The sequence below is a fragment of the Arvicanthis niloticus genome, chromosome 13 (assembly GCF_011762505.2).
Source record: "Arvicanthis niloticus isolate mArvNil1 chromosome 13, mArvNil1.pat.X, whole genome shotgun sequence".
NCBI classification, from domain to species: domain Eukaryota; kingdom Metazoa; phylum Chordata; class Mammalia; order Rodentia; family Muridae; genus Arvicanthis; species Arvicanthis niloticus.
The window spans coordinates 45,782,177-45,854,265 of record NC_047670.1 but is presented as its reverse complement, the minus strand read 5'-3'; the positions used below and the strand labels follow the sequence as shown (position 1 = coordinate 45,854,265).

General features: G+C 36.7%; 1 non-coding gene across 1 annotated transcript; it reads right to left on the bottom strand.

Annotated features, from left to right (window-relative positions):
- Positions 1–38,414: 38,414 nt before the first annotated feature.
- On the bottom strand, positions 38,415–38,474 carry LOC117719486 (U7 small nuclear RNA). The gene has a single exon (XR_004608203.1). It is a non-coding gene; the product is annotated as a U7 small nuclear RNA (small nuclear RNA).
- Positions 38,475–72,089: the final 33,615 nt, after the last annotated feature.

The window sequence follows — 72,089 nt, the reverse complement described above, 5'->3', positions numbered from 1 at the left end:
AAGCTCCTGTGATCACAGGCTTCTACCCATGCACAGACACACACACTTTTTAAAAGGACATTCTAATTTCATTTTTCTTCTTTTGCTACATTTTTTTAAAAAAAATTATTTACATTCCAGTCATTGCTCTCCCCTCTCTGTCCACCCTCCCACAGTTCCTCATCACATTCCTCTTCCTCCTTGCCTTTTAGAGGGTGTCCTCCCACAAGGTCTTCCACTTTCCTGGGACCTCAAGTCTCTCTAGGATTAAGTATATCTTCTCCCACTAATGCATGGCCAGGCAGACCTCTGTTATATTTGTTCCCCAGGGGCCTTGGACTGGCCTGTGTATGCTCCTGGTTGGTTGCTCAGTCTCTGGGAACTCCCTGGGTTCTGGGTAATTTGAGACTGCTGATCTTCCTATGGGGTCACTCTCTCTTTTTCAGCATCTTCAATCCTTCCCCCAATTCAACCATAGGGGTACCTGACTTCAGTTTAGTGTTTAGGTGTTAAGTATCTTCTGTCTCAGTCAGCTGCTGGTAGGACCTCTCAGTGGACAGCCAAGCCAGGCTTTCATCTGTAAGCACATCATGGCATCAGTAATAGTATCAGGCCTTGGTGCCCTCTCATGAGATGGATCACAAGTTGGGCTGGTCATTGGACAACCTTTTCTTCAATCTCTTCTCCATTTTGTGCCTGCAGTTTAGACAGGAATAGTTCTGGGTCAGAAATTTTCATTATGAGTGAGGTAACTCAGACCCAAAAGGACATACATGATATGCATTCTCTGATTAGTGGAGAGTAGCCAAAAAGTACAAAATACCTAGTATACAACCCACAGACTTTAAGAAGTATAAGAAGCAGAAAGGCCTAAGTGAGGATGTTTCAGTTCCACTTAGAAGGGGGAAGGAAATAATCACAGGAGACAAAGGGAGGGAGGGATCTGGATGGGAGAGAAGATGGAGAGGGTAAAAGGGAAACAGGATCAGGTATGGGAGAGCACGAGAGAAGCCAAGAGAATAAATGAAGATAAGCAGCACTGCAGGCTGAGAGGTGAGGAAACCCTCTAGAAGGTACCATGGCCCCCATCTGAGAAGATGAGAGACTCTAAAGACTCAATGGGGGTAACCTTAGACAAAATGCCCAACACTGGGAAGAGGGAAGATTCCACCTCTAGCAGATGGACAGTGTCTCAATTGGAGGCACAGAGTTACTAACTGATAGATACACACTTAAAACATAATTTAAATATATATTTTAAAAGAAATGTTTTGTAATAACTTAATGTCCTGCCCTACCTAGAGCTGACTTTCTCTCCATGTATGTTACTATTTTTAGCATCCTTCCTTTATTCTATCTTTTTTGTGTTCCTGCTTTCTCAAGCCATCCTTCTGGGCAGAAGCCATCTATGACTCACCCTCAAGAAGATGTGCACTGTCCGTCTCTATGTTGTGACAGAGTTCTTCTCATCCATTCAGTATCTCAGAGTTCACTCTATCCTGTTGGGTTTCATCCTCTCTGATCCAGGTTTTCCTCAGAAGATCCTGAACTCTACCTACACTGCTCTGCCTGTTCCAGCAGCCTCTAGTACTTGATAATCACTACCAGTCACTATGCCGAAAGACCAAAGAAAAGTCACAAACTGAATCCTTGTCTTTGAAGAGAATGGGGTAGGGTTGAGTGGGAAGGTATAAGTTAAATCCAGTCACTGAGCCAAGGCAGCCAGGAATATGAACACGGTTGAAATTTTGGGGGGCATTTGCAAAGATTGGAAGGAGAGGCTAGGAGTCATGAACTGCTTTGTCTGCTCACGTTGTAAAAGCCTCAGTCACTTTTATCTTCAACTCTCGGTTCCTCTTTCTCCTTCCTTTTCTCCTTGTCTTTGTTTATATCATCACTTTAACTCTTATTACTAAACACACACACACACACACAGAGAGAGAGAGAGAGAGAGAGAGAGAGAGAGAGAGAGAGAGAGAGAGAGAAAGCAGGTTTCTTTCTCACCATATCCCCCTTCCCTAAATCTCTGCCTGTCTGATTCCCCTACCAATCTCTGTATGGCTATCTTTCTTTGCCTTTTTCTGTGTTTCTATTTTAGATTCCTAGGCAAGCAAAACAGAAAGAAGCTGAAAGGGTCTTCATAGAAATAAGATGATCATTTTACTTAGCTCAGAGTGTTTTTCTTTAAAAACCCTAGGCATTTATTGTGGCTAAAGAGATGCCTAAGCATTTAAGAATACATACTGCCCTTTCAGAGGACTTGAGTTCTGTTCCTAGCACTAAGATGAGGTAGCTTAAACTATAACTCCAGATTCAGGGGATTTGACGTCCTCTTCTGGTCATAAATACTGACCCATATTCACACACACACACACACACACACACACACACACACACACACACCCTACATAATAAATAATAAAACTACATTTTAAAAATATCTCTTAAAATCTCATATAATTGAATTCGATGCAAGATTTCAGCCCAGAGATTATACAAAGAATCTTGTACTGGGCTCTGATACATCTTGGAGTGGTGGTTAAAATAATCATCCCTGTTGATCAAACTTGAAAACAGATAGGAAACCAACTCTCAGGCAGGAACATGTTAAACTCCTATGCTGCTGAGTCAAACGTGAGCCAGACTTACTTTGTGGCTAACACTTCATAATAGTTATGTGCTCAATAAATGTCCAGCCTGAATATGGATTTCACAAAAAATGCAACACTATAGCCACCCCAAGGGTTTATGATCCATAATTCATTTTGGAAAATGGCTTGATTCACTTGAAGCAGTAAAATCTGAGAACTTCATGGCTCATAATAATGTCAGGGGGAGCAATCTCCCATGCTAACTGTGTGCAGAGAATTAAAGCCTTACTGTCTAAACACCGCATCCATCCTGTCCTCACACAAATCAGGTGGGGCACACTGAACACACTGATGAGTAACAACAATACTCAATTCATATTTCACCATCTGAAAAGCAGGCTAGGAACTGATCCTTGCTTTCTTTAGGAAATAAATCACCCACAAGTGAGTGGGAGTCTGGGTCTTAGAACCTCAAGGCTTTCCCTGTGAAACCCTAATTGAGTTCCCATTAAGCTTCATGTTTTCTCCTAACCTCTGAGTCTGGCACTCTCAACTCATCTCCACATCTTTATTTCCTTGATAAAATTACCAGAATGAGGTGTGTCTCTGCATATATCACTTTAGATAAACAGTTGCTCCTACTTAAAATGCAGTCGAATACCACTTTCTCTGGAAAGACTTATTTTACTTTGCAGTTACTTGTCTCATGAAGGCAAGGCTATTTTATTGAGCTAATTGGTACATAATAGTCACGCCTCTATGTTTGCCTGCTCATATTTAATCTGTGCTCTAAATATTAGACAAAGGTAATATAACTGTGTAGCAGTCAGGGCTTTCATTGAAAGCCATTTGAGAGCTCCAATAAGCAATTAAGAATATTAATGAAGATGTACTATGAAAAGCGAATTGTCATACTGATGGTCCTTTTTTGTCAGAGTATCTGTGTCCCAGTTGAATACTTTGCCCTACAGAGCTACTTCTCTTTAAGTCAAAAGGGTAAACTGAGATGCTGAGATGAGGGAATTCAACTGTGAAAGGTAGGTTTTTTAGGTCTCTCATAATGGCACATGCTGTTTCCAGATTCTATTGCATTGTCACCCATAATGGCTTGGTATTTGATTCGTTTTTCAAATATTCACCTAATTTCAAAAATACACTGGAGTAAACATTATCTTTAATTTATATACACATACATATATGCATAATAATTCAGTTAATATATCATTAATATATGGATATATGACTGTGGTTTAAGAACATATTACATGAGCAATTTTTCTTTTACTTTAATGTACTTTTTTTTCATTATTCCCTGCACACACATGGCATCAGAGGTCTAAGGGAATTTGGACTGTGGAAGTCCTAGGGAAAATGTAGAGTCCTACATTCTGTGATGCTTTTGTCTAATTGGATTTAAAAAATAGGGCTCACTAATGAAGACTCAGGACATATGTTTTTGGCAGTGGGTATTACAAAATGCTGTAAATTCCTGAAAGAACAGGGCATGTATGTGTTTACTGATTTAATCACTTTAATTGTTCAGGAAATAATTCATTGTTGGAATAATAATAATAATTTATTTAACAGGGAAACATTCTACATTGCAACATGAAACAATACAATTTGGAGGTTCTCCTATGGATGGCACTCTGAATAACCTCTGGATGTGGTCAAAATTGGCTCTCTATTTGGTTAAATAGTTTTCACAAAGAGGGGGGAGTCTGATGAGCTCTTCCACAAATATTTAGTGAGCACCTGCTAGGAAAAGCATATGGAATGCATGATGAATGACAGCAAAAAATAGAATGCAAATACCTTGTTCTCAAGACCTGGAGCCCCTGGGACTCTCTAGCATTGCCAAAGGGGATGAAATGTGTTAGCTTCACTTGTGGGAAGAGGCAGAAAGTGCTAAATCTGAGCATATATATCTGCCCTCTAGCACAGCAAGTACATTCTTAGATACACAGCCAAGAGCAATGAATGCATATGCTGCTACAAGACTTGGACAAAGATGTCCAAAGAAAGCTTATTTATAATAGACTCAAACTGGAAAGAATGGATCGGGGATAGAATAGGTGACTAAATTGTGATCTATTCACAAAGCGAAATAGCAGCAAGCTACAACATAAAGCAGTGATTGCTACAAATATGAACATGGGTAAATCTGCAAACTGAATATTGAACAAAGAAGGCAGCCATCAACAACCAGAAATTTATGATTCCATTTATATGATGTACAAGGAAAAGAAAACCTAATTTCATATGATGAAATTCAGGATAATAATCAACTCAGTGTACAGAGGTTGTAAAAGGGAAGGCAAAAGAAGGAGGTTTAAAGGAAACTGCAAACATTTTGCTTTGGCTCTTACACATATAGTATTTAAAACTATATAAATGTATATATATATATATATATATATATATATATATATATATATATATATTACATATATATATATATATTCATAGGGAGAGAAACAGAGACCATTAACATCAACCACCATTCTATTTATATGTGTAAATGTGTGTGTATGTGTGAAACGCAGTGTGAGTGTGTCTGTGTTTTATAACACACTTGAAAATAGAAACCAAAAAATATCAAGTAAAAAACAGAAAGCAATCCAATATTTTTCATAAGCAAAAACATAGAGGTTAATTAATTTTCTTATACATTTCACAGGTTGACTGTCCCTAATAAGAAATAAATAAAATAATGTGACAAACTTCACACTGTGGAATGCACATTTTAAAGCTTCTAATGAGGGCTCTTACTTTTGGTATCTTAGCATCTATAATCCTCCAACATCTAGAACTATTTTGCTATTGACATGATACCAGGAATGAAGAAGTCCCACACCTGAACTTCTAACAGTATACAGATAAAACACTATAATGCACTGAATATATTGTATCAAATTATTTTCTAGTTATATGTTAGGTGTGTATAAAACAAAATTTGTGCTTTGAATTTTACCTCAAATCTAAAATGCCTTATTATTTATGTGCAAATATTTTAGAAACTGCAGAAAAATATCTACACATTTCTAAGCCTAAGCATTTTGACAAAGGAAACTAAAATAAATGCTAAGAAAAACATGCATGTATAAATAAAATGTAATATAAGTGCCTTCTTTCTTCATCCTCCTCTTCCATCCCTACCCCTCCCTTTGGCATTGTTTCACTATCTAACTCTAGTTTGCCTAGAATTTGTCATGTAGACAAGGAATGTCTCAAACTGCCTACTTCTTATGACACTAATCCAATCCTTCAAATATCTCTAGAGTTCCATAGCACATACAGTTGCAGTAAAGAAGAAATAAATCTCAACTGACACCCTATGTGAAAAAAGGGTGTGAGAATGACAAGTTATTGGAAAAAAGAAGGCTTCAATATATTGGAGTGTTTCTGAAGGCATTGAAATGCAATGTATCAGGATATAGCATAAGCTCTTAATGTTGCTGGGCAGAGATATGGCATTATTTCTTTAATCATGGAAGTGCAAAGATATCTTTCAGTGGGTACCCATGCTTCCCTGAACCTATCTGCCTCTAGTTTTAGATATTATTGAATCCAATGTTCTTTATTATGAGAGGCTGCATGCAAAGTGACATGATTAGATGACACCTTTCAAATTAACAGAATTATTTTTGGGTCAGATGTGTGGCATGATCACTAATTCTGTGAATAGATAATAGTACTATGTAGCCTATGACTTGTCAGATGCTCAAGGTCTGAACATAATAGGACTTAGCTATTCCTAATAGAAAGCAGAAAGGGAAGAATTAAATAAGAAATTAATAGAATGATAAAGATGGTATTTGCAATAAGAACACTTGGGTGACTGATAATATTTTAGGTTTGTGTACTGGTTGTTTTGCTGCTGCTGTGATAAAATATCTGTAAATATCTATGATATTTTATCACAATTTGAGGAAGTGAGACTTTATTTCAGTTTATGGTTCCAGATGGTAGGGTTCTTCATGGCAGCAGACATAAGGCAAGAAGCAGTAGGGAAAAATAAAGCTCGCTGATCACATTTTTCATCTATAGACAGGAAGCAAAGAGAGATAAGTAATAGGAGTGAGGCATAGCTATAAAATCTCATAATCTGCCCAGAGTGGGGTACTTCCTCCAGCAAGGCCATAGCCTTAAATACTCCATAACCTCACCAACAGCACCACCAAATGGGGACCAAATATTAAAATCCATGAGCCTATTGGGGAAGTTTCTCATTCAAAGTGCCACATTTGGGAAGGCGAAGAAAGCCTTCCTAATGCAGTAACACTCTGAGCCCCTCTCTCATCCCATTGTCTGTCTAGGACTATCAGCTCTGTAGAGCCTATCACTGATGGCTTCTTGCTCAATGTAGGTTTAATCATGTGCATTCTGCCTAAGGATTCTCTAAAGTTACAACTGAAGCATGCTTTCATAGTAATGTAACAATAGAGTAAGCTTAGGACAAGAAAGCCAATATCCATAAGGAATCCTTCTTATGTTAATAACATTAACATCCTTAAGTAAAATGTTCTTCCTTCTTCTTTGGATAAATGACTTGAAAGCTCATTCTACTGAACTTTCCAACAAGTTTTTAGCCCAAGTTGACCACAATAGAAAACCCATTTCTGTAAAAATTCTTTTTCACTGATGCTTCCCATCTTTAGGGTGTGTTTTATAGCACATCCTAAATGAAATGTCCTGGATGAAAGCCTGTGGTAGCTTGTGATGTCTGAAAGAAGTTAGGAGAGAAAAGTCCAAATGTCAAGGAAGGGCCAGTCATGTTTAGAAGAAGAGAGATATTTAGTATGAGAAGAAAAGAAAGTCCAATAAAACATGTCCAGAAATACTTTGTCCATAAAACTCCCAATATTTTTCAAAGCCCTGGGGTTCCATAACTGTGGCTAGAAGAGATTGTGAGTTTTATGTCATAAATGAAACCTAGGGAACATTTAATACTTGTTATACTTGGGAGGGTTGAATCTAGAAATAGGAAAGTAAAGACAACAAAGGTCAAGAGTTGGATAACAAGTTGAGCAGAAAATGACCATTCAAGTCTTGACATGGCAAGTCTGGAAAACAGGATGCTTTCCACGGTTTATCAAAGTGTCACTAACCCCAGTCTTCCCTTGCCATTAGGCTTTTTCCTAATCTCATTTTGTTTCTATATACTGTAGATATATGAGTGTAGTTAAATATTCCTATATTTTTAAACATATTTTATACCTTTACAGTGTACAATGTGTATGTTTGGAGTATCATGTTAATGAATTTTTGCTGGATAATGGCTATTCTCCCTCTCCCTCTCCCTCTCCCTCTCCCTCTCCCTCTCCCTCTCCCTCTCCCTCTCCCTCTCCCTCTCCCTCTCCCTCTCCCTCTCCCTCTCCCTCTGCCTCTCCCTCTCCCTCTCCCTCTCCCTCTGCCTCTCCCTCTCCTTCTCCCTCTCCCTCTCTCTCTCTCTCTCTCTCTCTCTCTCTCTCTCTCTCTCTCTCTCTCTCTCTCTCTCTCTCTCTCTCTCTCTCTCTCTGTGTGTGTGTCTGTGTGTGTCTGTGTGTCTGTCCCTCCCTCCATCCCCCTCTGTCTCTTCTGAAAATTGATTTCAAGACTTTTTTACATATTAGGCTTAAGTGATATCCACTGAAGTAGATCCTCAGCACAAATATACATATCTCTTTTTGAAGACTACTATGTGTATTTGTTGTATGCATATGTATGCATGTATGTAGAGCCCAGAGATTGCACCATAAGTGTTTAAAATATGTTTAGGATGTGAATGATACTGACATTATAAAGGGTTATATATTCATCTTTGGGATGTATATTGCTCATTGGGATTCCTGCTTTATGTATGTATCTGTGTGAATCTAGTGAGTTCTAAGTCTACCATCATTATTAGGAATATCCTCTGGTCTATTTTGTGTACTCTACCTGTGACAGAGAAAATGGACCTAAGTGCTAGTAAGCTATCAGGATCTATCAGTATCATATGCTTTCTATGGTTCGGCTTTTAGAATATTTAAAACTTTCTAGATAAAATTAATGTATGTTAAAATTATACAAACTGCGTTTGGTGTTGATATCTGCTTAACAAGAAGAAAATCATGGTCAGTGACGGAAACCAAGTATTTGATAGAGTAACTCATTCATTTCTTTATGGCATTTATTTTTTTATCTTTGCACTCTAGTCACTGGCCAGAGATGATCTAGCCTTTTCTTATTCAAACATTGGAAGTTAGATTTAAAATAAATTTCAGCATATTGATTTTAGAGAGACACATGCATTCAGAATTCAGACTCATATCAACAAATCAACAAGAACACACATCCTTTCCCCATTCCCCCACTATTTGTATATATATATATATATATATATATATATATATATATATATATGAATATATATATATGTATATATATGAAGGTAGTTTCTATTTGTATATATATGAAGGTAGTTTTTAGGCACAAATAATTCTTAGTATTTACCTTTGTGAACTGAAATTCAGAAAATGTAGAAAATATTGACATGTCTTCCTGTGGGTCAATGAGTAGCATTACATTTGCCACCTACTTTCCCTGAGGGGCCCTCCCTGAGCAATGACATTTGAGTGGTGATTTCAGCAATATAAAGTGAATAGTCACAATAGTATCTAAGGCACACCACTTAATCAGAAGGATTTGTAATCGCCAAGGCCTTGACACAGTCAGAATTTGAGTAAAATCATCAATGTAGCTACAGTCAAGCAAAGGATGGCAGAAAGGAGGAAGACAGCTGTATGCTTTCTATAGGACTCCCGTTGTAGACTAGAGGGCTAAGCTTCATTATAAATATAATCAGAATATCTGTGGGTGGACTACAGAGAAAATAGGACTGTTGAGGCTTATATTCTGAAGCCCATGCTGCTAGACACTTAGGCAATGGGGAATGATTAGAGGCAAAACATCAATCAGGACACTGTTACTTGGTCAGGACACGGTAATGACATCATCACTAAGTTGGTGAAGTAAATGGCAAACCCAAGAGTTAAAAGATGCTTGACTCAGTTTAAAATATACATGAGCCGATTGCAATTCGGATAAAGAATTAGGTTATATATTTTTCATGAATGCATACATATCTAAATATATATACATCCATATGCTAAAGTCCATTCACTCTGGTATGATAAAAACATCTTAGACTGAGCAATTTGCATCACAGGTCTCATGGCTGCAAGCCTAGAATAAAGACAAAACAGATTGGATGTCTATTTAGAGGAATAGTCTCTACTTCAATTTCATATTTGGCTTCTTGATGCTGGATTGTCACATAACAGAGACAACAAGAAAACTTCTTAAGGCTTTGTGGGCCCCCCCCCAATGTATTTATTTTATTTTTGAGATTAAAATAATTACATCATTTCCCCTTTCTTTTTCTTATCTCTGAAGCCTCCCCCATACCACTGTGTGCTCTCATTTATGGTGTTAGTTTTCAGAAATTATCATTATATATGTATACAAATATACACATATACTCCCAAATACATAAACATAATTTGATCAGTCTGTATAATATTACTTGTGTTTGTGTGTGTCTTGAGGATTGACCATGTGGTAGATGACAATCTATCCATGTGCTCTTCAAGTTATTTTTCATTGTTTGCAATTCTTTCTGTAGAATTGAAGCCTGCTGGGGTCTTCAGAGTCTGTGTTAGTATGTCAGTTATTTAGGCTGTCATGTTGGCGAGGTCTTTTGCACACGATCATCCTACTTAGCTATTGATGCCAATTAACCTCAACAATAACTGACATGGTACACAAGTGTCTGGTGCAATAGTAGCAAGCATGTCATGATGGTAACCAAGAGCTCCCTAGTTTGTCTTAAGACCCACTCAATAGGAAAACATGCATTCTTATCCTGGAAACCAAATATCTTTACTAGATCCTTCGTCTATTGCTTGGGGCTTTGTCTTTATTCTCTAGTCATCTTCCAAATCTCTTACCTCTAATTACCAACACATTAAAAGATAGGTTTGGATGGGATTTCAGAATGTAAATTTTTGAGGGCATATATGTTCAAAATTCATAACCCTCAATAGTAAAAACACACACACAACCTCACTTACAGAAAGAATGTGAGCTCTGCATGAATCTATGACAGGACTGGAATTGCTGCTTTTCAGAAGTCAAACTGTCACTGTGGTAATATTTTAAAAGAAAGCTCTTATCTTTGCGCAAAATATACTTTTTTTGTATGAAGTGATAAAATTCTCAGATTAGATTTTTCTAACACTGTGAAAGAGGGAGAAAGGGTGAGTATTGAAATATAGATAAAGTAATATCTACCAGTGATTCTAAATCTTCGTAGTTGTCATATAGTGATAGAACTACAATGTGTTTCTCATTCCGATGTTTTTCTATTTGTTTAACGTGCTATGTGATCACAAAAAATAGAAGAGGTGATTTTATGCAGATGTATGTGTAGGAGAAGGAGGGATGATACAAGAGAGGGATGATATAGGTTTTCAATACTTTATTTTCACTTAGATGAAAATAGAAAGTATATAATGTCTGGTTGTCTGAAGGACAGTGTTTTCTAGTGAGTGACAAAATCTAGATATATTTTTGGTTCTGATTTCATTCTCTAAGAAATTCGGAGGTACTAGTAGATTTGAATAAAGAGAATTGTCACTATCCTTCTTTGTCGTTGAAAGTAAAAGGTGCAAGCCAAGACTGTTATCACATTTTCAGTATGAACTCCAATGTTTTAATTTTAGAAGGAAGGTTTTTTTTTTTATTTTCTTTGTTGATTGGTGCTCATATGTTCTGTCTGTTACCACCTCAAAGGAATCTAGCTTTCTGAGTGGATATAATATACTGATGTAATATCAGAAACAGCCAGGCACTGTCGGTCGCCAAATATCCATTCTCCATGCCTGCTTTCTTACTAAAGGCCAAGCATAATCTTGGATTCAGTTGCCTAAGGTGCAATTAAATTCTAGATTGCACAGGAATTCTAATGGCTTAAGACCACAAACCTATATTTCATTATTTTCTTCTTCAAATTTCTCACTGTTTTCACAGGTCCATTCATGACAGACTCAACTGATTTACCAGGTGGGATGTCCTCCATGATGGATTAATCAGCAGACCTGGCAGAAATCCCCTGTATATCTTCAATCACAGGACATGTCTTTCTGAGGGATCCTTGCTCATACAATCTAACTAAAATATCTGTTACTTACTATGTGAAAAATCACACATAACCTCCCATCATATTTTATACCTCATATAGAGGGATACCCCAGCGACCTGTGCCCTCAGTGAGCACTTTTAATAACCTTCACTTGAAATATATCTTTAGCTATGTCTTTCATTTTCAATTGGAAGGTCAGAAAATTAAACAAACTACAATTTATTCTCTGTAGAAGAACAGTTTAGATCTATAATTCTACTCTACCACTTACAATTGGAGTAACATCTTTGCTAAGGTTTCATTTTATTCATATATATCATTAATACAATGAGACTTTTATGTTATGTTGCATGGTACAAAGAATACATAAAATAGTTATAAATGAAACTGGTATAATGCAAGTAGATAGTATATGTTAATGACAGCAAACAGGGTGGCTTCCCTTAGACTACTTGACAGAGCTACATATAGGGTTATTATAGGAAGTAAAGTAATGAACAAGTAAAAATGTAATATGAATCTGATTAATAAGTATCTGGTCGCTTTATAGATTCATTTGTATTTCTCACAGTCAGCCAGACCATGTGCCTAGCTCTCAAGCAATGCATTTAATATCAAGGACTTGAATCTCAAGCATTGTTGGGCCTGATTTTGAACAATAAATAACACTAGGTATATTTTTTAAATTATACACATATAAGTGGTTGCTTATATGTGTGTATTTATGCTTGTATTTCTGTGTACATGTAAGTATTTATTTATATATTATATTAAATGAAGCTATTCACTTGAGATTAAATTGTTCTCATGAGAGTCATAGACTATCAAACAGAAGCCCCACTGCCAGTACTGAGAAAACTTTGTTTGAATTACTAGTAAAGAAATACTAAGAGTCCCCCAAAACAACACAGGCTATTCCTAGTGGCCCAGATTGTCTCCCAGAAACTGAGGGTCAGGCCATGTATATATACATATATGTATATGTATACATATACACACATACACATATACTCATACTGTATATATACACACATATATATCCATATGTATACATATATATGGATATATATGTATATTCACTATATATATGTTATGGAAGACATTATAAACTTTGGGCACATGACTTAGAAGACATAAGCTGTATCCAAACTTCAAGCCCCCTCCTATCACAATACCTGAAAAAGCTATGCAAGTTGCAGAAAGAGAAAATTATTAATAGCATTATACCTACAAAAACAACAGTGATTAGAATGACAACACATCCACGAAGGTATAATAATGGAAATTGGATAGAGGGAAGAGCAACAACATCTAATTGGAATCAAGTTCACTATATAGGATAGGGTTCATGCCTGGTATTACACACGAAGCTAATTACACAAAGCTGGTGAAGTCACGGATCCTAAAAGAGGACTTATTATTGCCAATTAACTAAACAAATAAACTTTCTCAACACCAAAATGCAACCAACAAGCAAAAATATATCTCTAAAACTAAACACCACCAAAAATAATGCAACTTTAGGAGGAATGGACTTTATAATTTTTACTACTTGGAGCAATGAATTGGTCAGTGTTAAAACCGTGTGTGTGTGTGTGTGTGTGTGTGTGTGTGTGTGTGTGTGTGTGATGATTTCTCACTTTCTATATCTATCAGTATCTTTTTTTGTTTGGTTGGGTTTTTTTGAGACAGGGTTTCTCTGTTTAGCCCTGGCTGTCCTGGAACTTACTCTGTAGACCAGGCTGGCCTCAAACTCAGAAATCTGCCTGCCTCTGCCTCCCAAGTGCTGGGATTAAAGGCGTGTGCCACAACCGCCCAGCATCAGTATCTTTTTAAATGCAACTTATCATATAACATATGACGATTTTTTTTTTAAATTGAGCTTAAGGGTTGTTTGGCATAATGCAAAGAGGCCAGTGGGCAGAAAACATGAGAGTGAACACACAGAGCTGAGAATACACAGGTAGAATGCAAGCCATGTCAGGTTGTGCTTTCTGTTAGCCATTAGAACGTCATGTTCTAGCATATGGCAGTTAACAGAAGTCCAGTGGATGGTTCTGTGAGAAGATGCTCCTGGAAGGTTCTGCTGTGACTCATCACTTCTACTCTCCTTCTCACTACTCCTATCTTCCTCTGAATGGAGAATGTCAATGACTGCAGCACAACCCTCAAAAAATGGACTTCATAATGCAGAATATAGCGATAGTATAAGTCCAGTGGGGAGACAGAGAAGGCCCTGTCCATGTCTGTAAGAGTTATTGTGATCTTGAGAAGCATTGGGCCCTTAGAGAAGAGGTTCTCAGCCCTTCTAATGCTAAGGACCTTTAATAGAGTTGCTCATGTGATGACCCCCAACAATACAATTTTAAAGATTCTTTAAATTAGAGTTGCTCATGTGATGACCCCCAACAATACAATTATTTCAGTTGCTACTTCATAACTGTAATTTTGCTTGCATTGTGAATTATAACACATATATCTGTGTTTTCTGATGGAATTAGGTGGCTCCTCTGAAGGGTTGTTTGACTTTCAAAAGGATCATGACCCTATTGAACTATTGATCTATAAATATAAATCCATTTATTTGTCCTTGAGTTCTTAATGGCCTAGTCAGCTGCTTAATCTTATATCCCAAAGAGAGAGTTTTGAAAGCTCTGAAAACTTTATAGCTGAAAATATTTTATCATTTCAAATTTACTTTTATATTTTTATTTGCGTTTTCATTCACTTATTTGTCTGCTCACACCATTTGGTCATTTTTTAAATCAGTCTTAACATTTTATATCATATATAACTTTTAGTTCTTAATATTATTTTTTGTACTAATATTTCTCACTTCTTTTATTTTAGTTTGAATTATTTCTCATTAGTGGTAAGTTTTTATATAAATTTAGAAAAATTATAGAAAAGATGTTAGTTTTACCCCAAACTCATACTATTAAGTCTCATATATCTAGGACCTATACTGCCTGTCAGTGTGTATTTACATAAATCTCAGTGGCTGTTTGAACAAGAAGCAATTCATAGATGCACCAATATACAGTAACTATTTCTTTTGTCTTCAGTAATCTAGAGTTAGAACAACAGAGGAAAGGATCATTATTGCAGCTGGTGCTCTCTGTTCCTTGCCATTCTATAACCAGATATATATATATATATATATATATATTCCTTCTCCTTGATGTGTTGGACTGATAAAAAATTCAATGAAAGGTTGTTTAGGATACAAAAGCTGGAAGGAAAATGACAAAAAAATAGAGGAAGAAATTGAGATTTGGACAAAGGAAGCAAAAACGATAGATTTTGCTACATGTGCAGTCCATAGGAAGTACAGTAAAGGAATTATGTGTTGGGGTAGAGGTGAAGGAAGCAAGAAGTCAGAGCTAATACATGCTTCCACAAACTATTCTTCTCTTCTGTACAGCAGAGTGTATTTTAATTCATACTTTCTGAAAACATATGGCTATAAAGTGGCTATGTATACAAACTGCCCTTCTGCTTTTTGAGCTTCTCACTAACAGGAAATACTGTTTGCTGGCATCTTTTTTTTTTTTATTTAAAAGTGTTTTTTTCCATTACTTCTTTTTTTTTATTGGATATTTTATTTACATTTCAGATACCATCCCCTTTCCCCATTTCCCCTCCCTAGAAAACACCTATCCCATGCCCCCTTTTCCTGTTTGCTTTTATATAATTTTTTTAAAAAATGTTAATCAAAGGCTTTATAAGTTTGGTAATGCTCAATCAGAAGCGTAACCCAATACCCAACCTAGATATATCAACTATCTTTGACTGGTGGAGACACATGAACATCTGCCTCCATGTTCCCCCCTCTCTTTCTCTCTCTTTCTCTCTCTCATCACCTAGCTTCTCCTCTCCTTCTTCTCCTCTCCTTGCTCCTTCTCTTCTTCTCAGTACTCCTCCCACCTTAGCTCCTCCTAAATATCACCCTTCCTGTTAAAATAAAACTTTTCTCTCAAAATACAACTAGAGCATAATTATGCCTATTTGTACCGGTGAGGTACAAGATAGTCCTAATACCCAGTCCATCATTTTGTTGACTAACAAGAACCTCTGTTATCTCTCCTAACTAAAACACTTAGTTCTGAACCTGGCTTTTTTTCTTGGCTTTAGAATGAATGTCAGCTGAAAACCATCCACTCAGATCTTTTCTCTCAAGATAAATAGCCAGGATTGGCTATGAGACTATAAGTTTTCAACCCTGTCAGAAATCCAGAATGACTGAGTTAACTGAAATTATGGGAAGCACAAAGCATAGCTTCTAAAACTTAGCCAATTTATAGAGACTGCTGAACACCTGGACAGTCCCTATACTACAGAACTTTGGAGCATCAAATCTTCAGCTTTCTGGCCCAGGATCATCTGACAGACCTTAGTGATGCAGAATTATTATGGGCTAAAACTGTAACTACATTTCCACTATATTTTCTTATGAATTTTTAATTTGACTTTGTGATTATCAGAGTCAGAAGAGGCCAGACAAGGGCATCAAACCTCTTATAATTGGAATTTCTAGCAGTTGTGAATCACCTGACAGAGGTACCAAGAACTAAACTAGGGTCTTCTGGAAGAGGAGTTCACTTTCTTAATAGATGTGCCCTCTGTGAAGGCTGGGCTACTTGAATTTTATTTTCACCTTATGATAGTTCATATATACCCTCTCCCTACATTGTGGGCACACACACACACACACACACACACACACACACACACACACACACTACTTCCATTGTTCTCCCTGAGAAATGAACTGTAGCATGAACAAAACCTTAACTTGGAATTCAAGATCTGAAATATAGACTGGCTGGGGCATTTAATTTGTTTCTAACTCTTGAGGAATCCCCTGAAATTTCTGCCATGGTTAATACAATGTCACTTAAAACTTTAAAAGAAATACATAAGTCTAACTCTTCTTGGTTACCAAAAGGTTGTATAAAATGATATACAATAAAAGTAATGCAACCAATGTTACTTTAAAAAAATGTAAACCTGGGCTGAACAGATGACTTAGTGGGTGAAGTTTCTGTCACAAAAGCATGAGAGCGTAAGTTTGGGTCTACAGCTCCCATGCAAAAGCCATGTACAGTGGTATATTTGTAACCACAGAATTGGGGGGCAGAGATACAGGATTTATGGATTTTATGGCCAGCTTATCTAGCCAAAATCAGATTCATTGAGAGTTTTTGCCTCAGATAATTAGGTAGAAAGCTGGTGAGATAGTTTATTTGCCAATGGTACTTACAGCCCAGTGTTCAATTTCAATAACCTACAAGGTGGATGCAGAAAAATGACACCCACAAGTTGGCCTCTGAACTACACACACACACATACCACGACACACACTAGACACACTACACACACACACACATACCACGATACAAACCACACATACCACACACACATTTATACACACCACAAGTACCACACACCAAACATACCACATATACCACACACAGTGACATCCACAGGTCTACATAATACATGATGACAGAAAGACAGACAGACAGACAGACACACAGACAGACACACAGACACACAGAGAGACGGACGGACAGACACATGCACGTGTGCATGCACACAACTGCACACAAGCAAAAATGAAAATAATAGGGAAAGAGACAGAACAAAACCTGTGGCATTAATTTCTGTCTCCAAGCACATGTCCATCTGAGCACACAAACAGACCCACCCCACACACAAACTCACTCCTTTATAAGATCTATATCTAAGGTTAAGATTAATATTGTATACATATGTATCAATTGTCATATATATTCCAACTATCTTAGAAGCCTACTGAATTTAATTTGCTCTTCATTAGTGGTATATTATGAAACTTCTTTGTCTACTTCAGCTCCACATTGTAAACCTTTGAATCATAAGGTGTCTGTGGTTGTCTGATGCAAGTATACAATAAATGTTTTCCAAAACCATATTGAAACTACAAATGAGTGAACACAATTGCAACAGCTGAAAGAAATGTGTGTAAAACATCAAGTTGAAAAATAGCCAAAAAAGCTTGAATAAACATTTCGCTAAAGAAATAGACAGATCCAAAGAAATTTGGCAACTCACACTCATTAACAATCATATATATATCAAAACAATAAAATATAATTTCTTCTCTATTATGATGGCCAATATTTTTAAAGTGTTAAATAGAATACAAGATAGTGTTGTTATTTGGTGAGACTGTGAAATAGTATATCTATTATGAAAACAAATTTAGAAGTTCCTGAAAAACTAATCTGGAAGAAGAGCAACCTGATGGTTTACCAGTCCTATGTCTGAGTAATTACACAACATAATTGAAACAGAGACCCAGAAGAGAGGATTGCCCCTGCCCCATCAATTTGCAATCATGAACAATAGTGAAGATATGGATAGATCATCATTGCTGTCAATGGGTTAACACAGAAGAAAAAGAATGGTCTGTGTCTATTAAATGAAATATTGCTCAGCTTTGAAAAAAAAAACTCAAACCTGAAAGACATGACATCATCAATGACCCCTAAAGCTATTGTGTAAATGATACAAGACAATCACAATAGAATGAATATTATACAGTTTTGCTTATATGAAAACATAATCCTCACATTTTCAAAAGCATCAGGGGATTGTGGAAGGGTAAAAGTGGGATTGCTTCAGTAAGTATGAAGCTTTGATTTTTCAACACACATAAGCTCTAGAGATCTGCAAATCAACCTTGTAATTGTGTTTGTATATTTTTATACAAAACTTAAATTTGTTTATAATGCACATTTACGTTGTCATAACATAATAGTAAAATATGACTGATGAATAAACTATATTAAAGATGGTGTCCAATTGTTGACAATATTGAAAAAGGAGGCTTAGAATATGTGTTTGTAATATACACATGAATATAAATCTGTATGTATAATATGTATATATTTGTAAAATACTAAGTTAAATAGAATGAATTAAGCAATATGTGTTAAAATAAACTAAAGAAAAGTAAGAAATAAACATAAAACATTACCCCATGTCATCTTAACAGAGAAGCAGAAATATGCAGCCTTTGTGAACTAGTCAGGCAAATATACCCAGGATCAGGTGAGAAGAAGCTAATATTAATTTATATTGGCTTTTTAATATTCAATTTATACTATATTAGTAGGCATTTGTATTTCTAGAAAATGAATACAGAAGATGCCCTAATGGAAAGCTTGGTTTAGCTGTTGAGATGAGTTTATGTGGCCATTTGCAATGTTATTTTTTGGTGTTGTTGTTTGTTTTTGTTGGATATTTTACTTATTTACATTTCAGATATTATCCCCTTTTCCCATTCCCCATGACAGCAATTCACTATCCTATACCCCCTCCCGCTGCTTCTATGACTGTGTGCCCCCACTCATCCACCCACTCCCCCTCCTTGACCACGAATTCTCCCACAATGTTGCATCCCACCTTCACAGGACCAAGGACCCAAAAGATGCTCCAACAACTCCCTCCAATGCCTGACAAGGACATCTTCTACTTCACATAAAGCTGGAGCCATGGGTTCCTCCATGCATGTTACTAGGGTGGCAGTTTTGACCCTGGGAACTCTGGTTGGTTGGTTTTGTTGCTTTCCCCATGGGGCTGAAAACCCCTTCAGCTCCTTCAGTCTTCTCTCTACCTCCTCCATTGGGCACTCATGATCAGTTCAATGGTTAGCTGCAACCATCCATCTCTGCATGGAGGCAGCTATATCAGGCATCCACTTCCTGGCATCTGCAACAGTGTTTGCTTTTGTTGAGTGCACATGAGATGGATCCCCAGGTAGGGCAGTCTCCAGACAGCCCCTTCTCCAGTCTCTGCTCCACACTTGTCTCTGTATTTGCAGCCTTGAGTATTTTCTTACTCCTTCTAAGAAGGACTGAAGCACCAATACTTTGGTCTTCCTTCTTGAGCTTCATGTGGTCTGTGAGTTGTATCTTGGGTATGTAAGGCCCCCATGAAGGGAGGACCTCACCCAAACCTCAGGAATTCACGGCCACCCAATAACTCACAACGAACTTGATGCAATCAGCAAGAGGTATATTTCGATCAACATGTTGAGGTCAAGACCCGTAGCCCACACAGGGACAATGGGGTCTGACCCCAGGGCTTTGGAGACAGAGAGAATTTAAAGCCAAAAACCACAACTCAGGGGAAACCACAACACATGGGAAGTAATGAGGGTTATTAGAGAGTACCTGTGGAACGTCCCAGCCCATTATTCAGTTTGTGACAGGGTCCAAGGACAGTCATGGGGAACATTTTGTATAGGCTATTCTCAAGAGCCTATTCGTAATCAACCATCTATCTTGTGGTCAGCCAAGTTTCTGAAACACAGAGCTCATGACCAAGCTGACCTGTACTCTTGGTCCTGCTCAGCCTGCTAGGAGTTTCTGAAAATTGTTAACTCTTTCATTTCCCCACTTCTTCTGATATAAGAGTTTTAATCATAAAACTTGGTGTACCATCAAAATCTGAACAGCACTTATTTTTTTTTTAACAAAGGTAACTAATCTATTTAGAGATGTCTCTATCAGATGTAGGATTGGTAAAAATCTTTTCCCAATCTGTTGGTTGCCACTTTGTCCTATTGACAGTGTCCTTTGCCTTACAGAAGCTTTGCAATTTTATGTTATTCCATTCATCAATTCTTGATGTTAGGACATAAGCCATTGGTGTTCTATTCAGGAACTTTTCCCTTGTGCCATGTGTTCAACTCTCTTCCCCACTTTCTCTTCTATTTGTTTCAGTGTATCTGGTTCTATGTGGATATCTGTATCCACTTGGACATAAGCTTTGTATAAGGAGATAAGAATAGATCCATTTGCATTTTTCTACGTGTTGACATCAAGTTGAACCCGCGCCATTTGTTCAAAATGCTGTCTTCTTTCCACTGAATAGATTTAAATCCTTTGTCAAAGGTCAAGTGACCATAGTTGGAGTTTTCCATCTATTATCCTTTGAAGGGCTGAATTTTTGGAAAGATATTGTGTGAATTTGGTTTTGTCATGTAATATCCTGGTTTTTCCATTTATAGTAATTGGGAGTTTTGCTGGGTATAGTAGCCTGGGCTGGCATTTGTGCTCTCTTAGGGTCTGTATGACATCTTTCCAGTATCTTCTGTCTTTTATAGTCGCTGGTGAGAAGTCTGGCATAATTCTTATTGGTCTGCCTTTGTATGTTACTTGATCTTTTTCTCTTATTGCTTTAAATATTCTTTTTGTGTCATGTATTTGGTGTTTTGATTATTATGTGACAAGAGAGGGAAATTCTTTTCTAGTCTAGTCTATTTGGAGATCTGTAGGCTTCTTGGTATGTTCATGGGCATCTCTTCTTTAGTTTATGGAAGTTTTCTTCAATAATTTTGTTGAAGATATTTACTGACCAGTTAGTTTGGGAATCTTTGCTCTCTTCTATACCTATTATCCCTAGGTTTGGTCTTCTCATTGTGTCCTGGATTTTCTGCATGCTTTGGATTGGTACCTTTTTGCATTTTGCATTTTCTTTGACCTTTGTGTCAATGTTATCTATGGCATCTTCTGCAACTGAGATTCTCTCTTTTATCTCTTGTATTCTGTTGGAGATGCTTGCATCTATGACCCCTGATCTCTTTCCTAGTTTTTTTTTTTTTATTTCCAGAGTAGTCTCACTTTGTGAATTCTTTATTGCTTCTACTTCCATTTGTAGATCCTGGATGGTTTTTTTTTTTTTTTCAATTCCTTCACCTGTTTGGTTGTGTTTTCCTATAATTCTTTAAGGGATTTTTGTTTCCTCTTAAAGGGCTTCTACCTGTTTACCTGTGTTCTCTTGTATTTCTTTAAGGGAGTTATTTATGTCCTTATTAAAGTCCTCCATCATCATCATGAAAAGTGTTTTTAAATCTGAATCTTGCTTTTCTGGTATGATGGGATATCCAGGACTTCTATGTTGGGTGAACTGGGTTCTGATAATGCCAAATAACCTTGGTACCTGTTGCTTACATTCTTGTGCTTGTCTTTCACCATCTGGTTATCTCTAGTGCTCCCTACACTCACTGTCTTTGACTGGAACCTGTTTTCTTGGTTGTGTTCCTCAGATTCCAGCTGTCTCTGTAATCCTGTGATCCTGTGTGTCAGAGCTCCTAGGAGTCCAGCTTCCTCTGGATGTTGTAGGATTGGTTGTAGAGATAATGCCCAAGGTCTGCTCAGTGCACCAACTGCTCTAAGTGCAGCAGATCCTCTGTGATGGGTCTGAATATGGTGTCTTCCTGGGAGCAGACAAGCTATGAGTCTGCCCAAGCAGGTAGTACCAGAGGGAAGCAGAAAGAATGTTTGGAATGTTACAAATCACTTAGACTATATATATAAAAAAATGTATCAATTTGCTACACTTGGGAAAGAAGTTTGAAGATAAAATAGAATGACAACCTGGTAAAAACATTCTATACAAATAATTTTTGCTATTTCAACTTCAATCATGTCTTCCCATCATTCCTTAACTATATCTAAAGAATTTTTGTCTAATTCTAGTGCACACAGTATGCAACAGGTTATGAAACATCTACTGTTGAAGGTTTTCTTTGCCACCCTCCAGAACAGAACATTTATATTCTGACAGCTAGTCAGCAAGGCTTATAAGGGAGAGTGCTCCATAAAAAATCTCTCTCCCACCTCCTTTAGCAGCATGATGCCCAGGCTCTCCTGTAAAGGTGGGTACTCCATTTCTTCCCTCTGTCTTCACATCCTTCAACAGTATGGTGACCAGATTCTCAGTTCTGAGCTCTTAGAATGTTCTACAGATCTTTGCTTCTGAAAACACAATTTTGTGATGCGTTCAAACATCCGTTCCAGCATTTCTTTTGGATGCTTCATACTATTTCAATGTTGTACATGAACTCTATGTCTCATTTGGGAAGCTTTTCCTTACACTCTATTTGAAAAATTATGTCAATTATATATTAATTACAAGTACATCTAATGAAAGCCCTAAATTACATATGAACAAAAACATTGGGTGAAATATTCTGAAAAATGGAAGATAGTTGGTTACACAACTTATCCTATCCTGATCCTCTGAATCACAGACTAGTGTAAGAAGTAATAAGTGAGTTCATCATCCATAATTAGGAAAGTCAAAATAGTAATACCACATTGCCTTTGCTGGAATATAATTATTGTTGAATGCTAATTAGACAGTGATTTTCATGGTAATGGTTTAAAACACAAGATCCAGTTTTCCTATGTCCAACTTGTCCCATTGACTTCTCCATGCATTTCTTCTTCCTTGCCAAGCAAATGCCCATGGATCACAGAGCACTGATCTCTTTATTGAACACATACTTGCCTGAGAGTTCCAACTGCAGATACACATCATAAACCTGCCTCTACAAACGTCATCTTTACAACTGTCTACTTCATCCTTTACTGGACATCTCACTAGTCACCAGACTGCAGAGGTTTAAGATTTGTTTTCCAGCACCCATACAGGGATGCACAAACAGGCATAACTTGATTTCCAGGGGATTTGATGCTATTTTCTGACATCCACAGCTACCAGGCATGCATGTGTTGTACACAGACATACATGTCCACAAAACACTCACACATATATAAAAAAAAAAAAAAAAGCTCTGAAAAAGGAATATAAATAAGAGATTTCTACTGATAGGCTGCAAAGATGGCTAAACAATTTTTATATTTAAACTTTTCAAAGGCTCCTCTCCACTCCACACATTCTATCTGATACCTGTTAAATGATTTGAAACATGGGCATGCTAACAAGAAAGGGGGAACAGTAGAAATTGTCTTCCCAAAGAATGTCTTCTAATTGACTGTCAAATGTCAGGTGGTGAGATCGTAGATCATCATACACAGCATGTAACTTTATATGGACTAAGTATGCTATTCTAGGTAGGAAAAATCTATATGTTGACACATACTCACACACACATATATTTTATTTTTCATATATATATATATATATATATATATATAAAATATTTGTGTATGTGTGTATATGTATTATGTGTGTATGTATGTGTGTGTATATGTATATGTACATATGCAAGAATAACTAAGAAAAAACATAGACCATAATTTTAAGAGGGTAAAAGGGATGGTTGGAGAGAGGAAAAGATCAAGAGAAATTTATGCAATTATATTATACTTTTAAAATATGTATACTTAAAAAGCTTAATATTCTCTGAAGCTATTTCATCTCAAAACTATAAGGATGTTTGTGTTATGTCAAATCTTCTTTATCTAACGTCTCACTATACATGGTCTCCTTAATAAAGTGGGTCGTTACTTCAATATGCAGGAGCACAATTGCTGAGAAGCGTTCACTTCATCCTTAAACAGCATCCTTACATTCTCACACTCTCACTGACATGGGTACATTTTGAAGTGAGGACAGCTGATCTAACTTTTCATGCTATGCCTGTTTCCTCAATTGGGTAATCCTAGCAATGGCTCTTATTTGCCTGTATTTTTTCCAACACAGAACACAATGATTTAGCATAGATGATACAAAGAAATGTTTTGGCTGGTTATGCAGAAGAACTAAAGTGAATCCTCTGACATAAAACTGGAGCAAAACTAGATTATTGCAGGCAGTAATGCAAAAACTGTTTCATCAAGTCTCATGGCATAAACAAACATGTTTATCTTGATTATCTCTAAGATTTACACAGATAATATGTCTTTAAAACTACAGATATATTATTTTTATTAAATGAGCAAAGGTGAAAATTTAACCTTTCCCAATAAAATGTTATTTGGTATGTTAATTATAAACTAATATGCTTAAGTAGTTAGCATTCCATCAGTGTTAAACCCATTATTATAGAGACATACCCATTTTGAACTAGAAAAAAATCATAAATAAATTTTCTATAGATGCCTCTGCAGCCTTATAGCAGTAGCTTAAAAACAAAACAATTGAACTGAAAATAAATGATGTTTACTAAAAATCTGACTGATGCCTATTCATTCACAGCCCTGCATGTAACTCTAGGTTAAAATTAAAGAAATGCCTGAGGCCAATAGGTTAAATTGTTGTAGGTAATTTACCCTGCTAATTAAGTTTATTCTTCCAAACTGATACCAATTTAATAGGAATGAGACCTCTCGAAATATTTATCTCTATTACCGCGACATCTCATTAACAACCCCTGATCCCAAACCCTCTGGTGAAATATTTCTTTTGTAACCTCCTTCATATTGCCATAATTAGATGATGGGGAAAGGCCAAAGGCCCAGGCACAGATTTTCTTTTTGCTTTTTCTGGTATGAATCTCTTACCTTATGCCAGTTTCTACAACAGGAGAGCTATCATTATTAATTTGCATTTATAAGAAGTGAAGATATTCTCTCTATTTGATCATGAGACAGGTTAGTCAATGTTTGTCCTGGGAGATGGATATGAAGTCTGTGAGAGTGAAATAAGGTACCAGAGGAAAGGAAGGAGTGAAGTAAAGAGAGCTAACTGGTTGTGTGTGTGTCTGTGTGTGCGCGTGTGAATTCGTAGAGGATGAGTGTTCACTCTAAATGAGTCAATAAGGATTGGTTGTTTACTGGAGCGTTTATCTGCAGGTGAGTGCTCAGGTAAAACTTCAAATGGTGTTTTGTCCTTATTGTAAAGATGTCTGGTCATATCTTCATCAAGTCCTTGTCCAAGAGCTGAAGGAAGAAATAATCACTCAGTATTAATGAAAGCCACAGTAAGTTGTAGGGTTTGTATATGCTATTTCATCTATTCTTTTAGAAATAAATTTGTGTGTGAGTATGGCATAGGTCTAGATTATCCTTACCTGTATGTCCGAGTAAACAGGTCAGTGAGTGTATGTGCAGAGGCAAAGGAAAACTGTGGGTATCATCATTTTCTGTTATATTTGTTTGATGTAGGATCTCTCACTGAACCTAGAACAAGTCTGGCAGCCAGCAAGCTCCATTCACCTTCTAACACTGGGCCCCACATCACTGCTATTCTCAGTGTGATTATAATACTTGATTTTATTTATTTTTTTTATGTGGGTGTTGGTAAACTAAGGCCCTCATGCTTGAACAGTAAGTTGTTGATTTTTTTTTGACCTGCTCAGCCCTCTTTGTGGGGCTCTAGGGTTTGTAGCCATCTTTGTAGCCAGATTCTAGGGTTTTACTAAATGTAAGATGATGCTTTCCCAAACTAAAATTCCTGTTTTCACTTCTTAGGCTGTCTATCAAATACAACCTAGCAGGATAATTTCCATGCCTTCCATGACTGACTGTCGTGCACTTATATAATTGAGGAAACAGAACTGCAAATCCACCTATTCCCCCTTAAGGAGACAAAGTTCTCACAGAAATGGAGTTTTAGTAATTCTAATAGGAAAAGGAGTGGTGATAATGTAACACCACATATTAACAACAACAAAAAGATCCCATAGTCACCTGACTGGGGATTGAGCCACTTGAATGATCCATAATAGGGATCATTTTTCTACGTTTATTTAAAGGATCCCTTCCTTTCAACAAGATACTCTCTGTAAAGAGGCTTAGTTCATATGTTTGTTCATATGTTTATTCATATAGTTTCAGAGTAGATATGAAGAAGCAAGTTTGAGGACTCTGTCAAATGGGGTAGAATACTATTCCTCTACTCTTAGCTGTACTCTGAGGTCTATTACTGATGTGTTCACTCTTACCCTGCTGCCCACTTGTATTTTGAATAATGATGTTACTGATACTCTGGAACAGATAATTGGTAAACCATATTGTGGTCCAGTTGCACCATATACCTGAACCCTAAATCCATACCACAGGTGGAGAAACCAGTAAAGCCACAGCAGTTGAGGCAAGTTCAATAGAAAAAAATATCCTCTCATATGAAGGCCAAGGAAAAAAACCCTGGCATTGTCATGGTGCTGGGTGTTTACTTTCAGAAGTGTCATTTCTTCTGAATGAACTCTGAGTTGAAAAGACAAACACTAAGTCTTTTTACTACGCATTGTTTTGTGCACTGGCAATATTGAAGGCATTGTCTTTATCTAAATGAATATGTAAAAGAACAGTTGTTGAAATGCATGTGAAGATATCTGCTGAAAGGCTGATGTTTTATGAAATGTTTCTCCTGCACTACACATTTCTTTTACTATAGACTTCGGAGAGGTTATGTCTAATAAGACATGTGTTGCTGACATGGTAACTCTATTACTTGCTTTTATGTTGTTGTGATAAAGTATCAGAACCAAGGCAACCTGAGGGAGAAAAGGGGTTCTATAAGCTTGCAATTTCAAAGGAATAATGTCTGTTATGGAAAGGCAGGACAACATGCAAGCATGGCAGTCAGAGCAGAAAACTGAAGGCCCATATATTCAATACATGTAGAAAGCAGAATGAGTGGACTAGAAAGGAGAGGAAGCCTTAATTTCAAAGCCCATCCACAGCAACAACTTCCGTCATCTAGTGTCTAACTTTTCAAGCTTCTACTATCTACTGTCACCAATTGGGTGTCAACTGTCTTGATACTTGAGCTTTTGGAGTATTTTTCTCATTGAAACCAACACAGCAACTGACATAAGGCACTCACAGACCTTGAAAGAGGACTTGAACATATCCTTTCAATATGACTTTATAACAGGCTCTCAGACCTTAGCACAGCTGACGCCATGATGGAAGTACCATTCAGGCCTTCCAACCAAGCACATCAGTAGTAACACCTGCCAAAATGAGAACAAAGGCCTCATTCATCAAATTCTATAGTTTTACAAAATTCCCTAAATGTATTAACCTTGCTTTTTGGTTTCTGTAGTTCTCTTTCTGGATGAGTGTTCTTGCTAAATGAGGTATGTCCACCAGGATGTGATTTTTGTGCTTAAAAATTCACCCTGGAAAAGACTTGGAACTGCACTTGGGTCTAGAATACCCAGCCCAGTCATTAGCCAGCTAATAAAGACTTTCTATTCACTTGACCCTGTCTCCAAGTAAACTTCTATGATGGAAACTTCACAACTTAGTAACTGGTTAAATGAATGTGTGTTCTCTAAAAATAGCAGAGACAACTTTGATTCATACAAATTAAGTATAAATTAACTCTGGTTGGAATACTTTTGCTGGATTAGGAAGTGAATAAGGTGTTAAGGTACCATAAAATTTACCAGAGAAGAGGATAGTTAGGCATAACATCACACACAGAATATGTAAACTTTCTCCTTATCAACAGTGCTCAACACCCTTATCAGATGTTATGACTCAAGTTTTTTAAGATTAGGGAAGGACAGCAATAATAGACTTGGTGTGTGATCCAAAATTCTAGTTGCCATAATAACTTGAGTACTTAATAATGAAGCTGTGTTTATAATACAGTTTGGTAGAAATGGTGATATGCCCATATGCACATTTGCCTAATTGTACCATATGTACCACTAAATTCTGTGAAAATTTCTTTAATTAACCTATGTGTAAATGCACTTTCTTTGAAGTACATTTTTCTAATTGTGCCTCAATTTAAAATGGTTTTCTGCTTCCATTATGATAAAGGGCTTATATTACCTATCCAAGTAGTTAGAGATGTTTCAGCCTGGAATGATCTGACTAATAACCTCAGTGCAGCCATTCATTATGCAGGAAGAGACCTAGCTAGAAAAATCATCACAAATGATGCATGCATACAGCTAAGAAGAAAGAACTATGAAATACCACAGGGAGACAGAGTGACAACACACAATACACTTCTAGCCAGGTGAACAAAGTGGATAAAGGAGGCCAGAGGTCTTGTCATTTTGATTTTTTTTAAGACGGACAAGTAAAAAATCTTTAAGGAGAAAGCTGTGAGATCTAAGAAATATTTGCCTCTAACCTCCCCGCTTCTCAATGCTGGGGTCCCTTATACTGTCGTTGTATGAGTTTGGGAGATCAAGACAGTCACCATGGTAAGAAACTAAGTCCATACCTTATCAAAACATTCAAAAACACTTGGTTTCTGTCTTTCAAGTGAAGCTATGTGAGTCTGCATTATCTTCATTCCCATTATCATAGGTAGACAATGGTAATTTACAATTTGCACAGCTAGGGATTTCAGAGCAGCCTGAATTGCAAAGCAAGAAAATGGCATGGTAAACCTGGGGCAGTGATAAGGATATGACGATATTACGATGAGCAGAAAAGATCACCTTTACCCTGATTCTGACTGTTACTTAACTAAGTGACCATGGACCCTTCCGCCCCAAGGTCCCATGTGATGCAGAGTGAGAAGGAAAAGTCTGGCTGATACATTTATTGAAAAGATGGATGAATTTCATAAACTGCAATTGCTCTGCAACACATTGCTTTATTTTTAGTTTGAGGTTTCACAGTACTGTTCAGACTTCCATAACTGGGAAACTTAGGTCTTCTATTTCATCACGAATTTATGATTAGGGTACATGTTATTTTTAAAACATTTTTTTTGTTATTTATAAAAACAAGAAAAGGAATCCTTATGTATATGATTACTCTTAATTAGACATACTATTAGTGGTATGGGAAGTATAAATTGTGTAGATATTCTGGTGAAAGATTCTAGAGAGGGTTCATAAGATACAGAGACTGTCACAAGCATCATGAAATTGGCATGGTTTGGAATTAATAGGCAATCAGTTAACCGACATGAATTTTATAAACCGACATGAATTTTATAAATTGAAGAGATTATAAAGAGATAGATATAGCAAAAAGTAATTCATAGCTGAATTCCTAGATGCTAGGAATAAAGCAAGTTACATTAACAAAGATGAAAATTTGCCAATCCATGGAAGCTGAAAATATAGAAATGGGCCTTAAAGCAAAGGAATTGAGACTCTTAGCCTCCAGGCACTGCAAGGAAACACATCTTTCAGACATAATAACCTCTGCCTGAAGTGAGAGTATAAATTCCAAACAGAATCAAAGGGTTAGTGTATATACGTAGTGCATGAAGTGAGGTTTGAAGTCCATAGCTCAAAGAGGATCCAAGCCAGTGTTTGAAAATCTGGAGTAAAAGACCATGAATCAAGAAATGAATGATGGTACCAGTGTACAATGTGCTGGTTTTTTCAAGCATGAGGAGTAGAGATTTACTCTACATCGCCAATGTTTGAAAAAAAAAAAAACTTGGGAATGATAACAGACATCTGTAGAGTCAGCCTGGTGGGGTATGCAGAGACAGGCATATCCTGTGGGCTTGCTGGCCAGGCAATCTTGAAAACTGTGTTCCCTGGCTTAGTTGAGAGGTCTTAACTAAAAACACAAGGTGAAGACACTAATATCTATCTCTGGCTTCCACAGGAATACATTCAGGCAAATACAAGTACATATTGATGTACACCCCTGTGACTATAAAACACACCCACTCAGAGACATAGGGAGGGAAGAGAGAGAGGGCAGGGAGTATGAACAGAAGAGGCAAAGTGTTACTAGGAAATTGAAGAAAAGAGGATGGTACCTTTGAAGTCAACCTGAGAAATCAACTGAAACTTTGTCACTAAAATAAATTAAAACTTGGTAGGGGGAAAAAATCAAAAACATTCAACTGCAGTTAGAAATACTTGGAAGAGTGGATAAGTTCCCTAATATGAAAGAATAGCGAGAGACTAAAATATTTTTTTTAACTAATATGAAAGAATATTGAGAAACTAATATAATTTTTGTAACAGTAAAAATACAAGAAAGTGAATAATGTCAATTGAACTTCGTGCTAGCTCTCTATTTCTCTCTGTGTCTCTTTCTGTGTATCTCTTTCTCTGTATCTGTCTCTCTGTCTCTGTCTTTCTCTGTGTGTGTGTCTGTCTGTCTTTCTATTTCTTTTACTCTTCCTCTCCCTCCCCTTCTCTATGTCTCAGAAAAATAAAACAAGTTAAAAAACTAAAAATCAATACAAATAAACAAACAAACAAAAAAATATAAAACATACCAAAACAAATAAAAACATTATACAAAGCAAAAAGGGAATTAATTTTGTAGTACTGGACTATTGCAGTGCATAGGCCCTGCCTGGATTGTATTTGATAAGCTCAGTGGCACTCGATTGAATAAAACTGATTTTCCCTGTACTAGCAGGTATCAATTGCAAGTTGATTCATGGTGGTACTTTGTGTCTTCTTCACTTTCTTAGTTCTGGTATTGTTTTTTTTAGTTTGAAGTTGTACAGGTCTTCTGCATGATGTCACAATCTGTGTGTTTATGTGTATATCAATTCTATTTTGTCTAGAAGATACTCTTGGAGTCATCTATCTCCTCACCTTGTTATAATTTTTTGCCTCCTTTTTAGCGTAGAGTCCTGAATCTTGAAGGGAAGGATTTGATAAAGATGTCTTGTATAGGGTTGAGTGATCCACCGTCTCTTACTCATTGCATGTTGTCCAGTTATGCCTCTCTGTACTGAATACCATCTACTGTAAGAAGAAACTTCTCTGATGGGGGCTGAGTCACACTCTGATCTGTGGGTAGAACACTATGCCATAGGAGTCATTTTGTTGCTATTTTTCTTTAGCAGAATAATAGTAGTAGATTTTCCAGTTTTGCTCATGACCTATCTGGCCTCAGGTTCTTGGCATCATCAGCAGTGGCAGGTATAGAATTAATCTCATGCAGTGGGCTTTAAATCAAATTTTAAAAAAGTAGTTGGTTGTACATATAACATTTTTGCTACTTTTTCACAAGTGCATCTTGCCAAGGAAGACACTGTTGTAGGTCACAGGTTTGTAGCTGGGTAATATTAGTGTTTATTTTTTTCTACTCCAGTAGCATGAAAATTACATGCCAGCACTGTGAATAACAGTCAATATTGATAAAACTTCTGGTCTAATACCTGCTTGATTTCTCCATGTTCCAGAATGTAAGTAAACCTTTGACTTCAGCAATAGGGCCATATTATCAGTTAATAGAAGGCAGTCCATAGCCTTGAGAATAGTCTATGATATTTAGGAGTTTATTGCGATAATTTTGGCCACTGACTGAACAAATTATAGTCTATTCCTGGTACTGAAAAGTTTACCTAGTGGAATAAGATGTCTAAGTGTGAAATTGCCCAGCCAATTATATGGTGACTCATTATTTAAATTCCTCTTGTACATGAATGTGGTTTTTGGAAGCTTATATGGAAGTAGGTTTTTATGTGGCTTTTTATATATTAATATTTTTCAAAAATAGTTTTTTAAGAGATTTATTTATTTAATGTATATGAGTACACTGTAACTGTCTTCAGACACACCAGAAAAATGCATTGGATCCTGTTACAGATGGTTGTGAGCCACCAAGTAGTTGCTGGGAATTGAACTCGGGACCTCTAGAAGGGCAGTCAGTGCTTTTAACTGCTGAGCCAACTTTCCAGCTTCTCAAATATAGCTTTTAAAGATATGAAACTAGAGCTTAACAAATAAACAGAAATGCTAACCATGATAAAACTGAAAATGAAAAAGAAAAGCTGAGGGAATAAAACAAAAAGTTTAGAAGAAACTCACAAAGTAGAAGAGGTAGCTTCCTAGTGCTAATCAGTGTACAAAGCGTCACATCTGGGAAACCATGAATAAAACAAACCTGTCAATAATAGGTATATAAGAATATAGAAAGTAAAAGAAACTCAAGTCAAAGAATATATATACATATATATGTGTATATATATATATATCTTTAATATATGTATCTTTAATAATATATATTATATAAATATATATCCTTTAATATATATATCTTTCATAAAATATATAAATATGTATGTCTACCTTTAATGAAATTATAGAAAAAAGTAAATTTTAAAAAAGAGAAAAGAAATCCAGATCACAGATTAAGAGGGGCATTCAAAGTCAGACTCTACAAAGTAAAGATTGTGGATCTCACAATACACCTAAATCTTAGAGCATAGCTACACTTGCTATGGTGTCCAACTTAACATACTATAGACGTTCACAGACCAATCTATAAGTTCTGTTATGGGACTCTGAGATACATATCAGGAGCACAAATCCTGAGTTTTCAGGAGTCTATAGCTCCTCTATACACTGACAGTGACATAGCAGTGTGCCTACACAAACTCCAGAGATGGAGTTCAACCATGACACAGTCATGGTAGTCAACTGGAGACACAGAAAGCCTAGAAACAGAGCACAGACAGAAGACATTTCTTGATCAGGATCACCTTATGGCCACAGCTTTACATGGAAGTGGTATGACAGAGTGACTATAAATAAACTATAACTTAGCATAATGAAAATTATGAAAGTGAAAGCTAAGTTGAACACAGATTCACATGTTATGTGGGCACAAACATATGTGGAAGACACATAAAGAAATAAATAGAATGAGTGTATATTCATAATTGGGAGAATAACAAGATTACGGTCATTGCAAGAAAGACAGAAAATATGATTTATAAAGTAAAAAGAGAGTGAGGAAGAGAGTGAGATAATGACAAAACCTTGGAAAAACTCAGTATTGTGGTACATGTGGGAAAAATTAGCAGCCCAGGAGGGTGGTGGAAGCCTAGGTATGTGCAATGTTAGTGACACCTGGAAGAATCATATTGCAAAAGAAAAGAGAGCTTCAGAACTATTTATTTGTTTTGAAAATTCAAATAAGAACTTCAAAATAAGGTGTTTTAATTTATTCCTTTATTTAAATAAAAGATAATGAACAATTACATTTCCCAAAAGAAATATAAACAAGATAACAATAGTGTAAGCTGTTGTGAAGTAACTCATCTATATACTGGAAATATGGAAGAGATATATGGAAATTCTATGTAGTTTCAAAACTTCTGTGGTCTACAATTAGGAAAAAATCAATAATTTTCTATTAAGTTGAAGAACATACACATTTTGTTGATACTTGTCCTGCTTTTTGAGTGAAAAATTAACCTGTAGAGTTTACGACTATATTGATATAGAAAGAGCAATACAGCCTCAGATTCTACACTCATAGCAGTTTTCAGTATTCTTGTTCTGGTCTAGTTATGAGGCAAACAAATTATGCTCATTGTTGTAGTTTCGTGCCAATTGGAATTACTCATTGTACAATGTTGTTTGTGTCAGTTTTCAATTTCTTGATTTCCATGTGAATACAGAAAACCTCTGAGTTATACTTCCCCATTCCTATGTCTACTTAGCCAACCTTCACTGAAGACTGCTGCTACAACAGAGAGGATTAGAGGTAATGAGAACAAAGGGGTGAGTCTAATTTTATAGTAAATTGGAATAGAGTTAGGGTTATGAACTGCTTCATGGCCTTATATATTTCATCATTTAATATATATTGATGTCTTTATCATCTTTATCTGTTTTGCCTCTTAGTCTTTCAATTATCAAAGAAATTCTAGAATTCTAATGTACATTTGTTTTGAGTTAAGTAACTTTTGGGGCAATGATTTACTTTTTCTGAATTAACGCAAGAATTATTACCAAGAGAATGTTCATGTATCTCTCTTATGCTACTATAATCATTCTCTGAGATAATGTGAAACATAGGAATTGATGAGTACTAGATAATTTTTGAAGATAAAAAACTTATTTTAAAATTTCAGTTCTAAATTTGATCATATGAGAGGAGTCAGAAGACATTGGGTAAGTCTGAGGTCAACTTCAGTCATACAGTGACTACTAGATCAGGTTAGATTAGATAGTAAGACACTGTTTCAACAATGACAAAAATAGCTACCACAATAAAATTAAATAAATAAAAAGCATGCATGAGATGGAGAGACGGCTCTGGGATAAGAGTGTTCACTGTTCTTCTAGAGGTATCAAGTCTAAATCTCAGCACCCATGTCAGATGGTTCACAACTGTCAGCAAATCTACCTTCAGAAGTCCCAACTTCGTTTCCTGGTTTTCATAGGCTCTTACATTCATGTCCACAAATACACACACATATACATTTGCATACACATAATGAGGAACAATAAATATTTTAGATGTATTTATTCATATAAGAAATTAAAGGCAATAATTTGCCACACTTTGTTATAACATCACTATAGACTATATAAGATAAAGGGGTTGAATACATTGCTTAGACAAGGAATAACTAATGGATGCTGAGAGTAATCCAGAGATAAGGCTCCAGATTGGTTATCAAATATAGATTTGTTAGCCTAACAACCATATACACACAACAGCAAAAATAGACTCAGCAGGTTGTATTCATAGATCTACATACACACACATACATACATAACAGTAACAGAAAATGAAAAAGAGGATATCAATTTGACAGGTATAGGGATATGGAGTGGGTTTTAGGATAGGAATATGTCTGAAGGGAGAAAAATAAAAGAGAGAAAGTACTGTTATTATATTTAATAAAATGTAATAAATTAATTATTTATACATATTTTAAGATACAAAACAGAGCTTTGTATGATTAAAACCAGATTGGCTGCCTGTGGCCTGGAGTTTTCCAGGACCTGACTTGTCTGGACTTGTCCAGTTCTTGGAAACAGATCTAGGCCTAATCTTCTGACCTGCCAGTTTAAAGCCTGTCATGGAGTCATGAAGTCAACCTATTTCAGTCCTCTCATTTCCACACGCACCAGGCATGCATGTGGTATAAATTCAGGCAAAAGGTTCACACACATAAAATAAAATACACCTTTTTCTAATTATAATTAATATTCTTAAGCCAGTTTTCTGGCTGATATGTTTTTATTTGAAACTCCTCATTTTATCCCCTTGTCATCTAGAAACCATTATTGCTTAGTTAGTAACCATAGCAGGCACCACATCACTCAGCATTTTTAAGCAGCTAGTTGTGGGGAAAACCTGCTAATTAAGGCCACAGTCTACTGTGTCCCCATAATTCCTCTGGGCTCAGCACAAAATGGAGGACTTCCTTTACCTCTACTAGCAGGACTTCCTTTTTTCTGACCTTGCCTGGGAGGTTCTGACTTGGGACACTCTCTACTTGAGGAAAGTCACATTGCCACATAGCCTTTGGCAAACTTACAAGTCAATGTCCTCTTTCCCTATTAGAACCAACCCAACAAAGCAATTACCTGGGATTCCTGGAATGCCTCTCCATGCAAATGAGACATTCCCAGTTAAACTCCAGAGTGATTTACATTCACCCCAAAAACTCCTTATCACTCATATACAGTCCTGGTTCACCACAAGAGTGTCTAGGAGACCTGCTTCAAGTGAAGGTTGTCAGATAAGTGCTGCCTTTCAACTCACTCCTTCTAATCATTCCCAGATGGACATGGATCCAGCAGACCCCACCCATTCCAAAGTCTGCTTCTTCCTTCCAGCCCTCCTTATGTATACTGGTGCTCTTAGATACTGATGAGTGTGGGAATATAGCTTGACTCTTTTCTTCAGCAAGGCAAAATCAGGTGCATAGACCTAGGATTATTTTAGATAGTTATATCCATTATATATTTTACCAGTTAATATGGTTATTTCTGATGAGTTTAGCCTGGGACTTGAAGCTCAGTTGTAGAGCTGGTATAAAATGTGAGTTGACAAAGAAACTCTTCCATACTTATTCAATTGTTTTGCTGGGATCATTTTAGCTTCCTGAGATGAGTAAGCACAGGAAGCATCAGCAACTGCATGATTTTCTCACTGATGCTCCTTATAAAGTAGCAGAGTACCCACCTGTCTGCTTCCTCAGCCACAAAGCTCAATTGCCCTTGACTCCAGAAAGAAAAAAAAAAAAAAAAGAATGCTTAAAATGCTTAAGAGTTCTGCCCTAGTAATACAGAAGGCATTGTATTGCAATGGCTACCATTAATAATCCTGCCTTCTAAGTACTGGGCCAGAAAACACAAACAACTACTACAGCACAAAATTGATTCTTGCTGTAAGAAGTAATCTTTATTCATACAATTTGATTGACTTAGGCTAAAACTTGTTGAATCCCTCAAAACTCGAAGTTTTAGAGGTTTTGTTTGTAGAATTATTAGATTAGAAGACAAAGGGAAATGTGCCAGCATTTATGATTGCTTTCTTTTCATTGTTTCGCATGTGTCAGGAGTGATATTTTTCACATTTTAGAACCCATCTCTATTTTTCAGGTAAGGTTTGTTCCAGATGTCTCTTTTCATAATGCTTTGTAAATCTTCAGCTTTCTGTGCTGAAGTTAATGCCCAGCACCTTATGCAGACAAGAGACAATTGCTCCACTATTGAGTTCCACCCATCCTTACAGAAGGTATATTTTTCTCCTGAGTCTATTGTACAAATTTTCGAATTATTAAAGTAAAAATAAGTGTGTATTCACATAGGCTGCAGTGGTGAATGAAAGTGTAAAGAATATGACAGTTTGCCAATGGAATCTTCATTATGTCATGTTTCTCTGTAAAGAACACCAAACTCAGGAATATATCCTAACAGGGTAACTATAAAGTTCATGAAAAACTGTTACACACAGCATTCATAATTTTGTGTAAATAAAAATATTTTACTTTATGTAGAGTAAAAACAATCTTAAAGTTTAGTAGTTAGAAATAAGGATATATGGGGTAGTATACAACTGTTTAAATGTTATGGGAATGACCTGCGCTATCCTGGGATAATGATATTTCTGAAATGAAAACAAACAAATAACACCTTAACTTTCTTAAGTTCACAATACAGGAAAAAGTAGAATGTGCATAGGGGTAAGTAGTACACCATCTCTGGTTTCTTAGAGAAGAATGAACTGGGATGTGATTTCAAATCAGAAACCCCAAAAACCAAATCTAATTATCTGAAGATGGATAGGTCTGATCTATTCATATAAACATACACACATGGGCATACACACATGTGACAGTTGTGTAGCAAATTACAAAACAAAGAAATATCCAGAAAGCTTTCATAAAGAAAATAAGTATTGAATATGTCCCTAATGCAGTGAAAAGGTGTGGGGGAGATCAGGTGGAGGGGGAGATTAGGGGAGAGACAGATTTCAAGGAAGAAGACAGAAGATAAAAACTGTCACTTCCTTATTGGCAGAAGGTGGCAAGTAGTGAAAAAAAAAACAGGTTGATGCCTTCACTATGAGATTTTTATCAGCTGTACAGGATGCACTGAGAGAAATAAGTCACTAAACTGCTGCTGCAGTTTAGAGTAGAGTATGAAGTACTCTCATACTCTTCATCCTCAGTGTAGAGGATGAAGGAGAAGGCTTGTGCTTTCCCTGCTCCAAGTCGACTTTTGTTAACCTTTCCTTCTGCTTTTCCTCCCTCCATCACGTTTTTCTTTTCTAATTTATCACCCCTTTCATTCTTCCTCCATTTTTAAGTTTTCCAATAAATATTTCTTAAGTTAAACCCTAAGTCACTGATTATTCAACAATCTAAAAGGAATAAAAGGCTAAAAGAGCATTCAATGGCTAGTTACCTGTTGCTTATCAAATGTTTCTCTCTCTGTCTCTCTTTCTCTGTCTCTCTCTCTGTCTCTCTCTCTGTCTCTTTATCTCTCTCTCTCTCTTTCTGTCTTTCTCTCTTACACACACATACAGAGAGCTAGAATGAGAGAGTGAGAAGAGACAGAGAGATAGAGAGACAGAGACAGAGACAAAGAGACAGACAGACAGAAAGACAGAGACACAGATAAACTTGTGACTACGAAGGACCCACTTCAGCTTGGAGATGGGTTCCTGAGGAAAGGGTATTTGGGCGTGGTGGAAGAAATGACTGGAAGTCAGTGTTGTGTACAAGTTGACAGCCTTGTCTTCTGCACAAGATTACCTTCTAGATAGCTCCCTGCTTGAGTTTCTAACCAAAGTCAGAAAAACTGCTAGAAAATTTCTAAAAGAGCTATGTTAGCTCTTTAGGTAGCATTTTGGTTTTCCAAATAAAATCAGAAAACCTACCACAAAAATTCTAAAGGAACTATGTTAGCTTTCTAAGCAGTTCTTTCTAGATAGCTCTCTCTAGAAGACGAAAGCCCAGTCCTTTGTTTACATATCAATTCAGTCATTCACCCCAGGTTCCCTTTCGATTATTTCATGAATCAGCATTTTATGACCTTACCTCAATGAATCTTAGAAAAAAACAGCAAGTATACACATTTTTTAACATAGCAAATTAATTCAGAGATCTGCCTACCTTTATAAACACAATAATCTTAGCTGTGTGGAATTCTACCCTTAAGTCACCATTCTCACCAGGTCTCAGTCTATACATTCTCAGCCCCAGGTTAACCTTGAACTCAGAAATATGCCTGCCATTGTAAAAACAAACAATAAGCTCAGATGGGTGGGAACTTACTCTGAGATCACCAGTTCCTAAATCTCTTTATATCCTTTCTTAATATCTTTTTGACAAACTGGCTTATTAGTACAGCAACCTCTGTTCTTTTAAATCCCTGAATCCCCTCATACAATTCATATTGCATCTTTATATTTTTCATAGTTGAGAAATCCCGTAAAAAAATAGCTCTTACACTGATTTCTTGAATACACTGATGTATTCTTGAATACATGTTTTCAGAGTTCTTTCCCACAGCCTTACAGGCTGTCCTGAGGGTCTCAGCATCACAGAGACACATTCTTGCTTCCCCAAACTGTGTTTTTTCTGATTATTATGAAGTCTTTAACTTTAGCAGAGAGGAAATTCTTCCATAGGAGGAACATAACACAAAATATTTACATTATTATACACTCACAACAATTGTCAATACTTATAGAGGCCCATGCTGAGCTTCCCCTCCTCCAGGGGTAGGAACCATGTCACACTGTTCCCTTCTAAGGCCATTCAGCACTCGGCAGTTTATAGCATTGCATAGTTAATAAATGGCAGGGACCTGATTTTAAAATCAAATGGATGTTTCAGGATAAATTTTATTAAAAGCTTTAAAAAAATGTGCCACAAGATGACGATGACAGAAACAACATTGGTTAAAGTTTTATATTATTTAGGGAAATAAACGTTGTCTGATAAAACAAATCCTTTGAAGTTCATTACGTTCCTCAACTTCCAAACAGACAGAATATAGCATGCCCAAGCTGGAAGACTGCTGTTTTCTTAGTATATCAGTAGTTAGCACACACATCCCAGTTTTATATCCAATTGAGGGTAGGTAGGTGTTCCATGGATCATATTCAAGTCTTGTACATATAAACTGTAGAATTGTGCATTCAACTCACTAATTTTTATGTTAACAATGTGCTGAAAAGTATATTTTCCTTTGTGTTTTGTATCATAAGATGAAATAGATACTGTTCACAGGGACTGATTAACAATTAATGAATATTTTATATTTATTAATAAGGATGCATCAATGTATCATTTTGGCATACAATCTACCTCTGAGTAATTGGAGAATGACAAGATACCATGAAAACTATGTAAACATCTTTCTTCTAGTATTTAATAAAGAATAATTACAGGACTTAGAAAATCCAATTCAAGATAGAAGCAGATGGCTTTTGAGTAATAATCATCTCAATATATGGGATAGTCTACAGGTTTCTCTAAAGAAAAACAGACTAATACTTTGATCTCTTGTTAGCAACAGGCAAAACACTAGGCATTTGTTGGTCACTCTACTGAGATAAATTATGAGTAAGAATTCTCATGGAAAGATCAGAGAGGTTTCTTAAAAGTCCCATCAAGAATTCTGTACTTGTGAATGGGTCCTAGGAGCATACAAGATCATGAAGGAATAGACATAAAATGGTGATGTCCTATCTTCTGACTGGTTGACATTTGATGTATTGATCATAGGGACAGAAAACTCACAGAAAGTGACCAGCTTGATTCCAGACACCAGCCAGAGTATAGTGGCTTAGTGGTGCTATAATGGATATTTTTGTCCATGAATATCATTAAGGAATTACTAAGGAAATGCTGAGGTAAGAATAAACCAGTGGAGGCTTATCCTGCATGATTCACCATGTGCTAATTGGCACCAAGAGAACACAGATGCAAAGGACATCCATTCAAAATGTTAGGTGTTTTCCAAAAACATTTTCTCTCATGCTCATTTTTTTTCTAAATTTAAAAGTTTGTAATGTGGGGACTACTGCGATGGTTTAGCGGTAAACAGAATTTGATATTTTTACAGAGTTCTGGGTTCTGTTCCCTATACCCATGTAGAGGCTCACATCTGTCTGTAATTTCTGTTTCAGAGACACTGATATCCATTCTGGTCTCTGAAGACACTAGATATTCACATAGACATACCACGTAGGCATACATATAGACATGAAAAAAATTCACACATGAAATAAAAATGAATAAATACTTTAAATTGTTGCTAATTTTAAAATTCAAATATAAAAGGTTGTAAACATGAATTTTTCTGAACTCCATATTAATTCATTATTGAAAAACAAATGACTTTGGCAATTCTTCTTGGCTCTTATATTTTATAATAACTGTAATCTGGCCTGTTACTACAGAGAGAATTGTAGTACATTGGAGAAAGCATGGAAGGCACTGATACAAGAAGTATTATGAGAAGCATGAGAAGGATGTCACAGCATGGATCATTTGCAAATCAGACTGCCAATGCTCATTTTTGTAGAAAATGCAAGCTATCTGTGTCAGATAGGCTGTATCTATAGAGAAACTAATCACTTCCAACAGCTGAAGGATTTAATGGCCGAGAAAGTCTTCAATAACTCTTCTCTCAAGAGACAGTTTCACAGATAAAATCTTGGAACTTATGATTGCACCAGGCACTGGAGAGTTGTGGCTGTGGGTGATGTTTATGGGCCACTGCTGGGTCGTCCGCTTTAATGATAATACTCCTGCTTCTTAATGTCTCCCTAGTTATTTTTTATGACCTGCTTGGATAATATTCTAATTGCTAATACACATTACTCCAGGGCATCAGTGCTGGTTTTCCTTTCTTACCATGAAATGAATCTGACTCATTTATGAATACATTTTAAGACTGAAAAATATAATATTAAGACCTAGTATAACAACCAGATACCTTACATAAGACTGAATGTAAGCAAAATCTCTGCATGATTATTGCATGACTATGGGAAAGCTACTGGTCAAATGGTTCTTACTTTACATAGCTCAGGCTAGTGGTAAATCATCACAGTGTCACCATGCATAATTCATTCTTTTCACAGTATGTGTGGTATTTCTGCTGAGGTCATAACGATACTAGCTTAAATATTAGCATTCTTGAAGAAAGGGACAAACATATCTGTATAACAATTTTATACACACACAAATGTTTATCTATATATATATCTATATCTATATCTATATATATATATATATATAATAATATAGATAGATAGATAGATAGATAGATAGATAGATAGAGACAGACAGACAGACAGACAGACAGACCAATGAGCATGTAACAGATCAGATGTTACTTTGGCTTCTTACTGGGTTTTATAGGACCCCCTCTCTGATTTCCTGGGAATGTTAAACATATTTGAGGTCCATTGATGGATAATCTATCTCAAACAAAAGCCTTTTGCTTCCTTCATTCCCCTTTCATACCCCTATGACAGGTAAGTTTGATTATTATACTAGCCAACCAAAGCAGCATAGACTGAAGAGTTTTAGAATAAAGGGGCTGGCTAAATCAAGTGAGTAGTGGAAATGATCAATTGAAGAATTAGTTATTGAAGGCTTGAAAAACAGACAGCTTATATGGGCGGGCAGTGTGTGGGTTGGTGCTAATTTCAAATTGATTTATGAATACGTGCAAATTATTTGCAAGACATAATTCAAGGCCCTTCCTTTGAAAAAATGTAAAGACAAGACCAATATTGGAAGATGGCTGTCACTGAAATCAAAGGAGAATGCATCTTGTTATATAGCTCCTAATTCACAATAACAGAAGAAAACTCAAGTCTACTTTTTGTTTCAATTTGTAAGTCACATTCATTCTGAAAAAGATGAGTGTGCTTTCGTGTACTACTGGAGTAGAAGCCACCAAACATTCTCATTTTAGTGCAGCTTATGCCTGAGCTAAATATTGAAGTCAGACTAAATATGAACCATACATCTCTTTGTTAGTATTGTTTTGGGGTGATTTTGGTTGTTATTTTTTAAATCAAGATTGCTTTTCTATGTTCTTGTTTGATTGGTTGATGTTTGTTTTGGAGGGCAGAGTTTTATGTAGCCCAGGCTGGCCTCAAACTCCCTATAGAGCAGAAGATAACTTACCCTCTTGATCCTTCTGCATCTAATAATATTCCAAGCACTGGGTTTGCTGCAGTGCCTATCCTAGAATTGTTCCTTATTTGCAAACCTAAAATGATCACTGTTGCTGAAAGCATGATTTCTGGTGCTGTGAATGTAATAGAGACTGGCTCTAGAAACAATGATTCTTGAAGTCAGTTGATTCGGCCCATCAGACAGTCCATATGACTTAGGATACAGCTACGACCTCTACTTTTCCCTAAGAGTTATTTTTTCCTTCTGACACTGGTTTCTTTCTTTTTTTTTTTTTTTTTTTTTATTTTTACAATCAAGTAGCTGTTCAGCCTATTTGCTGGAAAATCTCCCTTTGCTATATTTGCCCCATTTCATTTACATACTGTTGAAGGAGATATTTTAAAAACAGCCACTGGTCAAGCCGACTATCTAAGCTGCAGTGGCTCTGTCTAGCTCAGCCGCAATATTCAGTGGTCAGGGACCACGCCCATGCCACAGCTAGAAACACTAGCCCTGCCACCCACAAGACGCCAGCATGGAACATGGTTCTGCCAATCTTCCACCCTGTCTCTGCAAGGCTGTGCATTGCCCAGACCATCCCACCATCCACATCCACGTGGGCTCAGTACAAGTGAGACTCTAATGCTTAGATTATCCAAAGGCTTTATACATTTGGTAATGCTCAATAACAAGATGCCCATACAATCAGAAGTGTAACCCAATACCCAACCTAGATATACAAACTACCTCTAACTGCTAGAGACAAGTGCACATCTGCTTCCATGCCCCCTTTTGACTCTCTCTCCTAGCTCCTTCTCTTCCTTCTCCTCTTCCTCTCCTTACTCCTCCTCTCCCTCTCCTTACTCCTCCCACCTTAGCTCCTCATATAACATACAACTACTCTCTTCTTTCTCTCTGGCACTCAGTATTATAGATAATAAGTTGGAAGGCCTCCTGCACGGTAGTAGCACATGAGGTTACATCATTATACATTATACCCAAAGTAAGATGGAAAACTACATTCTGAGAAGTGAAAACTCAGAGGCTTCCAACAATGCTCTCCTACTATTTATTTGGTAAAATATATGGTATAATCAGACAATACTTATTTAAAACAAGGCTTTCACCTGGATCTGGCTCCAGCTCTTGAGGCATTGGAACAGCAGCTATGAGACATAAAAATTGAGGCACATAGGTCTATGAAGGAAGAGCAAGGACATGTGAAGGGTTGGGCCACAAAAGCCACAACCATTATCACCAGCTTTCTGCTTCAGCCTTTTGCTTCTCTTCAAAAATAAAAGGTGTACCTAAGTAATGCTTGAAAATCTATATGAAGTCACATGTTGCTATGATAGTGAACCCAGAGAGCCATGTTAAGACAATGACAAATGTTAGTACAGGGTAGAAATAGCTGCTTATTAAGCTGTGTGTTTCTTCCTGCTGCTTGGGGCTGTAATGACACAGCTCTTCTCTATATGCTTATTGAGTGACTAACTGAAAGCACAATTCTACCTGCATTCACTCTGTCTGCTCATTTTGTCCCAAGGGCAAAGCAATGGTGACATGAAAAATATAAACAATGAAAACATATTCCTTGAAACATACATTAGAAACCTCAGCTTGAAGTTGACTGTAGTCATGCACAGCTGTAACTCTAGCATTCACAATAGTGATACAGGAGAACAGTGAATAGTCATGAGTTTAAGATCAGCCTAAAACACTATCTCAAAAAAAAAAAAAAGTCCAAGTTCTGCTAACATAGTTCATTTTTTTTTTTTTGTTACAGTATGGATTCTGAGAATTCCCTAGGTCAACATGCATTTCACTTTGATCAGAATTAGATTCATTCCACCACTTCCACCAGAAACCTGAATTTTATTTCAGTTTTCTGTTTTCAGTCTCCATATATTTATGTGTATGAATAATTGAAACATAGATTATTAAAATTAGCTCAATTATGCATTTGTTTTTTGGCACTAATTTTAGCAGTGTTTGGAATTGAATCCAGTCTTTTGTGTATGCTAGGCAAAAGCTCTTCCTCTGAGCCGCATCCTATTAGCTTTCAAAGGACCAGCTTTCCCTATGACATTTTCACACAGATTTTGAGTTGACCCTGCTTTAACTAACTCCTCTCCCCTATCTCCCTGACCCACATTACCTATTAAATCCTTCTATCTCCCCTTTCATTTTCCTATCTATTCTCTTATCCTCAAAGTTCTACTAAAATAGTAAAAGCTTTTTCTTACTATACGGATTGTGAAGATTCATCAGGTAAAAATATAATTACCACTGATCATATTTGAACTCATTCCATCTTGCCCCATTAAAGCACCCATTTAATACTTCCTATAAGCTTCATTCTACTTTCCTGACTACTACATACACTCCCACATAAATGAACATATATGTATATATTTGAACATATAGGAACACATATATGTGAACATGTATATGAACATATACCTAAGATTCACATGTAAAGGAAAAATGTAGTATGTGCTGGTTGAAATTCAGCTTGCTTCACTTAATCTTCACTTAATACAATATTTTCCAGTTACTTTCATTTTTCTGAAAATTTCATAATCTGATTTTTAACTTTTCATTCTTTGAAACTATGATATATAATGCGACATATACTCATCATATTCATGTTCTTCCCCTCTAACTTTATAGCTACCTACAACATATAATCCTCTGAATTTTATTTCTTTTTATTTTGCCAAATCACTGAGTTCAGTTAGTGTCAGTTAGTGCTGTGGAAGTGTCCATTCATTTTGGGTCATCCACACTGACATGAACAACCTGCCAATGTCCAATTTCTCCAAGGAAATGTGCCTCTTCTCTTGAACTGGCAATAGCATGGATCTCTGTGGTGTTGGGTGGTGTTGGTCCCGAGTGTTTGCTATGGTGCAGTCGGCTGGAACAGCAGCTCAGCATGTCAGAAGACACAGGATCTTGACTGAGTTGGTTCCTCGCATGGCACTGGTTGAGCACTGTGCCCTCGGGTGCCCCCAGGCATGGTGAGTCCCTCACCCAGTTTGGTCCCATGAGGGGGAGGGGAGTGCAGGACTCTTGTGTGGAAATCTCTGGGCCTGGAGGCGGCCAGGTATCTATTGGCCTCAATTCTGGGGGTCTCAGATGCCACTGGGAGGGCTGACAGAATGAAGACAGGAAAGCAAAGGCACAGGCCTTCCTGCTGAGAGAGATGAAGGGGAAGAGGAGGCTCTGGCGGTGCCCCGTGCATGCGACTTAAGTGCTCATTTGTTCTACTCACTTGGCTTGAATGGCACTTCCCGTGGCTGGAACCCAGAGAAGTCCTCCATGATGGAAACATGATGACAGCAGGCCCCAATGACATGAGAAAATCTGGGTTCAAAGAGCTTTATTGACATGTCGGATGAGGATGATAGATGGTCTGGATGTGCACCCCCACTTAAGCCAGGGGGACCTGACTTAAATAGGGAGGGAGAGGGGGAAGAATACATAATTGGCTACACCCTCTGGCCTTTAGGTAACTCACTAATATGGAAATCTCTCGAGGCCTGAGGCCTGTAGTCTTGCCCTTTACCTGTGGAGGGTGATGCAAACCTCTTTGGAACGAGCTGCATTGCCCTATGTGACAGGAAGGCTTAGGTTAATGGAGTTTGGGGGTGGGGAAGGTCTCATATTAGGAGCCTGGAATCTGGGAGCATGGAGAAATGTATTCCATCCCTTGCAGGGTCTCCAGCCATTTCTAAGCCAATGCTCTACCAAAAAACCAAGACCCCTTCACAGCCCCACAATAGTCATATTTAGAAGTTACACATTGATTTGGGGTTTTGTGTTGTTATTTTCTTTCTGGACTGATATTTGTGCTTTTAGAAATTGTGGATTAAATGAAAGGGTGGACCAGGGCTAAGGGACATGAAATATTTATTAGTTGCTGCTAAGGGAACAAAGGATGTTTGTTCCAGAGGGAGGGGGTCTGGCATCAGTTATCTGACAGTGCTTAGAACTAAAATAATATTGACATTGTGGGTCAGAATCAGGGCCTTGGAACCCAAATCTGTCTGTGGCATGAAATATGAAAAGAGTCAAAGTTTGTGCCAAGTGCTCAGGTTCTGGGAAGTCTTTACCTGCTGATATCAGGAGCTAGGGAGGTGGTGGAATTTGGGTGGTAGCTCAACATTTATATACATAGACTTAATTCTTCATACAAGAGCTTGAGGAACTCCAGGACTGTGGCCCAGGGATTAAACTCATAGGGTCCTTTGTGTGTTGGAAACAGATCTAAGGTGACTGTGGAAGTATGGGATGGAGACTCAGAATGGAATAACTGCTAACCTGTGGGAACAAAAGTTATTAGAATCTGAAGACCCTTTGTGTGTTGATGCTGAGAGCTGGGAGACCACTATTTTTCTTATAGTTGAATAAAACTTAATTGTATATCTGTGTCTTATTTCCATTATCATTCATCTGTTGATGGACATCTAATATTATTTCATTTAATTGCTATAATGCCTAGAAGAACAAGAAACATGGATATCTAAGTATCTAGGTAGTAGAAAAGGCTTCCTTTGGTATCTGCTTAAGAGTGATATAGGTGTACCATCTGGTAGCATTCTTTTGCTCTTACTCTCCCTTTCCCTCCCCCACCCCTCCTCCCTTACCTCCCCCCATTAGAAGGTGAAGAGTATCTTTGGGAAATGGGATAAGCAGTATAGGAATAGGAGTGCAGAAGTGAGAAAGAGACTCTGATGCATGGTGAGGAAGAAGCAGCCACCCAGCTCTAGTGACTGTAATCAAAAAAGATCTGCCTACAAACATGAAAGATAAAGCCATAACTTGAACAAGGGGCCCTGAATCCAGAGTCAGGGATATTCATTGTGTTTCCAGTGCCTGGTACAATGCCTTCAAGTAGCAATTGTGTAAATATTTGCTGAGTGAATGTAACACTTCTAATTACTATACAGAATACAGTTAAATTGCTGATACTGGCTTAAGTTTATTCTAATGTCAGGAACAAAGAAAGAACAAAAATCTTCCATCTCTCATCCTTGGCATTCCTGCTGAGATCAACCTGACTTTCATAAGGAGAAACAAAGCTATAGATGGCAGACCATTAACCAATGGCTTTTTTTTTTTTCTAATGATTAATTGAAAGAAACTTCTAAGCAATATTGCCTCATTTTAATTTCTCTTGAGCTGTTTCCTTCTGTGCATTATGACATGAAAGAGGCAGCTTCTGGGGTCATCATCTCATTCTGACTCCCTGAGTTACTGATCATGGTGTGCCCATTAAAGTGTAAGCAGTAAATACTGCTCTAACCTCACTGTGGCTACATGAATATGCCTAGGTACTGCTTTACATAAGATGTTCTCAGATTCTCCCCTGTGAAGACTGTGCTCATCCAGCTGTGCTGAACTCTCCCTTTATTTGGCAAATCTGAACTAATATGCAAATGTGACCTTCTAGCAACAGAGGAATAGAAAATACCAGCTACCATCATTTGTCCACGGGGTTTTTCGTTACCCCTCCCCTTTTTTGAGTGAAGAGGCAGTTTTAAATAATAAAGTTACCAAAATCATAATCTTCATTTTTTAAATTCTATTTTATTTAATCCCACAGGGTTAACATTTTGTGGTATAGTTTTGTTGCCATATTTAGTTTCTTGGAGAAACTTTTTTTTTTTTTATCTCTGCCCTTCTTTCTGCCTTTCCTGTTTGTCCCAGAGCTAGAAGTCTTACAATATATTTCTTTAACTTATTCATGAGTATGTTTGTAGCTTAATTTCACCAATGGAAGGCAATCTTCATTCTGTGGACAGTATTTAGTTGTAAGCATCATTTTTGCTAGGTGAGGAGAGGAGAAACACACAGTATTGGTACACACTAAAACATAAGATTCTGAAAATAGTTTTTTTATCAGCTTCAGAGCAGTCATACTTTTAGGGTGCCTTACAGTTGAGGCTTATAATTCTCTGTTATTTATGACCTCATCTTTATGTAGCAGCTTCTCTAACATATACTAATGAAGTATTTCAGAAGTTTTGTTAGCCTCTTTCTTGATTTACACTACTTCATTTTGAATATTCTCTTTTTCAATATACTTTGAAGAAGCCATCATTTGATATTTATATTTGATATACAGGATCTATCTTTAGAGGTTGAAATTCTGACAGATTATTTGACTGTACTAAAGAGAAAAATCACAAATTTTGTCCAGAGAGATATGAAATGCTAGTATGCAGGAATAACAACATGACTTAACTTATCAGTTTTATTGACTTGGAATAAACAGTTATTTTAGATAAGGTCTTGAGATGTCACACTACAATTTAAGAATAAAAATAGAATATCACAGAAAGAGAGTGAAGTCAATGAAAAGATGTGCAAGAGAGCCTAAATAAGATAATTTATAGGGAAAAAAACATATCCAGGAACTCAGGGCTTCAACAGTTCTCATCAGCTCTCTGGAGTTTCTTATTAATGTTGCTCACATGTAGCCTCATCATATATTCACCTAGAAATGAACCAAGAACAAGGACATTTTGTGTATAATTCCAGGGGGAACATCAGTGACAAATAAAGAAGGAAGATGGGGTTGAGAACAAACCAGAAAAGCATGAGTTACAAGTGCAGACTCCTACAGATATTTGGACCTTAGTCTCACTTCAAGAAAATGTTCAGGAAAATTTGTGGTCAGTGCAGTGCATGCCTCTAAGAGTTATTGCAGAGTGCTCAGATGTGGTCACTGGTCAACACCAATGAATCTGCTGATGGAGGGAGATATTTCACTCTTTGTGTCCATCCAAAATCTGGCAAAAGCAGGAACACAGTGAACTCTACGTTAGAGAATGTCTTCCAACATAAGAGCACCAATTTTGAGACTCTGTTAGAGAATACCCCAATGTGTTATATATAGTGTACATAGCCAGGGTAGCCTTGTATCTGACAGATGAGGTACCCACTCTTTCTTTTTAACTCTACCTCCCCATCATCCTTTTTTCTCTCTCTATCCCTCACTCACTTTTTCTGTCCCTTCTTCCCTCCCTTTCCCATCAATCTCTTTTTCTCCTTCCCTGTCTTTTGCTCTCTCTCTCTCTCTCTGTCTCTCTCTCTCTCTCTCTCTTTCTCCCCCCCCCCCCGTCTCTTTAAAGACAGGTTGTTGCATTTTAGCCAGGCTAATCTAGAACCCACTATATAACCCATGCAGGCCTTAACTCTTAACAGTCCTCCTGGCTCTACATCAGTAGTCCAGAAATTATAGCTGTAAGTCACCAAACTTGAATGATATCGACCTTAACAAAACCAAAGTGTTTGTTCATCTCTTGGATAATGTTTCAAGATATTATATATTTTAAAATGTCTGATGATAATAATAATTATTATTATTTACATATAAGAATGTATATCTGAATGTAAGTTTGTTGTGTACATGAATACAGGTGTCCTAAGAAGTGAGAAGTCCCTGTTCATGTGGAATAATAATCACAGAGGGTGGTGATTCATCTGACGTGGGAAGTAGGAGCTTGGACCCAAGCACGGTTCTTTTCCCAGACTAATATGTGCTTTTAACTGTTGAACCATCTCGCCAACCCAACTTTCCCTGTCTTTGAAGAACTTATGAAGAGCTGATGATGATTTTCATGAAATAGTACACCTATCTCCAACTCCAGACATATAACCAAGGTTTTGTTACACAGGCTTTCCACAGTATAAGTGTGCTGTTCTTTAAGAACTATCTATGTCACTATGTTGCATTTTTTTTTTATTTTTTTCCTCTTACATCCTTGTTTCAATAATAAGAAACTTGTAATCATATTAGTCCCAACCAAGTAACCTGAAATAATTTCTATCTCAAGATCATTAACTTAATCTGACATTCATGCCCATACATGGCAACACAGCAGCAGATCTAGAAAGTGAGATGTGAACATCTTTGTTGTTGTTATTGTCTAATCTTCTACAAAGAACTATCTTTTGGAACAATAAAACACTACAAGTAATTTTTGCAGTAGGAGGGAAGTTCAAATTCTTCATGCCTCAGTTTTGCAAAAGTCAATAGACACCGATGGTAGTACTTGTGACAGACTAATTCATTTACTTTTGCAGAGCTGAATGGAGTAGTGCCAGAGAAACGAGAGGAGCCTGGCTTCCAGTTAATTCTGTCATAGATTTTAAGGTAAGAATGAAGCTACCTTTTACTCCCTAGTCTTTGCCTGTGGTTGTGGGAAATTGTATACTGGATCCTAATTCACCAGAAAATTAATCCCCAGACTAACAATCAAATTGCATCATTTTCAGTTCCTGGATCTGAACAAATGGAAAAATGATCCCCTTTACTTCCACACACCAATTTTTCTTTAATGATTATATACAAATTGTCCAAAGACTGAAGCTCATACTGTTATGTTTGTGTTAAAACAGAACACACAGCATTGACACTGGTGACAAATTACATGCACCTGAGCAGTGTCTGCAGGGAACGAGAAAGAACACACTTACAGCATTCTTCCTCTAAAAGTCTATTTATGAGAAATAACGGTGAAGGGGAAAATGGCATGCTATTTACATCCAATTCCACCAACACAGGGTTCAAGTTAAGGAAATTTCATACATAAACAAAGCATGTCGTTTCCGATTTTCTTTTATGAACAGTTGTTTTGAAGGAAAGCCTTGAAATGATTGTAGCAACTGCTCACCCCTCATTCTATGCTAAATATATGTATCACAATATAATCTTTCTTTCATCACACAGGGGCATTGTGAAATATAAGGAAATTTTCACCTTGTGCTAAAGAAAGAAAATGTGATTTTGATGGCTCCTTTTCCTTTCCCCTTTCAGAATCAGCTTTTTGAGAAACTGTTATTTCCTCTTCCCTTCTAACGCCCTCCTTGCAGTAAGTGGTTCTCTGAATCTCAACAGAAAATGTGGTAATGTTGAAAAAAATGTATGATAACAATGCCTGCTAATTCTTACCCATTTAACTGGTTTCTGTACACAGTTTTCCACATATGAAGTCATTTGGTTAAGGACATAGTTATGACCTTTGGAAACATTTGCAAGCCATTCCACTCTCTTCCTGTGCCTATTCATTTACTTTGAGGGCTGTCTCCCCTTTTCTTACATTTTCCCATTTTGCTCTTCACTTCTGTCCTAGACAGAGAAAGTATCTTGCTCTCCTCTCTGCTTTTCAGAATGATTATATTTTGTATTTTTTTAAAACACTAAACTATGGTAAGCTAAGGATAGATTTAATAATAAAGACTAGTTCTTCTGGAAGTTAGGGACTAGGTTCTTTTAGACACATTATCCATTATTTTCTACGGGTCATAGTGATCGCTGATTGCTGGAACAATCCTTGCTGGAGTGAACGAAAGAAAAATAACCTTTGCATATGAACTGGGTGCCTACCTATTCTGGGTAACACCAAACTCACCCATGTTCCTGTTCTCTTTGTGGTCATGTATAGATAGGGGAAGAGTAAAACAGTCCATATCTGAGGTTGCATTTGACTTTTTTTCAGAGTCAGCTAAAAACAATGGCATGAAGCAGACGACACACAACTCCAAACACAGCCTTCTTTTTAGCTGCTATATTATATTACTTGTATCTATGTTTTCAGGACTAACCATTTACCATTGTTTTCCTTGTCATTTAGTTCTTTATCAGAAGTGATGGCTATTTTTGGTTGTCAGCTTGACTTCATCTGGAAATAACTGAAACCCAAGTTGCTAGGTACACCTGTGAGAGATTTTTCTTGTTTCATTCATTTGAGATGGGAAGAATCATCTTAAATTCTGATCTTTTAAGGTTCAGAAGAACTGCCTTAAGTTCAGATTATTTGAATTAGAAGACTCATCTTGAATCTGGGAAACACCCTTGTTAGTGGCCTGTATAAAAGCATAAAAAAGGAAGCTTTAGACTTTCGCCTGCTTGTCCTTACTCTCACTGGTAAACTTATTTCTTCACTGGTAGTGCAACCTATTTCTTTGGGATAGACACAGACTGAAGACCTACTGAGACATTTAGCTTCATAGTCCAAACAACTATTGGATTATTGGACTTCCTAAAGGGAGACAGACATTGCTGACTATAGACATCCAGACTACAGCCTATAAGCCACAGTAATAAATTATGATTTGTGACTGTTGTTTCTCTGTTTTTGTTTTATTTTTGTAAAGATGTTGAGTTCTGTTTCTATATAGAAATATGGGTAAGACTAAAGGTAAGAACCCATCATCCTCTCTGGTGTCAATCCCTAGGACCAATGTAGCAGAAGAAAGCAGACTCCAGTAAGTTATCCACTGCTCTTCAGAAATGCCATTGTACACTCATTGACGAATAAGACACACACACAAACACCAATAAATGCGATACTTTTCAAAAAGAGAATCATGTGCATCCATCCAAACAAAAATAAACAAAGCCAGAAGTACTTGAGAGAAGGATTTTCACAGAGAATTATCTGCTTAGCATTTTAAGACTTACCACACACTGTTTTTGTTGTTCACTGTAGTTTAACACTTTTGCACTAGTCCTCTTTGGTGAGCTCCCCAGCACTTTACCTGCCAGCACCAGGAGGTAAGCAAAGAAATTTGAGGATAGCAAGGGTTAGAGAGGTATTGGGAAGCTCACTGTGCAAAGCTTCTGCACTAGCTTCATGACTACAGCTAGGTCTGAGAGAGTGATCTGGACATGTGGAGGTGGAGTGAGTGAGCTTGGCTCTGGCAAGGAGAACACCTCAAAGAAGACAAGTGCTGGAACTTGACCATTAGGACCAGCCCTGGGCATGGGCAAGGTGTTGGTGGGTGTTGATGCAAAAGCACAGATCTAATCTCAAGGGTAAGGTACAATGAAGTTTTTTTTTTTTTAATGTTTTTCTTTTCATATCATAGATTTTGATCATATTATTTCCCATACCCCCAGCTCTCCCAGTTCTTCTCCATCTCCCTTCCCAAATTCATGTTCTTTCTCTCTCTGAAATAAGAAAAGAAAAACAAAACACATAAACTATTCCAAGAAAAATTATAATCAGGGTCTCGACCTACATCCCTCCAACATTGCTACATTTCCATGCTGACAATCAGCCTTTACAGACCAGTTTCTTGTCAGAAATTCTCACTCACTACCAGAGGAATGCACATAAACACACATAGATTTTATGAGATGGGATTCCCTTCAGCTGGTGTAGTGAAGGGCTTTACCAAGGTCCTCCCACTCTCTTGTATTATCTTCTTAAACCTTTTCTATGGTTATAATCCAATGGACTGATCTCCACTTTTCTTTTCCATAAGCAGCTAGCTTTTCTAATTCGATTACATTCCTCTAGCATGTCATTACCATCATAAAATATCTTCACTACTATGTTCCTAAAGAGATGTTTGTAGAACAATGCAGTCATTAGTCTATGTGTCCATCACTCTCTCTTTGGTCTACCGACCTCTTAGGGTCATCAACTCTAATTTTACTCCTGCCTAATGTCTAGGGCAACATCTCTGTAGCCTCTTGTATTATTGTAAACAGATTACAAATGAAGTGCTTTATGAAAATCAGAGTAGATTGTCTTTCCCCAATTTTAGTTATTTTTAAACTGCTTTCTTGCTCCAATTTCATCTAACATTCCTTATGTGCTTTTTTTTACTGCAGGTCCTTAAGTAATGTGCCCTCTGACACTAGTGTTTGCTAAGGTGTTAATAGTTTCTAATGGCTTCACACAAAGGCTCTGCTAGCTAACACATTTGCATGTTAAACAGTGGCCTCATGGAGAGAAAGAATCTAGATTCCAGGCCCTGGTGAAGACAGTGTGTTGATATCACCAGTTATCACTTTAGTAATTTCTTTTGACTCCAAAGGAGCTTGAGCTCACTTAATCTCTAATGTGAGTTTACTGCCTTTGTGGAAAAGTCAAAGGTCAGATAGATAGGTCATGTGCTAGGGTGCTAAGGAAAGGGATGAAATGTTGGCAGATGTGCTTGCCTTTTGTAAAGATGTGCTCTCTGAACTGTTAGGAGAACTGTGATAAAATAAAATGGCCATCTATTCATCTCCTTAAAAACCAGAGAAGATATTACAGAGAACACAGGTACATTATACTGACCATGTACCTCTCAGATATTAGATTCCCTATAAATGTCTGAAATCATTCTTAAATTGATGTCTAAGGAGAATTTTGAGATAGGAATAATTATACATAACTACATGTTAGAAGTTTTCCCAAGCCGGGCAGTGGTGGCACATGCCTTTAATCCCAACACTTGGGAGGCAGAGGCAGGCAGATTTCTGAGTTCGAGGCCAGCCTGGTCTACAGAGTGAGGTCCAGGACAGCCAGGGCAGTGTTACACAGAGAAACCCTGTCTCGGAAAAAAACTAAAAACAAAAAAACAAACAAACAAACAAAAATAAAAGAAGAAGAAGAAGAAATTTTTCCAAGTTTGTAGATATATTTTGGACAGGAGCCTTATGGTTTACACTGATGCAATCTTATAGCACTAGGTATGCAAATGACCTAGAACCTGCTGAGTGTTAGATCTTTTGCAAAACAGAACTTGTAAAAAATGGCTTATGTCATTATTTTGAAGGACAACTGAGATAATAGTTAGATGGCAGTCTACAAGACCATCTTAGAGGTATCTCCCCAGTAAGCTGCAGCCTCCTTTGGTATTGTCTTTGTTACTTAAGAGTTTGTGTGAACACACACACTCACACACACACAAATTATGGACTATTTCTAATACAAATGTGCCTTCAATAGGCACAAGCTTTAAATATAAAATTACAGCTAAGCAACAGACAATGGGCATCTGCTTTTCTGAGCTTCTGGCAACCCCCAACTCAAACAAGAAGTGTATCTTAGTGTTAAAAATTCAGAGAGCCTATATATGTGATCAAGTTAGGAAATCTGGAGATTTCCTAACTATCAGGATCCTGGGGCAATTGACTTAAAGTAGAAGGCAATTCTTGTTTGCAGGATGTGGAAGTAAAAGTGGAAAGGCAGAAAAGATACCATATAATGAAATACTGAAACTTGAGCAACATCCGTGTATGAATGTTCCTACAGCACTCAACCAATGAGGAATGAAGGCAGGGTTCTTTATGACCTGCATAAAGTGTTTGGTACAACAGACCCTCCTTCTTCCATATCAGACACCTGATCTTTCAGTATTATTTTGTCTCCAAGTTTGTTATTTGGGTTTGGGTTTGTTTCTCAAACAATGAAGAATAATTGATAGAGCTGATAAAAATAAAAGCAAGAAATCAAACTTCCTGAATACTATAAATGAGGAAGCTGAAACCACAAAGGTATCCAAAACTTGATATATGATTATGACATATTCTGATACTTGCTCAGTCATGTCCACTAGCTCTCTATTCACAATAGCTAGGAAATGAAGCGACAGAAATGTCCTTCAACAAATGAGACTGTGGTTCATGTACACGATGGAATACTACTCAGCTTTAAGAAAATAAAATCATAACATTTGAAGTTAAATGGATGAACCTAGAAGAGATCATATTGTGTGAAGTTACCCAGACTCAGAAGCACAAACACTGCATGTTCTCTCTTATCTTGGCTTTATTTAAACTTTGACCTTTAGAACTTTGAAGGTAGACATGAATGGTTCACTGTATCCCTGTGTGGGCATATTCAATAAATCTCTTTTTTTCTGTTTTCCACTTTTAATTGATTTTTAATGGATTTATTAAGGATCAGTAGCTGGACAAAACTTGGGGCACAGGTTGTGATACCCAAGCTTAATAACATTAGTACCTTTGATCCTAGGCAAAGATAAGCAGTTACAGAAAGGTGACATTGTTGCTTTAACTATCAGAGGGCATTTGGAACATCTGAGTTGTGTAATAACTAACAGATTTCATTCTCACAGGTCCCTGAGCCATTTTTTAAAAAGGTTAACAGAAGACAGAGGGCAGACTGTAGGAAAATAAGGTGTGTCTATTCATATAATTAGAGGAGAGATAAATTCAGGATCTGCCCATCATCTCAAAGGGCATCTCTATGAGATTATATTATTGTAATTGTTTTGATTATTTATTTGTATACAGAGATCACATTCAAGCCTTTGCACAGTACTGGACATGCACAAAGCTTTCCAAGCAGAAAATGCTTTTCACAAATTGCACAGATAAAGAATACATAGCATGTAATTAAACATAATAAAATATACAATAATTATTATAGTATGCATAGGATTACAGTTTGGATGGGATGTATTTACCAAAGTTTAATATGCTATAAAAGTTTGATTCCTGGTTCAGAGCACTGGTAGAAAATGGTGAAGCTTTCAGCAGGTAGGCTCTCCTGGAAAGATTATAGGTCATAGAATGCATGTGCTTGAGGAAAATAGTGGGACCCTAACACTGTTCTATCTCTTTATTTTCCTCCTGGCTACCATGAAGTGGTTACTTTCTTCTATCACACTCTTACTATGGTGGGCTGTGTTTATCATAGGCCATAAGTAATGACATCAAGCAAATATAGATTGAAGCCTAAGAAACCATGCGCCAAGGTAAACATTATTTCATACAAATGTATGTCTTATGTATTTCATTACAGTGACATAACCAATGTCTTAGAAATTATATGTATAGGTGCAGCAAAATTCCTGACAAGAGAAATTAGGGAAGGAAAGATGGATATTCAGTTCCAAAGGTATATAACCCATCACTTACATGGTAGAGAAAACATGGCAGTAAGTAGGAAAGTCATGATGTCAGGACCTTGAGGCTGCTTAGTCACATTGTAGCCATACTCAAGAGGCAGAACCTATACAGAAAGTAGGGTTGGGGCATAAAGCCTTGAAACCAAACCATAGTGATCTACTTCCTCCAACAAAAGACCATATCCTGAAGTTTCCACAATGTTCCTAAACAGATAAGAAACAGGTATCCAACCAAGTGAATTATCAGTTACATTTCATTTTGATACCACAATATCAACTAATAGAATAACAACTATAAATAAGTTCAGTCAGTATCATCTTATATAGTCTTCAAAATCTTCCATTGTGTGTGTATATAAAATGAAAAGAGAGAGAGAGAGAGAGAGAGAGAGAGAGAGAGAGAGAGAGAGAGAGAGAAAGTATTTATTAAGCATTTTTACAAAATTAAGTTCCTTCTCCTTCAGGAAAATATAATCATCTTAGTCGTGATGAGGACTATATTTTCAATAAAACAACAGCTAGTATTTTCAGATGAAAGTAAAATGTGGTTCTATGTCAGAATTTCATTTATCAGTCATAATTGAGGGCTGCTTCTTTGGTGAGTGAGTCAAGAGTTGTCTAAAATTGGGTGAATAAGCACCCAATACTCTGTGTTATTTACAATATGGTGATGTACAGGATACACTATCAAATTTCCTCCCTGTCGCTCATATTTTATCTGGTATGTTCTGTTCAAATAATAAGCCAAATAATAAAGAAAGCTGTGATTTGCCCCATTGCTCAATGTCTTGGTGTAAATATTCTCACTCCCTAAAACAGTATTGTTGCTTCTGCATGCTTTCTCCTGCCAGGTGGTTTCCCTGTGAACTCTTCACATACACTTTTCTATGTGGTGAGAAAATCAGAAGAAAAGACTGTAATACCTGCCATATTTCTGTCTGTTTCCTCTGTTATGGCTGAAGACAAAAGATAAGTCATTGCCTTTAACCTTCCCTATTAACTCACCAGAGATTCTTGGAACAATAGAACTTTAGGGACAGACCATCTCCTCTATGAGGGTTCTTATCTGTAAAGATGAAGAAACACCCTGGAGCAAATCCAATCATCTCAGATCAATCTTCCCTCAAATGATAAAGACTTTTCCGGATCAGCTTCCAGAATCTCTCTTGAGCAAATGGAGGCAGTAATAAACTAGACCAGATTTGACCAGGACTGACTAATTATCCACCTGACCTTTGACCTTTGCCTCAATGCTTCCTTTATTCAAACCTAAACCTCCTATCAGCTCACAAGATTAACTATGGGTCACTGGTCACCTCAGATATTTCCTTTTCTTAATACTGCCACTAAATAAATAAATTCCTCTTCATTTTTCACCATAAATCTTCTCTTTAGTTGTGTTGGCATTAGTGATTAAGTTAGCTGGTTGAGCATGACTGAACCGATAACATACTTAAAAAAATCTCACTATGTAACTGTTAAACCAGAACCTTCTACTGAGTTTACTGGGTAATATTCTCTAGCACTTTTGATCTATGATGTCTTGTTTTTTACTGTAATTGGCTCTGCTTAATTTTCTGACTTAACCATGTTTTCTCCTAAACAAGTACTGTAGGATGCTCCTAGATGCTATAATAATAATAATAATAATAATAATAATGATAATGATAATGATAATGATAATAATAATAATAATAATAATAATAATAATAAGAAGAAGAAGAAGAAGAAGAAGAAGAAGAAGAAGAAGAATACCACACAAACAAATGAAAACACAATGTTGGCTTTCAGAACCACTGTTGTTAATATATTTTATAAATCACAAAAGTTCATGGTCAATTTGGGTGTTTTTCAGCTCATTTTCCTCACATGTTGGTCACAACTACCCAATCAGGCATCTTTCAATGCTTGGAAAATCTAACTACTTCTAAACCTGTTTATTTCCCTTATAAAATAATCAGGCTCCTCTAAGAAGGCAAATGTGGAAGACTAAATTCCAATGAACTCTTATTACTGATTTTATATATAAAAGTAAACTATTCTCAGGGTCAGAAAGCAGGTCAATTATGCCCTCAGAGATACTTCAGGCACCTGATCTGATTCTGTCCCTGATGCCTGGCTCTGTGCACTCTGGCTGCCCCAGAGCTGGTGGCTCTCTTGGGAAAGAGTCAGCCACTGAGGAAGGCTTAACGACTCTGACCAGCTTCTGTGACTCCTGAGAGCCTCTTGACAGCAGGATGTAAAAGAGTCCCCAGGGCCTAGTGACAGAATAAAATCAGAGTCCACAGGCAGTGCACTATGTAGCTGATTCAGACTTTTTGCTTCACATATGGGGCAACTAAGGTTCTGGGGGTGCTCTAGAGCTGAACCAGGAGTCAGCTACCCTCTACAGTTATGTCTGTTCTTATTCCCTTTCCAGAGACCATGGGGCATTGCCCAGAGGTCAATGAAAGTTTAAATGATACTGTCAAGACACAAATACACAAATACACAGAGACAGAGGAAGGAAATCTCAGGTAGAGAAGTAAAAAATATATTAGTGTAAACATTACTCTTAACTAGAATTCTAGTGAAGACCAGATTTCTAACATGTGTGTTACTATGAAGTAAGACTGATAAAACGGAACTGTTTAGAAGGACCTTGAATAACTGCATTGAGACAGACAGTGCAGCTCTCATTTTAAATGTGCTAAGGCTTAGTTTATTCTGGGACTACTTTGAATGACCGACTCTGTTGCGCGCACCTCCCGTGTCCCCCCCTCGCCCGTGGGAGAGAAACACGAGAGGCAGAATTCGGGTAGTTACCACAGACGAGGCTTTACTCTGTATCAGCAAACGTGAAAGACGCGGAAGGGCCAAAGGCAGGAAGATGCACCACTTAAATACACCCTAGAGTGACGTATTCACTTCTGATTGGCTGTTCGCTCACCACCCAATATTACGCCTCGGGATTGGCCAGTGACTTTGACCGGCTTTCTGCCTTTGCAGCTGCGCAGTTACTTGTTTACTACTGGGAAGACACGATGTCAGTGCCATCTTGGAATGGCAGATTATACCACCGCTAACAGCGGCTTCCTACACGACTCCAAGAAATACAGACTTATATTTCCTCAATTTTCATGTTCTAATATAGAAGCAGTTTCATAACATTTTAGGGAACAAAGAAAAATATAAAACAAGGCATATTTAAAATACATTGGTGTGTACATCAGGGAGGTGATTAGTACAGAATGGGGGAGGTGTTTCTAAAGGCCTCAGATGCTACCTCATGACATGCTTGCCTTTTAGGCGGATGGAAGTTAGTGGCTAGCTAAGATAAGAAACTTTAAAAGGGTTTTAGCTTTTAGTCACAAAATCTTAAGTCTGACATAGAGATTGGGAAGCCCTGCCTATCACCCAGGTGGCTAAAAGATAGCTGAATATAAGGTAATTAGACCCTAGATCTGCAACATTCCAACCTCTCCCCACCACTGAAGTTTTAATGAGCCTTTTCAAACATGATTCTGGTTCCCAAATGGTAGAAATGTTTACTCTGCCATACAGTATTGACCATTCTACTGAAAGGTACAGGGAGCACAAGGCAGGGAGGGCTCCTACTTCCTCAGAAGATTGAACTTGGATACAGTAAGACAGTTAAGGCTCTGAGATAAAAAGTTTATACAAAATTATTCCTTTAAAATATAGTTTCAATATGTTTAAATATGTTAAAACATATGTTGGATATAAGTAGTCCTTAATCTAGGATGTTTTGTGTTTGGAAAAAAGTGTACAATTATAGTAGAACCCAAGTTATCCCGTTATTTTCTTCTAAAAGCCACATTGTATTTCTAGCAATTAAAAAAAAAAAAAAAAAAAAAAAACTTCATCCACAAGAGTGGAAAGGCATTCTATGTTGATAGGAAAGCATGCTGCACAGTTTTAGCACTGACTTTTTCTCTGTGTTAACATCAGACATTAATTTATGTACTGAGTGTTGAAAACAGATTATTTTTCTTCAACATGCTTATTGATTTCTTTTAGTAACATTGTTGGCAAAACTTCCCTTTTTTATTGAATGTTTTGTGTCTTAGGTTAAAAATCAGTGAAAGTTATCAATAACTCCTTCCATTTTAAATGCTGTTTTTTCATTATTATTATACTGACATATCTGTTCATGAATCAGAATGTTGGTATTATCATTTTTTTACACTAAGTCCTGGCCTCGGGTAGATTAAATATCCATTGATTTCTTACTACTTTCTCAAAAGCTTTGCCAATTCTAGGGTTTTGTTTTCTTTTTTAATTCCACATACATTTATTAAGTTGCTACTACTGTTTTTTCTTGACAAAAGAACAATTTGATTCTAGTAAAATCTTGGAAGTATGGATTCTTCCACGTCATGAGCATGGCACATATTCTAATTTGGGTAAATTGTATTCTTTTACACAAATTTTAGAGATTTAAAATGAGATACTTTTGATTATATTTTGATGGTATTTGTTGTAATTATACTGAATACATTTGATTAAGTTTCATCTTAAATATTTTATTGATTTGATGCTTCTGAGAAACTTAAGTTGTATTTTACAGGAATGCTCTTCAACTTCCCATCATAGTTCCTCGTTCGAAACTTTTTTGTTATACTCTAAGGTTCAGAATATAAAAGGCACAGCAAACTTCTTCCTTCAATGTGCTGCATGTATTTTATTACTCTCCAGACATAGCAGAGAACATGAAGATGAAATACCTGAAAGCTTTTCATATGAAAACCAGTGAGACCAATCGTGCATATTTACTGAAGGATGTTCCAGTTAAAGATCACAAGGAAGGCCCCTCTTATAACTGAGCAGCTTAGTGAGTAGATTGTAAAACTGGAACATTATTGGGGAACCCCTTTAAGACTGATTCTCAAATTTGATTAAAAAAATAGCTGCTTTTTTGTTTGTTTGTTTTTTGTTTTGTTTTTTTGAGATAGGGTTTCTCTGTGTAGCCCTGGCTGTCCTGGAACTTACTCTGTAGACCCGGCTGGCCTTGAACTCAGAAATCCACCTGCCTCTGCCTCCCAAGTGCTGGTATTAAAGGTATGCACCACCACTGCCTAGCCAATAGCTGCTTTTTAAATACTTAATGAGTATTTGGTTTCTAGTCTAAAATGTTAAGTATTTTCTTCTAATCCTACAGGATATGGATTGTCATCTCTGCTTTAGAAACTGGAAAAAGCAAAGATGAAAGAATTCAAGTGTCTCCTCTGAAACCCATAGCTTTTAAAGTATATACCATAATTAACATAAAAGAAAATCTAATCCCAAAGTCAGATCCCTATATTGTATCTGCATGAGCCAGCAATCTCTTCAGTGAAAAGTTTATCGAGGAAACTTATTATATGCTACACATACAATTTGTTGTGTTAATAACTTAAAGTCAAAAGACCAGGATTTAGGTGCCCTGGGGCAGGCCATTTACTTCAGAGCCAGAGTTTTTGTGAAGATACTTGGACTATCAAGTTGTTCTAATAGGATGCTTTTCTCACTCACTTTTTTTTTTTGGCAGGATGTTATATAGCCCAGGATAGCTTGGAACTTGTGGTAATTATGCCTTAGCCTTCCAAATAATGTAACCACAGACACATAACAGCATGCCTGGCTAAACTTTCTGTTTCTGATGATTATAAAAATAATGGCATCCAACATGAATGATAGGAGACAAATATAATTATATCAGGGATTTAAGAAAAAATAATCTTGAAACATATTACTTATTTGAAAACAGGTTCCAGCTATTACTAAGAAAAAGAATTTCCAACAAGTTACTTGAGTACAATAATTTTAAAAAGAAATCTGTTTGTAAGCAAATATCACTAGGTCCTGTATCAGCAATAAATGATTTCCCTCCAAAAGAGTTTACTCCACCTATCTGTATGGTCTGTGCTCTGTGTCTTTAGAGCACATACTGCATCTGATCTTGAACATAATAATCAACATATATTTGCTTTAAGATGGTGAACTGAGAAAATTTCTGGTAAAGATAAGCACACATATTATAAGTTTCAATATAATTTCAATTTAAAATTTTTAGATTATTACTGTATTTACAACACTCCTCCCTTCTCTATACTCCCTTCCAAACACTCCTGTATACCCGTCCCTACTCTTTCAGATTCATGGCCTCTTTTTTTTTCCATTAACTGTGATTTCATGTATATATGTATATAATCATATTTCTCTAAATATAAGCTTTAGTTTTTTAGCTTATTCCATATCATTATTTTAAATATTGTCCCTATGTGTACTGATAACTCTCCAGTTTCTATTCTTTAGCCTGGACATGTCTCCTGGACTTTGATTGATGACTCTACAACTGCCTATTTGTTATTCCTTCTTGGTTGGTAAAACAATTTCAAACTGACTACATAAAAATGTCATGGTTTGAATATGCTTGGCACAGGGAGTGGCACTATTTGGAGGTGTGGCCTTGTTGGAGATGTGTCACTGTGTGTGTGTGGACTTTAAGACCTTCATTCTAGCTGCCTGTAAGTCAGTCTTCTACTAGCAGCCTTCAGATGAACATATTTAACTCTCAGCTCCAACTGCACCATGCTTGCCTGGATGCTGCCATGTTCTCACCTTGATGATAATCGACGGAACCTGTGAACCTGTAAGCCAGCCCCAATTAAATGGAAATTATAAATTATAAGGAAAAAATTATAAGGAAAAAAATGCTTCTCAATCTATACATTATTTATATGTATGTTTCCAGAGATGATAGCTTAGTATTAGGAAATGCCTTGGTATGCTTCCATGGCAAGAACTAAATTTTTTCTGCTCCAAATACCCTTTAGTGGCTTGTAGATCTTTGTCCTTATGGTTGAGATCTTATGAGCTTTGTTTAGGGTCAAGCCTTGTGGGCTTCTACCCTTCCACTTTGGTAGGTCTTTCAGTGTTGTCTTCGTCCAGCTCTGGTTTAAGTAGCCAAGCTGGTGAGATTTTATGGGTGTAGTTTGCGTTATTCCTAAGAGAGATATAGCCAGCTGCATTGTACAAGAACATCGCATCTACATCATTTTAGCCCTTCCTTTCCCCCTGCAAGCTTCTCTCAAGGACCTACATCCCAAAATTTATAGTATCTTCTTAATTATTGTTAGTGAGTCCATTGAAATCTCAATACTGTGATATAGCTTTAATGAAAAAAATCAATGATATTGAGAGTGTTACAGAATTTAATATCATAGTGTTTAATAGGTTTTAGTTAAAATAGATAAATAATAAGGAAACTTAACATATTTACAGACACAAGTTCTAGTTTGCCCCAAATGATATTTTAAATTATTTAAGGACTCTACATCTTGATTTTTTTCCCCTCACCTAAAGTAGATCTTTAAATGCTACTTGCGTCATAGTGTGTTGATAGGGCATTTTTTAAAATGCCCTAAATAAAAATAACATCAACTGAGAATCTACAGTAGTGTGACAATATCCTGCTGCTGCTATATTTGGCCATGCAGTGTGCTTTTAAAATTCCACCTGGTTTTAAGTCACACATAACATAGGACACTGGGTTCTGAAATAGAGCAAGTAGTTTTCAAACTAGTGAAAATCCAAAAGGAATCGGTAAGTAAAATCCATGGCCATACATGTCTTGCTCCTGATTCCAGAATTATGATTGGCTATTGTTTTACTATACTAAAATTATAGTGCCCATGGCTTTGGCAGTTTTTGTGCAATGTTATTCATTCTTACAAACTGGATGGGGTGGTTAATTTTACGTGAGCTTGGCCAACTGTTGGTTTGCCCAGATGGCTGGTTACACATTTCTCTTGAACCTATTAATGAGGATGCTTTCTGGAGAAATGCTTTTGGATGAATAGACTAAGTAGATCATTAGTATTTCCAAGGAATGGGGCATCATCCAAGGACATGAGAATTCATTGAATTTTCAAGGACAGAAAGAGAAAGAAATAGTAAATCTATTCTCTTCTTCTCTACCCTCCTTTCCCTACTTTGTGCATGTGTGTGCATGTGTGTGTACATGTGTGCGTGCATGTGTGTGTGTCCCTTCAGTTTTTTCTTCTCCCTCTCTACCTCCTTCTTTCTACCCACCTATCTGTCAATATACATCTTCTGTGATCTTGAATATCAGAACCATAATTTTTCAAAACTAGAGATTCTGGGATTTAAATCTCTATCTTTCATATGACCCTGTTTGTTGTCAAACCTCAGTCCAAAATTGGAAGTTATGCCACAAGTCATCAAATCCTCCTTGGGTCATGCTGTTGGGTTAACTAAAACTATACCAGTAGCCTTTCTGGGTTTGTATTTACAATTTTGTAGTTTCAATGATTATGTGAGCCAATTAGCATAATGTATTTTCATCTGTCTGTCTGTGTGTCTGTCTGCTTGCCTATCTCCCTGTCTCTCTCTCCCTGTCCATCTGTCTGTCAATCCACCCATCCATGCATCTATCTATCTATCTATCTATCTATCTATCTATCTATCTATCCATCTGCCATATCAGTCTATTGTGTATCTATCTATCCAGCAATGCATTAATATTATGGTTTTGTGCATCTGGATAACTCTAATACATTGGCAAACATATAGTAATTCAATGGGAGCCAAGTGTTAAATACTAGTTATTTGGAATTGTATACTTTCAGAGTATTTTTTGAACACTAAACAATTTATATCAAACCTAGCATCAGAGAACTGATGGAAGCATAGTTCTTATTTACTTACATAATAACTGAGCAGATCAGTTAATTGCCATGTAAGGCTAAAAGCTTGAATTCAATCCCTGGTATGTACCTAGGAAGAAGGAAACTGATCCTGAATTTTGTCTTCTGATTTCTGCATGTGTCCTTTGCCACATATGCATCCTCATTAATACAGAATACACACACATATGCACATAAAAATGTCATAAAGTCATTGCTAAATGCAAATATATAAAGAAAGGTATAGGAAATTTTTAATGTATAATCTTGTCAAGTGTTTGATGTTGATAACACTATTTGAGTTTGAGTATTTGTCAACTTCTTAATTTGAAACCTGGATTTATTTTCTAATCTTAATTAAGTACTGACTTTTGCTTTTTTATTTATATGTATATTCTTTCTTAAATAAGGATTCTCTAAACCTTCATGATCCCAAATTCATTTTTTACTATCTTTCTCTAAGTCATTACAGCCATTGACTTTGTATTCCTTTTCCTTCTGGGAGTTATATTTGTAAAAGATGTACTTGGTACATTTTTCAAATTTTGGTAAGGTCTTTATTAGCTGCTACATTTTCTATCAGCAACTCCAGAGCCATTAGTACTGCCTTCTAGTGTTCTTATAATTTACTTTCTCTGTATGAACCCACATTTCTTATTACTATAATCCTAGAACACTGTATATATTCACTGTGAAGATGGAGCATTCCAGAAGCACATTAACGGTCAAGTGGGAAGTCAAGTCTCTTTAAAGATTTGGAGAATACATGTTAATAAATGAATACCAATTAATTCCAGATTAATTAAATAGGCATACCTATAAGTATATAGACCCATAGAAGTCTGTGGCTAAATCCATTTGTGGCAAATTTTGAGGAAGAAAAAACTATAAGACTTAGGTCAGAGGATTAACATTAATTACAGAACAGGAAGGAAATGTCTGTTTCTACTGACCCTGTATCTAATTATTCACACATTAAAAGCTGGACAAAGGTTTGGAGGCCCACATGATGTTGCCTAAAGTAGAGATGATGTTAAGTTCCTAAGTATACTGCACAGACCTTTGACAGTTTGCCATTCTCTTTGGTAACCTATAAACTCAACAAGCAAAGCAAGATGGTCCTCCTTTTCCAATGCACCTCATTTTCATATTCCACTGCTGTGGCACATGCTCTAAAGCCTGTCATTGACCATCCATTAATTCTTCTTTCAACAAGTTTACACTCTCCCCATGTGTGAAAGACACCCTTTCTCTGTCCTCTGAGGTCACACAAGTTTTCAACACTCTACTGAATTGCGCACATTACAATATAACTCGAGGTTGATTTTTTTGTTCTGTAGAAAGTAAAAATTGTGAGATCCCACCAAAGCAATGGTTTTGTTTTCTATCTCCACAATGTCTATTGAGACAGCTCCTTTACAATACTCATCACCGTCTTCATTACTATAGTTTCTTCTAGCTTCATCTCATGTGATAAAATGTGATAAAAAATCATTCTTACAAATACACAGCTCAGAGGAATAAAGGGTTGTTTCAGATTTTAGGTTATAGTCCATAATTAAGGAACATTCGGACAAAACTTTCAACAAAAGCCTAGCATGGGAAGGCTTAGCTTATCCCTCACAGAGAAACTCATGTAGAGCCAAGGAAACACAACAAAAGCCTTGGGAGAATAGTGATTTCTGGTTAGCTGCCAACTTCCACTCAGCTAGCTTTCTTTTTAACATTTTTTGTTTTTAATTTTTTGTTTTTTAGTTCTTTGTGCATATATTTCTGTATGTGCATATATACAAGTACATGAGCTGTGGCAGTTATCTAAAAAGGGCATTGGATCTCCTGGAGTTGAAGGTACATATGATTGAGAGCTGTTCAATTTGGTTGCTCCAGGAAACTCTGGTCTGCTGCAAAAACAGCAGCTGCTCTCAACCACTGAGTCGCGACTTCCTTCATAGCTTTCTTATTTAGGAGAGACCAACTTCTTGTGTATGGTACTTCCTATAGTAGGCTGTATCTTCCTCTATCAATTAACAAATAGGACAATACACTAGGGACATGTTTATAGGTCAAAATTATATAGTCAGTTCTTTACTTAAGTCTTTCCTCTACCACAACTTTAAGCTATATCATGTTGACAGTTAAATCTAACCAGGACATGTATTTGATGTTTTTTTTTCTTGTTCAAATTTGGAAAAGTCATTGACATTCTCTCTTATTCTATAGAAACGTTCCCCATAGTAGCTCCAAATAACACTCAATAATTTATCTAGACTTTAAGTATAATATTGTTAATTGATAGAAGTAATTTGGGTGCTTTTTAATATAGCAAATCTCTAGTGAGCAATAAAATCACTGGAGAGCATAAAATATGCAAATCTTTTTAATTTAACAGTAACTTCAGAGCCAAATTAAATGTGGAGTTGCAGGAAATAAGAGCCTAGTGAACTTTCAGTAGATTATGTCTTATTCTCTCATTGGATATAACTTCATAAGGCACATTGATTTTCCCATTAATGAAGATTCAGTCTTCTACTGCTTGTAGAATTCCCCATCACTATGACCCTAAAGTCCTGTACATACCTCCTGTGAAGAAGCAAGTGTTTTATATGTATATTAAACAAACCACCAAACTTAGAGCTTGGGGGAACCAAGTCTTCTTACAGATGTGGGAAATATATAATATTAAATGAATCCATTAGCTACTATATCATTTACATTTAAAGGATGAAATAGAAGTGTAAGGAAGTTTATAGTATACGTGTTTGCAGAATGTTTCATAGCAGTCTTATGGCTTCTCACTCACTATTTGAATACTTTTTACAGATGGTTTGTTTATAGTTCACAGTATTACTTAATTATGTAGAAAAATTTGAAATCTCATATCAATAGGGTTGAGAATAAAAACTTATGTTTGTCAAATAAGTTGGCAATTGCTTTATCTGGGAAGACTTATTAAATCACCGTATCCAATCATGAGTCAGATTACCCCTGTTGAATGAGATAGGGACTCAAAGTAAGTAGTTATCATAACACAGAATGTGAATTTCTACTTTGATCTGCCTGATTACAGTCCCTACCTGCTTACCGTTTTTGTCTTACCTTGGTTGATATTATTTGTTTATTTTGTTTGATATCAACTTTGCAAATATTATAATTGCTTTTTTCATATGAGCAATTGTAGGTAAAAGAGAGACATCTAGTTATCATTCTTTCCATTATAAACTTTAGAAGTTAAGATTTTCTTAAGAACCAAGCATCACTATTTAATGATCTCTTGGCATTGAAATAACATGTGTTAAATCAGTAATCCCATTGCATGCCATAATTAATTTACTCTTTGTAAGATTCTTCCAGTTAGAGATGTTGTAGCCACCATTTCATTGGTTGACTCTTGGATCCTATTGTTTAAGAGTCACTATTGCCAAGGTCACTCAGAGATAAGGTAAGGATTAACTGCTTGTGATCTGGCTCTAAAATTTGCATCTTAATTAGTACCCACCGCTAATGGATGACCCATCCTTTATTCAATTTTGTGAGGAAGAAGAATAAAGTTTGTCCAGCTGTCTCTTTACTGTGAATTTGCCATATCTGAAATATCATCATTGATTTTTCAAATTTTAATGTACAGCAGTATTAAGAGTTAACTGACAAAAAAAGACTACCAGGTCTTTCTGATTTCCAACAGAGTTGTCGACTTTGTCAACAAGTTTGATAAGGCTCAGCATCCACAGACTTATCATTCCCATAATTTCTACTTTCTGGTTTAGGCTAGTTGAGCAAATAAAAACTTCTTAAAAATGGATATTGTTATATGTATTTTAAGTGACAAAATTAATAAAACAATATAATTTTAGTATAGCTATAGTCATTCTGCAACAATGATAGCCTGCATATCAAATACTTACTTTACAATTCATAACAGTAGTAAATTAGAGTTTTGAAATAGCAAGAAAATAATTTTATGGTTGGGGTCACCACCAAATGAGGAATTGTTTTAAAGGGTCACAGCATTAGGGAAGTTGATAACCACTGCTCTGAAACATCACTACCCCTACCAGGAGAGTTAGTGAAAAATTTCTCTCAAATTAAGACACAGTCTGTGTTGTATTATATACAACCAGTAGCATCAGTTAATAATCCATGTCTTGCTTTTACAACTTGCATTCATTCTTTCAATTATTATTTTTGAGAACATAAATTAGAAAATGATTCACTTCTCAAAACTAACTTAGAATGTACATTTTACATGAAATTCAGACCATGACATTTATATTAAAATGTGGTAGAAGGAAAAATAAAGTGAGCACTCTTTTATATTTCAAAGGGAATACTGTGCTTGATCTTGAATTTCTCCGTATATGAGGATCCAGGAAACACTGAATAGTAGCATCCCACTAGACATATTTTGGATGAAATTAGTTAGACACTCATTCAAAACACAGATTTCTCCCCCCCCCCCCCCCCCCCCCAGTGCATCCCAGGAGTATTTCACTGTACTAGAGAAGAAAATAGTTATCTTTGATTCCAAGAAAAATTGTGTATCTAATACTAAATTAAGTTTCAAGGTGCCTGTCTCATATGCTTTATGTTAATGGAATTACTGGATATGACCTGCCTCTGATGATAGTGTGTGTTCTGCCAAGTTATTAGATAGCTACAGAATGTTTATGTGGAATGGTGTGAGAATCCTTTCTGTTATGGTGCTTGAGTCTATGCCAATCAATCTCTCTCTCTCTCTCTCTCTCTCTCTCTCTCTCTCTCTCTCTCTCTCTTATCCTTTCAGGACTATTCTTGTTGTTATTGTGTTAATGTACATGGCTGCTTAGCCTGCATAATATGTTTGTATATTATATGTATGTTTCCTGGTATCTACAGAAGCCATAAAAGGGTTTCAAATGCTCTTGAATTTAATCTACAGATAGATGTGTGTTTCCATCTGGGTTCTAGGGATTGAACCTGGTTTTTCTGCAAGAACAAGACCTTGTGATTGCTGAGCTATCTTTTCAGTCCCCAATGGTATACATTTTTAAATTAATCAGTTTATTTGTTTATATTTTTAAATGGTATCTCCCTTCCCAGCTACCCCTCCACAACCCCTGCCCCATTATTATATCTCTCCCCTCTCCCCTTTACCTCTATGAAGGTGCTCCTCCACCTGCTCACCCACTCCTGCCTCACTGCTCTAGCATCTCTCTACAAAGCTGCATCAAGCCTCCACAAGACCAAGGGCCTCCCCTTCCATTGATGTCAGATAAGACCATCCTCTGCTATGTATGTATCTGGAGCCATGACTCTCTCCATGTGTACTCTTAGGTTGGTGGTTTAGTTCCTCTGAGCTCTGAGTGGTTAAGTTAGTTCCTTGGAGCTTTGAGTAGTTAGTTGATATTGTTCTTCGTGTGGGGTTAAAATCTGCTTCATCTCTTTTAGTCTTTCCCCCAAGTCTTCCATTGGCTTTGCTAGGCTTGGTTTGATGGTTGACTGTGAGTATCTGCATCTGTATTGGCCAGGTGCTAGTAAAAACCTCTCAGTGAAGAGCCATATCAGGCTCCTGTCAGCAAGCACTTCTTGGCATCAGCAATAATCTCAGGGTTTGATGTCTGCAGATGGAATGAATACCTAAGTGAAGAGGTCTTTGGATGGCCTTTCCTTCAGTCTCTGTTACATTTTTTTTGTCCATGACTTTCCTTTGTATATTGTAAGGTAAAAAACATCATTTTGATGTGTTATGAGAGAAGGTAGAGAAACCTGAACTGAAGGCATAATGCTTCTGCTAATCACCAGACAATCAAATGTGACTCAATTTTCTTCATCTCCACAGACTTTTCCCTACTATTATTAATATTTCATTGGGATTTTATATGATCTTATTCCATAGATCAACTTTTCAATAAACAAAATTAAAGCACAGTGTTTTGAGTTAGAGGCAGTAACACAAATTATTTTTAACATCAA